The sequence below is a fragment of the Buteo buteo genome, chromosome 1, assembly GCF_964188355.1.
Source record: "Buteo buteo chromosome 1, bButBut1.hap1.1, whole genome shotgun sequence".
In the NCBI taxonomy this organism is placed as follows: domain Eukaryota; kingdom Metazoa; phylum Chordata; class Aves; order Accipitriformes; family Accipitridae; genus Buteo; species Buteo buteo.
The window spans coordinates 8,230,447-8,302,535 of NC_134171.1; positions in this window are offsets into that span (position 1 = coordinate 8,230,447).

Genomic DNA, 72,089 nt, shown 5'->3' on the forward strand with positions numbered 1-72,089 from the left:
TCTTAGCTGTACATAAAAGGCTGACTCTCTGGAGGTCAGTGGAGGACTCCTGTTGATTTAGGGAGTGAGAATTTCAGCCTGCCTCTGCAACAGGGCTCCTCACAAGTAAACCTGTGTTTCAAGAAAATACTTAATGCTTGGAAGCATTTATAAGAATTTTCTTATTAATGCGGAAGGAAAAGGATCTGATGTTTTGTGAAACTGATATAATGTCTTTGAGATGAATAAAGTATTAAAACTATATTTTGTTCTATATTTTGAAAAGAAACACTTTAAATGAAGATACTTCCTATACCTATGTCTAGGTTTATACCTATATGTATAATTAAACATCAGCAAAATTTTACAAGAAAAAAAAGTCCAATCTATTTTAAAATACATTTTGTTCATTGCATAAGCAACAGTTATAGCAATTTGGTGTGGGCAGAGGCTAAGGCTTGAAATCAAATCAAGATCTTGTAACAGATTCCTGTGTTTTGTACCCAAAACTTAAGACTGATTTTGAGTTCAGTGCTAAGGAAATACAGCGAGATTTGGCAAATTCATGAGATTTTAGCTGCCTAAAGCACAATCCAAACTTCCTACTACCTGTGTTGGGTTGTGATGTGGGTTCAGTCTAAGATCTTAGGATCCAAAATATTTTTGGAGATCCTGGGAAATCCAAAACTGTTACTCCAGAACGTTTTTATCCAAACACTCTGTCTTGTCTTCAGCCAACTATTTTATTTTGGTTTTAATTTGTTTCCTATTATTTCTGCTGTTGGCAGAATTGTCATTTGCATCAGAGCAGAATATAGACATCAACCCCAAGTATAATGCAGCAGGAAATAGATGTGAGATGTAAAATGAAATGCGAATGCAGCAGCTTTACTGTGGTAGGAGTCTGACAGGCAGCACTGGGGATGGTTCTGATGTTGTCGTTATTATCATTCTTTTTATTATTACAAAAAGGGTGGGAACAGTAAATTGGCCTAATGAGACAGAAAGGAACCAAAATAAAACAATTAGCCACTAAACACAATATGGTGATTATGTATTTAAGTAAATGACAACAAATGGAGAAGTACGTGACATATTATAAGGGAAATAAAGACAGTGGACTGACTTTCTATTCCTTCTTCTGCTTCTCACATATCCTTTCCCCAAAGCACTATTTAAAATGATAATAAGGGACTGCATTCTCAACTAAATGTAACTTCGTCCTCAGTAGACTTCAGGGGCAGGTCTCCAACCAGATTTCATACCTGAATTCTAGAAAATGCTTAGCATAATGGATATACAGTGGATTAGGGCTGCACTGCTACTGAATAAGCTGCAAAGAAAGGCTCAAAAAGCCCAAACAAACCATGGCTGTGTTAAGACAACCACAGTCCCCCCAAATCTCCCCACTGTCACAATGTAAGTCTTGTTCATCTTCAGAAACACTGAGGCATGTTTTTAGTTCTCTCCAGCAGCTAGCACTCACCTTTTCAAAGCTATCTCGGGGAATATTTCACGCAGGTCCCAAGGGAAAGTAGGTGAAAACAGCTCTGACACTGGAAGGGCAAGCAACACACCAAGCAAAGCCCATGGTGGTATGGCTTTTTCAGTGGAGCAACTCAGCACAGCCCAGACCTGATGATTCTGCAGTTCAAAGACATGCCTGGTTGAACAGACTTCCTTCGTGCTGGACTGTGTTAATAAAACGGCTGTACAGCTAAAATGTAATCTCAATAAATGGTGTCTGCTGTTTGCAAACGCCCTAGCTTTGCTTTCAGATCTAATCTCCCACCAAAGCCGTTCAGCGTGGCTATGACTCCTCACCACCCTGACAGCAGCTGAACCCGTCTGGGCATGGTTCTTCTACCCTAACATTCAACAAATACAACCCCTCCATACAGCTGTGGTTATATCCCTATGGGGTTGTATAACAGGTATAGAAGATGTTTATCTAGAGGTATATCAGGGGCATTTATATGGTTGTAATTAAGTCTAGCCCTGCATATACTATTCTGTTATACTGGTGTACTTGGAGAAGCACGTTTATGGAGGGATGAAACTCATGTTGAAGAACATTAATGAAGAGTAGAGCAGAAAATATGTGTGAAAATATGGCTACTGGTGCCTTCATCCCAGCTCTGCCTCAGTTTTCTCATTTGGGCGTTATACATAATAACGGACACCAGAAAGTTTTCACTTCTAACCCCAGCACTGATTCTTTCTGTGGTTTTGGACAAGCTACTTAGACTGACCACATAGTTTCACCATCTCCGGAAGGGAAATGGCAATATCCAATGCACTCGCTGTTCATGGATATCCAGACCTCTTCCCAGCTCTAGTTTTCCTGTGTGCAGTATGAGGATTGGACAAATCTGCCCTTGCATTGTGCCTGAGTAGTTTCTTGCTTGGGGGATGTATTGGCCAGCATGTCCCAGGAGCCTTAAGGCTGAATAAATTAGGATCGTCTATGGGATCTAGTGATAGGTGCTGGATTTCCCCTTTGGCGTGAGGGTAATGCAAAAATGTGTATGAACTATTTTTGGTTGGGCTGTAGAAAGAGAATTAAGCTATCAGAGTATATAATTAGAGCACGGCCACCATTCTAAATTTGGGGATTAGATACTATGCCTGTGTAATTAATCAAGCCAAATGAAGTCATCCTGGAGTATAATTGCATGAACCATTTTATTATTCTTCTGGCTCAGGGTAACAGATTCTTTGAGGAGTACTTGTGAAGGGCAAAATGGTGCCATGATTGGAGCGAGTCAGAACATGGCGTTTGGCATTACTGGAGGTGCTGAGGGTCTCAGCTTGGCAGGGACTCAGCCTTGTAGCTCCAAGATCAGCCCCAGCTGGGCCAGTCCTAGCCTGTGCCTCAGTGCACTACACTGGGAGCCTCTCCTTTGCTCCACAAAATCTTCAGCCCCAGTTTTGCAGAGCCTTATGCAGCCTTAGCATTTCACAGCACAGGAAGCAAAGCAGACACAGAAGTTGTTAAAAAAAAGATGGCCTTTGCTATGTAAGTGTATCAGGACCTGGGCATGAGCAGAAAGTATTACTACTATTTTATTTTCTTATGAATAACAATAAAATATTACACTGACTGCAAGCTTGATGTGAGAACTAGTAATATTATTGCTCTTGTAGTATTTAGTTTGCTTGTATTTTCTCTTGACTCCAGATGGATTTTAATTTTGCGTATGCTAGCTACACAGTGTGCATGTAAAAGCTTTAATAAATCTGCTTGTTCAAACTGAAATAGGCATTTTGTATTATGAGATTGTCTTGCTCCAAAACAAATCCACATGATTAGAGTAGTGGATTTAACTAATTGTCCTCCAAGCAGCTCCTATGGGAAAACAAAATGTTGTCTATGTTAATAGTGCCTCAAACAGGGATCAGTCAGGATCAGCAAAAGCATGGTATCACGTGCTTTAGTATTGTATTGTTTACCAGCTGGCAGGAGGATAATTTACATAAAATCATTATCACTTGCTTTAGGGTAAGTACCATCATAAAAGCTGGTATCTGAATAGACTCCAAAAACCCAATATGTAACTACTGTTGAATTTCTAGAGAAAGGTAGTTTGATATTCAGATCTCAGAAATCAAGATTTGGAGTTCACTCTGGGTGAGATCCTGAAGCGTGAAGGATCTGTTTTCCAGACTAAACCCTGATGCAGTTGTTCATGTGAGATATTAAAATGATAGACCCTTTTCAGAGACTTCGCTTCACTTCTATTCTATTCTATTCTATTCTATTCTATTCTATTCTATTCTATTCTATTCTATTGTCTTCCTTCTCTAAAGGCCAGCAATAGCTGCTATTATTAGGAGTAATATTAATTAGATTATTACAAATGATAATAATACCTACAACATGTTGTTGATACATGTGAGAACAAATACCTAAAACAGTTCAGATGAGCTGTGCTCTAGAAACGCCTCGCAGACTGCAAGGGGAGCCTAGCGTTACAAGCTAAGGTGCAGATGTCCACATGGTTTCTATTTAAAGGTAGGTGGCATGAGTCCAGCAGTAGCATAGCTGGAAAGATTGCTCCAGGACCATTGGCCCTGGCAAAGTTTGCTTTATCTAGTTTAGAAAGAGGCCAGCTAAGTAAGTTTACTTCATTTGCATGGTTGGCCCTTTTCACTGAGTGAGATGCAAAGAAGTGTCAGGGCACTGGAAGACTTGTTTTCATTAATGACGTAATTACAGGCAAGGAAAACAGATGGAGGCATTGTTAATTAAGAAATTCTCTGGCACTGCAGTGCGAATTGCCTGATCAATGTTAAAAGCAGTGTGATGAGGACACGCAGGTTTGCACAGACACAACATAGCTGCAAAATCCTGCAAAGAACCACCCAAAAATGTTCGGGGTGGCTCCAGAGATGATCAACAGAGACTTCTGTAGGTTTGATCGTACAACAGGCCAGTTTAGTGTTGTTGCCTAAAACCTGTGGTCTCTACCCATGGGACCTACACACACAATTGCATGATCCTGCTCCTGAGCTGATAAGAGTAAAGAAGGGTATGGATAATTTTGCCTGCTATGCTTAGTTTGTAATTTCAGGATACGAGTCTCCAGGGCTATTAAACTGCCACCTCTCCTGATCACTCAGGCCCTTCATGGAAGGTTTTCGAAAAGATCTGAAATACTTGAATTTCACTGAGATTTGGGAACGTCATTTTGTGATACTCCTTTGAAACTGCCTGCTTGCATTCACACTAAAACTGCAGAGAAAAGCCAAAGTACAAGCAAAATTTTGTACTTTAGCTTTTCGTACCTTACATTGGTACTGTAGTCGATTGGCTATTTGTAGGTCACTTTGCGTATTCTGGAACAGAGCAGGAAAAGCCAGTGTGTAACGCACTCTGGCGTTATATGCTCAAAGACCACTGAAGCAGATAGCAATTCTTTAGTAAATTTTTTCCAAATTAGGTTTTTTTTGTATAAGTTATCACTGTCAGAAGAGGAAGAGCTGACCTTTCTTCTTTTTCCCCTGAGTCAGTCATTACCTACATTACCTTTCTTCCCAATACGGCTTACTCCACCTTGCCTGTCTTCAATGTTACATTCCTGTGTCATCATTTCTCTGATTATCTATTGTTCTGCAGTATCTACTGGAAGAGTGGTCAGGGTGCTGTTGTACCTCTATTGTATTGCTTGCTGTCAAGCCTGTGGCTTCAGTTAATACGTATCTGGTGCCATGCATGAGTGAAGAACGATGAATGCAAACTCCAGGCAGCAGAGGTCTAACGAAAAAGTCCATGCAAGATACTGGAGAGCACTTAAACACCAAAGGCAAAACCATGACAAACCTTCCTTGGCAGCTGGGGTGAAACTTAGCTCACCTAATTTACGATCTGAATAGCTAGATCTGAACTAGTCAATCTAGAGTCCCTTCGCAGTCTGCGGAGAAAGAGATACAATGACAGCTGACTTTTTCACAACCTAAAATGGACTTTCCTCTCCATTGACGAGAAACCTGGGAACCCTGGAGTACCCTGGAGGACCAGCTCAGCCACAGAGTCCCAACTACAAACACCTCAGATGGTGTAGCTGATTCCCTCCAAAAAGGCACCCCAGAGTCCTATTTGGGAATGTTCTGTGAATAGAAAAATAGTTTATCCAGCCAGTTTTCAACACTGGCAGTTACCAAGTGGGTCATTAATATGCTATGTAATTCCAACCTAACTATTCTAATGTGCATTGATTTCATCTTATGTAGGAAGAAGAGCTCATTGCTTATTATTGGTTGCAATATATCTCCGTGGAAAAGGTAAAAGCTAGCCACTGGCCTCACACAAATGACTCTTAGGGGAGTTAGCAGTGTTTGCTGGCAATGGAGCACCGTGACTGAACACCTTCCAGCAGAGCACTGGGATGCCGGAGACTCCTCTGCTGTGGGGAGAGATGCTCCAGTCCCTTAATCATCTTCACAGACCTTCGTTGGTCTCTCTCCAGTATATCCATGACTCTCCTGTACTGAGGAGCACAGAACTGGACACAGTACTCCAGGTGTGGCTTCACCAGTGCTGAATATAGGGGAAGGATCATCTCCCTCGACCTGCTGGCAATACTTTTTCTTTTTCACTGTCCAGTGGTGGGTACAGGTGCTGGGAAGGCTTTGTTTGGGGTGTCACCAGTGGCAGAAACCCTCCCACTACTTTGCCACAACTGCTAAACAAAATCATACTACAGCTGGAAAACACTTCTGGGATACAGACCAAGAGAGTCATGTATGCAAAGACAACAGTAGAACACCACTTTGTGACTCATGAATATTTCCTTTCCACCCAGTTACAGTCCCATCATTGGCTTTCTTGTGAAAATCTTTTTTTTTTACTTCATATCAATTTGTACTTCATATCAGCCGTTGCTGTTGGGAAATTTTGCTAAGCCTGTAGAGCTCATTCCTGTCTAAACAGACCTGAGGTTTTTAAAGAGGTAATTCATATTCCTGTCTGACACCTTACGTGGCCTTCGGGAGCTCACTGAATTTCGGTGAGGGTGTGGAAGAAAGTCAGAACTGAGAGTCCTGTGAACTCTTCAGCCACATTCAAAGACAGTGAGTGTGACTGTGAGCAGGTCACCTCCATTCACCATCCTCCTGCCCAGCCAGGCTAGGTAAGACCAGGCAACCTTCCCAGGGATGCTTGCTGCGTGGAGAGATCAGTCCACGTGTGTGTGTGTGTGTGTGTGTGTGTGTGTGTACTACCTCGGTGCCTCAGCATCCACATCTTACTGCTCCTCAGAAATGCTAAAAGAGGCTCTGTGTAAAAAACCTTTTTGAACCTTCACAGAAAACCATGGAGAAATACAAAATTGTAACAATGCTGCCAGACTATATAATGTAAAGTACCCAGCGTGGCCTTTGCAGGGGTTAGGTTTTTGACCTTGCAGGTCCTTCCATGAGTGTGGCCCACATCGTTTCCCACCCCACGTACAGTAGATAGCATGCCTGCAAGGCTCTTTTCAGACTAATTCCTGCTAATGTCATGCATGGCTAGTTAACCTCCATTTGATCTGTCTTTTAGAGATTTATTCATCAATAAAGGCGTTATTACTCCTTTGATGATAGTTAGTATCATTTATATGAATTGTCTATTGACGGACACATTTAACAAAGGGTGTTTATGTGCTGAACAATCACATAGTTTATTTATCCAATAATCATATAATCGATTTGAAAAAAAATTCAAGTTGAAGGACTTCTTTGAGATTTAAAGATTTCACAGTTTCCATCTGTGTCTAAGATGTTTAATTTGTGTTGGTTATGTATTACATTTCAGTAGTATTGTTCCTACAAAAGGATCTTATAGATCAACCTCTGACAGCTCTCAGGTAAAGACTGAACCTGGCTAGCTTGTTTAAGATGATTGCTTAGGTATTTTTAATCACAAGTGACAGTATAAAAAATTAGAAATACTGTGCAGCGAGTGTCTTGAGGCACTCTCAGAGAAGGTTACCACTGATCACACTTGCCTTCCAGACAAAGTACTTTTTCAGCACTAAGACCATCATCTCTACAATGCTTACAAATATCTACTGATGATTGAAAGAGAAGCAGCCTATTTCTCTGATAGCTTTCCCTGGCTGATGTCCTTACATTATCACAAGACATAGCATTGCTTAATTATACTCAGATGAAAATTCAAACTGAATCAGAAAACCTTTCTTGTCTAGCAAGTCCTGTAGAGCTCCTGTTGCTCTTGGATTGAAGCACTGCTAGCTCTTGCGTAGAAGGGCAATGCCTGGTCTCCAGCGGGGCACATCTAGTGCTCACATCCCCCTGAACCCACCAGAACTGACACCACAGCTCCTCTGGGAAGCCAAGGAAATAACCTTGGTATTAAATTTTGGACCTCTATTTCTAGTGACCGACATTAATACCCCAACCTCCCCCAAGCCCCAGGTATTGGGCCACCCATCACCATAGTATGTCTGGCTCCTAATACAGGCATTACAAACATTCAAGGAGTGGCTGTCAAGATTGCACTCCTTGGTGTGGATGGGAGAGTCCATTGTTTGCCTGGGTTTAAATAGTGGATTGTTTATTTTCTAAGGTCTTGACCCTGGCAGGTTCTCTATGTCAATCGGGTGTCCATTTCTTAGAAAGAACAAGACTGCATTGGCTACCTGGTGACCTGTGGTTTCCTACAGGTAGGAATCAAGGCTGGGTTTTCATCCTGTGAAGACTTACCCAGTTGCGCTTACTTTGAAACACATGATTCATTCTGGAGGACTACAGAGACCATTAGACGTGAACGATTTTCAAGGGACCTGGGCTGCACAGTGCAAAGCCCAGCAGTGGCCTTGGCACCAAGGTAAAAAAGCTTTGTGGAACAATTACTGCGCTATACAACTTATTCCTTAAGGCAGGGAGTAAAGACTGCAGGAATGCAAAAGAAAAATCCCAAGGATCATAGCTGTTGAGTAGTATAAGAAATCCTGTTTTTTCACCCTTTTGTGCCAGAGCAAGCACGAACTGAGTGGTCTGAGTTCATGTTGGAACCTTAAAAAGAGGCAGGGAGGCTCTGCTTCTGTGGTTAGAGCCCAGGTCCACACAATCACAGTCACAGTTATCACTTCTGGGGTATCTAGCTGTGGCACCATTTCCCTGTTAAAATACCCTCATGTGCAGGGAGGTCTAAAGAGGATTGTTTTGCTATTATTAGTTACTGGCCAAAAGCTTTTGCACTCTGGTTTGAAGGAATTTTTGATCTTTTGATTTTACAGGAGACTGGAATTGATAAGCCGGGTGATTTCAAGGGCTGCAGTTTCAATCAGACCCCCCTCCCCACTGCTCACCCAGGAGACTCTGACCACAGGGAAAGACAAGTCCTGGGATTTGAAGGTTTAAGCTGAGGCCACCAAGTCTCATAAGTTGAGCACTACCAGTTTTGTAACAGCCTGAGCTAAGCTCTGGGAGCAGCAGCCTAGCTGGCTGATGTCTGTGTTAGATGCACTTGCAAGTGGTAGAGAATAAAACCCTGATCCTGCAGAATCTGGTGGCTGGAGGGCAGCAGGCTTTTGGTGCTGAAGCAGTGTCAACGCAGTGGTGAACTTGCTACTCCCCAAATGAGGGTTAGCATATCCTTCTTTCCTGAAAATAAATGCCAGAGAAAAACTTTCCTTGGGAGAGCTAGGAGATGGGGACTGGCAAAGACAAGACAAAACCAGACGTTACACGCTGTAGGTCCTTCCCTGCTCTCTCTGCACGGCTGCTCCTCTGAGACCCCTTTCTTGAAGGTGACACTGTGAGCTGGGTGTTGATCTCAGACCTCTCAATCTGAAGTACTTTTACCCTGAACTCACTGTGGTATGACTGAAATCTGCTTTAGTTCCATACTCTTAACTAGATACTGTTTTAAAATTTATTTGTTATGTTATTTTTGTTGATCAATTCTATCTCCTGGGTGAAAACTGAGACAAGGTAATACTTTCTTTAAACTTTGTACTTTAGGAATAGCACTCCCTTGCCTTTGCTTAGGGATTCTGGTAAAGTCTTCAAATAATTCAAATGACAATAGCAGCAGCAGAGAGAGATGCAGTCGCTGAGACCCAAACCTGCGGCAGTCACGAGCGCGTTGGAGCTGAGAGTCAGCAGATGCAGCTGCTGCTCATGTTCCCTTCCCAGGAAACGTGAAAAAACTTCACACCTCCTCGACAAGCAGGCTGGCTGGATGTGCAGGGCAGTTCTGCCACCAGAGGCAAAGCCAGCGTTGTATCTTATATACATATGTATTCATGTGCACGTGTGTATTATGTATATACTGGAATGTACATTTCTGTAGATGCATGTGTATGCCTGTGTGTGTATAAGCATGTATGCATGTTTATGAATGAATAGGCATGTACAGATGTGCATAAGCATGTGCACATGAACAGCGCTGCATGGGGGTTTCTGCAATACTCGGCAACGCCTTCATAAGGAAGCACAGGCTGCACTTTGTACGCAGAACTGTGCAGAAAAATCATTATTAAATGCATGTGCCTTTGTTACAGGAAACAAAAATACACAACATCCTGTTGGGGTGATGAAGATATAACAGCATAAGACAGACAGCTCCTGGAAATAGCATTAACCCTTACCTGTACACCTTCTTTCTTGGCCCTGGATCTACTTCAGCACTGGTGCCAAATTGTTTTGTCTGGCAGTGCCAAGAAATCTGCCTTTTATGTCTGGGAGAATGAGAACTGATATTTGTAATGAATTTCTCCTGCTCAGAAAACAGGGAAGGGAAGGGAAGGGAAGGGAAGGGAAGGGAAGGGAAGGGAAGGGAAGGGAAGGGAAGGGAAGGGGAGCTTACCAGGTACAATGGGATGACTGAGAGCCTACCCTGACCAGTCAAGTTGTAGAGGAAGAACAAATTCCTTAGGTTAGTTATTCTGTAAAATTTATTCGTTCAAGGCTATGATGTGTGGCTTCTGTCACAAGCCCTGTGTACGGGACAGCAGGTATCTGTACTGCCCAGGGAGAGGGCAAGAAGGAAACACCTCTGCACTTCAGACTTTGTGGTCCCTTTCCTCTTGCTTATGGGAAGAGCCGTAGGCATGTCACTGTCACCACAGGCAAACAGGACACTACAATACCAGGAGACGCATGGAACCATGCATGCCCCATGGAAGGGTGCTCGTTGGCATAAGGAGCTGAAGCACAATGACAAGGGACAGAAATGCTGATTAATTTGGATTTTCAGAAGTCCAGTGCTGTCACTGGGGTAACGCAATGACCCAGGTACTTTCAAGGAAGAAAAAGGAGCTGCTTTTCCCACTTGCAGCTCATCTTTGTTCCTGTGCTCCCCCACATAACTAATCTGTTGTCTGGGCTTTAGACCCTGGATGGCTAGATCTGTACCACATGATGCTCAAAAGCAGAGTTGCCCCTTTTCTCCATGCCCAGAAAGACAAGTCACAGGCAGAAACCACCTGATAGCATCTCCAACTACCTGGTCTACCCCACAGTTAAGAGGTGAGAGTGGTAGATATTGCAAGTCTAAGTTGTAACTGTGTTTCAGGACCAAACTGTGCCTGTATTTCACTTCTGCATAGGTAAGTGATACCTGAGAAGTATAAACCTAGTCCTTCACACAGAGGACTACGAGGAAAATTGGAAGCTTTTTGACAGGTCAAAAATCCCATTGCCTGTTTGAGAGAGAGGCTTTGTGAATTAATTCAACACCGATTCAGCACAAGTTGAGTTCTGGAGAAGAGCTGATGGACACCACTTGGATTGCTCTGCCCTGAACCTGATGCTGAGACATTCGGATCACTCCCCGGTGTCCTCGGATGCTGGAGGTGCCTGGCCATGGGGCCAGGATCCAGCACCCTGCAGTGATGCTCCTCCTCCCCAGCCCCACCTTACAGCCCAAGACCTTTCCATGGGCTTTGGTGCCATCAAGTGGCAGCAAGGCTGAAAGGAAAGACGCACACAAAAGTCCTTGGTTCTTGAGCGTTCCCCGGGCACACAAGAGGAACACGCAAGCAAGAATAAATTTTTTCCCCCAAGTGTGAGACAGTGCGAGTGCACTGACCAAAGAGAAACTTTTACTGACGTTTGAACCAGGTAGGAAAGTCAGCTTTTGTTAAAAGAGGGGGAAGCTTGGTTTTGAGAAATGACTCATGCAGCTGGCATCAAGAGCATGGCTGAAAATCACAGCAATACTCTCCTGACTTTCAAGTGTTCTGGGACTTGAGCCAAATAAAATAGCTGGGTCTTCAGCGTGGGTAAACTACTGAGACACAGTCAGTGGAGCCAGATTGAGTCCACCAGAAATTAGGCTGAGCTTAAAAATTTTAGCCTAATCTGAAATATGTAGGGCTTAGAGTTTGATAAATTTTTCTTTTGCCTTGTGTTTTTATGTATTTCAACATAGTTTCACTGAATTAACAGCAAAAGGGATTCATGGAGTTCATGTCCACATCAAGCACATCAAATTCTCTGTACCGAGACGAATACCCTGCTTGACTCAAGATTAGCATGGCATTAGCTAAAACACGTCTTCCAGCATATGTCCAGCTGAAACTTTAAGGAACTCTTCTTCATGGGCATTTATTTGAACTGTTAGAGATGGGGGACTTCTTCCTAATTCAAGTTTGCCTGTCTAATCCACCAGACAGTGAATCTTGTTATGATTTTCTCCACAGACCTCTGGTTCTTTCACTCCCTGGTGTTATCTCTTCACTTACTTACTGTAACATCTGTTTGCTTTGTGTTTGTAGCTGAGGAAGACTAAAAACAAGAATTTGTATCAATCTCGGATTCTCTCTTTGGGTCTATAAAGGGATGGAAAAGCAATGATCTTTTCTTCCTCTGTCCCAATGGAAGTAGCTAGCTAGGAAAAAAGGGCTTGGAAAAACCATTAATGATTGGTATTTGTGTTTTTCTTTTTAAAGGACTACTTTGCCTTAACTCCTATACAAATTTAACAATTTGGAATTTTTTATTAAAGAATTTAGTAGGACTGCTAGAAAGCACACATAATTTGAATTCTTGGCCCTTATCATTAAGGCTGAGGTAGAAAATATCTCAACTGTTTTTGAAACCTCCTGATTTTCACCTAGCCAAACATAGAATGAAAAAGTAAAAAACCCAAAACCACTTAGGCTAAGTTGTCATAAAAATCCCCAGCATTTTAACATTATCCTGCACCTGCATGATTTCAAAGCTAATGGCCAAACCTTCAGCTTGTGTAAATCACTATTGCATAAAATAAAGGGAGTGAAGTAAGATTATTATCCTGCTCTTGTAGATGCAAAGGTCTCCAGATAGTGGAGTCTACAATACATACTATACTAAATGTTTTGGCCTGGGTTTATTTGGGGTTAAGCAGCACAGGTTGCAGAAGGAGCAGTAGACCCATCCTGTCCTCACACAGCATGTTACTCTGTGATCTCATAAGTCTCCCAAGCTCATGTAGATACATTAGACACCTTCTTTGCATTCCTTTGATTTTTTTTTTTGTTGGTCACATGGCAGTGGAGAATCAGTGCTAACTTGGACAGATTTGTGAGCTAAATAACACATAAAAATACCTCTATGTTGTTACGGAGAGAGAAGGCTCACCTACTCCACACACCTGCAGCACAGTCGTGATTGCTGCACATATGGATCCCATGCTGATGTCCAGCCTTCCTCCTACGGCAGCTCTCAGCTTCTCTCCCTGCTCCCATTCTGGCTTCAGCATCCTCCTCCCAGAGTTACAGGCAGTATTGCTAGGTATAATTTTGCCCTACCATTGGTGGTTATTTGCTTTTCCACAGCATGTCTTAGCATTTTACGTTTAATAGAGCTGAAGTAAATCAGCCAAATTGTTGTAACCAAAGTGCAAATAACTGGATTTTGGCTGTGGGTGAGAGACAAGACCTCTGTCCTGAGTGGGTCTACATCAACAATGATTTCATGGGATGTATATACGCAGACATTTTGCCGCTTTTGGATATTTTCTCCCTGAGTTCAAGGCACCCCTGTCAAGGATTGTGTGTCAGAACAAACACCCCCAGGCTGGTATTGCATCACGCTTTTGCCATTACGCTGTAGCTCTGTGGGGTTGTCACATCTCTGAAATGATGGCATCCCATATGCTACCTTTGCCTCTCTAGAAGTACAGACAGGGCAGCAGAGACCAAGCTGTAAAAAAAAGGCTACCTGGGGTCCCGGGGACTCACTGTTCTGGCTCCCCATGTGTCCTAACCTCTGCTTCTTGTTTCCACTGTCAGTGCCACTGGATTATGCTATTGCATGTTACAGTCACACCTTCGTGATGCAGTGGAGGGTATATTCAATGACTTTCCAGGGCCAAAAGTGCTGCTTTTTTGTTCTCCCCTGTTGCCTCTAGGCTTTCTGGCTTGTGTGTTAGCGTGTTGCCTTTCAAATGCTGTCTCTCCATATTTTTGTTTGTTAAAAGATTATTTCATCCTTAATATTCTACCACTGAAGTTGTTAAAAGTTAGCAGAGGATTTTTGTCAGAAGACAGCTTTTGTAAAATTGAGGTGGCAAGCTGACTACCTCAATTATCAACTTGCTTAAATAAGGAAAGCCCTTTAGACCTTCACGATTTTCTCATCAAAGGTGAATCTGTTTAAGATGTCCCTCAGCGTTTGCCTCCCTTCCCCAGAAGCTGAATATTTGCATTGCTATAATTTGGAGAATCACAACAAAGGCTTCAGCTTTTCCAGAGATGGCTTTGGGACCAGCAGGTACGCAACAGCCAGGCAGATCACTGACTGAATCTCTACATCTCGCATCACAGCTCTTTCCCAAATGTACCGTAAAAGGCAGAAATGCAGAAACTAAAGGCCCATTTACCTGAGCAGCATTTTCAATGCTTGCAGCCAAGACCATTTCTAAGAGCATCACTGACACTTGGTGGCATAAGGGGGAACTGCACATCCCTGCTCCAGCTGTGCGAGATGCCTTTACCCATCACTGTCTCTTTGCACAGTCAGTCTCATTTCACCTTCCCGAGAGGACAAACCAAAGCACTGGAGACAGCATGCACTGGTGAACATTGCGGCTCTTCCTCTACCTGTTTCCATTTCTCTCCTGTGTCCTTAATGTAAAGGACACTGTTAAATAATAACCTGAAAGTTATTTATGGAAGAATAAAGAACCTTGAATTAACTTTCTAGAAGGGCATAGCTTGTCAGGGCCTTCCTTCTGGCTTGTTGGGTCTTTAAGCTTTGAAAAATAAAGGAGATCCCTAATTCAGGCAACACAGTATCCCAATCTCTGTCTGCCAATGAAGAGATGTGGGCCAGTTTAAAGGGCAACTCAGCCCACTGGAGACCTGCAGGCTCTTCTAGAGGTGTGTATTTATCTTTGTACATAGCATGCACTAACAGCAAGTAGACATCTCAATTTGGTCCCTTAGATGTCTCACGTTAGGTAGGATGATTGCATCCACAGTGGGTTAGACTTATCTCTAAGCTTATATATAGATGTGTGTGTAAAAGGAAAAACAATAGAGTTCCAATGCTCTGTGTGTGCAGAGTACCAAGAGCATCTTTTATATATGCACCCAGAACTGCAAGCAATGGGCAATGGCAATGACAATGACAAAAATAAAGCCAGAGTGGAGTCCCATAACCATCAACAATCAGGCAAACACTATATCGCAAAAGCAACAGCAGCTCAAAGATGAAAAAAGAAGGTTGCAAAGCTGTTGTCGCAATGTAGGGGTTATCCTCCAGGTTGCATGGCAAGATCACCCTAGATGAAGTTAAGCTTCCTTAGCAGGTGTCTGTGTTACGGACCCTGCCATCCTTATTATTTTCTGCTCTTTTCACACTGCCACAGGCTTTCAGCAATGATCATTGGCCAAAGTCTGCAGGGGAAGTAAAGGATTGCTTGTCTTTGGCTCTCCCCAGGCCTGGGGGCCCTCTGGGGAGATATGTCAGTGTCAAAGACATTATGGGGCTCAAGGCAAGGGGCAGCAGTGCGAAAGTGTGCCGGAGGTCAGAGCGGATGCTTGGTTCTCTCTCAAAATCATTGAATCTCTGCGGATTATTTGAGAGGGACCATGTAAACCTTGTCTAATGATGAGGAATATTAAAATTCCCTTAATGCTTTTCAGAAGGTTTATGGGCTTTCCATAGTTTGTACTCTCCACACAGCTGGTGTGGCTCTTCCTCAGGCAAACCCCAAACAACCTTGGCGTAGTCCATAATTTTTGTAATTTTAGAAACTAAATTGTGGGTCTCAAAGATTGAATGCAGCTAAAATTCCCCCTACACTTGCCTAGTGGAGGGCTCACAAGAGAGAAGCACAGCCATAACAAGGATGAAGTGGGCAAGAGTCTTTGGTTATAGCTCTGGACTGCAACTCAGCTGTGGTCCAAATTTTGCTTAACTTGCATGTTTCTGGCTTGTATCCCTAATAATATATTAGATCTTAGTGTCTTCTGTAGATCTGGGTCTCCATTACCCAGCTGCAAAATGCAGTGCAATATTTATTTTATTTTATTTTATTTTATTTTATTTTATTTTATTTTATTTCTTGCTTATTTTTCCCATTTGCATCATAGCTTCTGCATAAGCATGCCATTCTTTCATGAGGTACAAAAGGCCCTTCAGCTGGAGTCTTTCAACATGACAAAAGATAGTGTCTTTTTACTACCCACATAGCATCTGTCCAGTTCGTTGGAGACCTGAATCTCTGCAGGAACAGTTTAACACCGTTCAGAATAGTTGGCTACACTCATTTCCCTTCTAAAACAAACACAAACCACCATCTAAGTCTGTTATATTTCTGCCTAGGTGACAGTTTCTTATAGAGTTATCAGAGGCATCGTGAAAGGATCAGCTTTGTGTCTGCTTTCTGGCACTGTGAAAGTCTTGTGTTTTCTGTATTGCCTTTTTCTGCCTCATGAGCAGCAACTTTGTTCTGTAACCTGGATTTGCTACAGAAAACACACCTGCTAGCTGGCATGTTTTGTACCAAAACATCAGGGAGAGTCCACTGCTCTTGCTATAGTCACGGGGGAGCAAAAGGCAGATTTTCACTGTCATGGCTAGTGAGTAAGAAGCCAAAATTGGCGTTTTATCCTTGTGGGGGAACCTGGGTGCAAATCCCGAGTATTACCAGTGTGGGGAATTCTGGGTGCAAATCCCAGAAAGAAGGAGCTGCAGCCAATACAACTCTGGGCAGTGGCTGTAGCTGAGAGAAAGAAAAGTGCTCTCTACCACTAAAGCAGGGGGATTTTCAGCTCCTCACGCTGCAATTGGATGTGAAGAGTTCTTCTGGCAGCTGCCAACAAAATGTGGAGTGAGCTTAATGGCTACATGTCTGTTAAATATAAATTTGAACTTTATGTTTACCCAGCAGTGATAAATGTTTCAACCACTCCAGCACTGTCTCAATACCATGAATACTCTAGAGCAGCACCCTTAACCTCACTCAGGAAAGCACCAGTGTTTTATAGTGCTGCAAAAATAAGCCATCCTCAGAAATACTTCAATTTGTATAAAGAAGAAAAAAATTATTTTCCCTCTGCCTGAAGCTGTCTGGACAATGTTCCTTGCCTTTGGAAATACCTTTAGAAAATAGCATATGCTATAGTGTTACGGTGCTATACTATCTCATACCTTGAGTTTTTTTCCTATCTAGCAATCTAAAAATGAAAAAAAAAAAAAAAAAAAAGGAAAAAACCCTAGCCCAGGTGCCTATCAGACTTCTAGGATGAGAAATGACTTTCACTATCAAACTGATAAGGATTTTAAAGGTGTTCTTAGCCCTATAATTAAGAACCTGGCTTGAAACTAAGTAGATCTGAGTCTAAATCCTGCCCCTTGCAATAGGTTTCTTGCTATGCTTGATCAAATATTTGTAATAGCATTTCTGAAGTGCTCAGCAGTGACCTAACATTATTCCCTTTGAAGCCCAGAGGAATTTTTCCATTTACATCAGCGAAAGCAGAACTTAGGAAAAAACGGAGATATTTTGAAAACAGTGTGAAATTGTCCACCCTTTGTTCATTCTGGAGTGTCTCTCCTTCCTCCACTGTTTATTTATTTTGTTTTTTATGTGGTCTGTCCTCAGTGTCTTTTCTGTCCCTTTGTATGTTTATATAGTATCAAGTGTGGTGAGCTTTGACACTGGTTGATGCTAAGGAGATACTATAGCAACAAAACCAATAACAACAACAATAATAAATGTCCATGGTCAGGGATATTGCCCATGATTCGAGAGTCTTCCTATTATCTTATATACACATTGAGATCTGCTTTTATTTCAAAATGTCTCCTGACATGAAGAAAAACAAAGCTAGAAGTTAGCCAAGCCCAGCCTGGGAAGCCGCCTGCAGAGAGTCCTGTGGCAACTAGTCCTGAAATGAATGGGATGTCCTGGATTGATGTGGAGGAGATAGACCTGGTCTGTGGATGACTGGGAAAACAGCAGGAAATTCTCCAGTTGTGCAAGGCAAAGAGCAGCTCCACCTCTTTGTGCTTCGGGCTCATGGCTATGCCTGACTGCACATGGAAGGAATTTGCATTGCCAACAGGAGCTGATCAATAGGAGCTGTCTGGGAAAGCGGCTTGTTACTTTTAGACAAGCAAGGGGTGGCAATGAGAACCAAGTGGCACGTGGTCTGGGTTCGTAGGGAACTGTAATGGGTTGCTTTGTTTTGACATAACTGTAATGGTCTTTCATGTGCAGCTGTATGTAGATAAGACAATGTCAGGATAATACTGGACATTCAGATGCAAATGAATTGTATATGTAACTGTATATTGCGTTATTTTTTCTTACGAGGATTTTTGGAAGATTTTTTCCCTGAGAACTACACTACCCCCCAGACATGTAACCTAGCCTGCAACTAAGCTTCTCCAAAAGAATATTCTTATTTTCACATTCCCTAACCCTGATTACCAAAGATAACGTGTTAGCTGTGAGTCTCTTTATCAAATAAGACATTTCCAACTCTTCTTCCCCTTTGTAAAGAGCAAAGGCTCTGGCTGATGGGGAAAGGAGGATGTTCTGCATGGTGGAGGTGGGTTTTCATATTTACACAATCTGAATAACTTGTTTGCTTTTCACTGAGAGGCTTAGGAGAGGGCATGGTGGGAAGGATGGGGAGTGGACTGATGTCTACAGGGATATAGTAATGTTTCAGATTTGGGGCAATGAACCCATAGGCACTGTAAAAAGATGAATAGAAGAGAGAAGCATTGTTAGCATGGGAGATGAAACCAAAGCTATGCCACAACAGCAGGAAAAAACCTGAAAGCTTCTCAACATATTGCCTCAGGCTTTGTATATGTCTAATGATGATTTCTTTCCATCAGCTCATCTTGCTCGCTGCAATACTTAATGTAAAAGACTACAGGGCTAATGTACCTTAAAGTCACAGTTTTGCAAAGGTGGGAATAGGTCCTTTCTGTTTTCCCATACATCCACAGATGCATGTCCTGATAATCTCAGGAATGAGTCATAATTCAGATTTGATTCTTAGAGAATGACTGGAAAATACTGAGCAAACTCAGTCTTCACCTGTGGCTAACTAAACAGACAGTACTGTAAAGGAGAAACTCAGAGACTGGCTGGTGTTGCTGTGAACTATCAGTAGAGTATGTAATGCCTTAAAATTAAGGCTATAAAATAAATACTGTTGAGGACTGTAGAAAAAACTGCACCAAAGCAGTATTGAGGGTGTGAAGTGAAACACTCAGAACTCAAGGAAGCTTCTTTTACTCTATTTCCTTGCATCCTTGATGCTTGATACAACCTCATAACTTTGCCAAGGCATCCTTGCCATAGCTGAGACAAGACGCAAAGCTGAAGGATCTCCAGCACTTATGTTACGGGTTCCCTCTCTGGGGTCTCATGTGCAATAGAAAAAGAGGCCTGTTCTAGCTGACAAAAAAATGCTTGGGTACACAGAGTTTCTAGCAGTTAGGCAGTTTTTATTCCTTAGAGGATTTCCTACCCCAGGAGTTGTCTCAAGAAGACACCTACCTATTGTGGCTGACAGTGCAAGTTGTCCCATCATCCACAATCCTCAGAGATTGAAGATATTTTTTTTTCCAGGATTGTTGTTCCTTCCACAGGTGTGAGCAGGGACTGGCCACAAAGTCAGTTTTTATTTCAAACAAGAAAACACGAAATAAAAGAAATCTTTGTCATCACCACAGTCCCATGAGTGTACTGCAAGGTTCCACCTGGGAACACATACTTCCTGAAGGAGTGCTGTCAAGGCATTATTTTGAAACAAGGGAATGAAAGGGTATTTTGCCAGAATAAGGCTATCCATACATGATTTCCTAGCCTGCGTTTTACACTTGCCTCCCTGTGGTGCTGAAGGTGCGCAAGACCTTGATTCAAACCCAGTGACAACAGTTCCCTTTATTTCAAGGTCACCACTGATCTGGTCAACATCTGAAATATGAACAAACCTGAATGACATCTAAATCTGACTTTCTGTTTCAGCTGCTTTGTATGGCTTTAGGTCTTCTCTCCCATATCCCAGCAGGGCTTGAAGAAGATGGAGGGAGGCTCAGCACAATTGCTATGAATTCCTTTACTGTTCCCAGTTTTTACTGTTTTCTTTTGTTTGATCTGATCATTTAACTTCAGGCTTTATTCTCCTCTCACCAGTAGTGATTCAAAGCAGGAACAATTACTCTGACGTCATCTACCAGATTTTTTCTTTCATTTACCCTGGTTTTACTCTAATTGTTTTTGAGAGTCTTGGAGTCTGTCCTTTTAATGTCTAACTCCTAAATACCACTGTGATGTCTTTTATATAAATATTACTGATGAACAATCTGGAGTACATTTCTAAATGGAAAATTTTATTCAAAATGAACTTTTCCTTGAAGCCTTACTTTTTATGTTCCAGACAATCCTGAGTGCTGTTCAGAGCACTGTGCAGTCCTGTCACTTGTTGGGAGTAATGCTCTTCAGAAACTGAATCGTCATTACAGCCTTACTAATGAAACCACGAGGCCTGTTTTTTCAGCAAATAATTCACCCAGTTGATCAGACACGACAGAGAAGCCATTTCTGTGTCTTCTCTTACCACCTTTGTTCCCCATGACGAAGAGCACTTGCTGTTGATACTGCAGCCCAGATCTCAACCTCCTCTGATGACAGAGCATTTTGGTGTCCTGCAAACGTGCATGTCAACATGCTGCATGGTCTCCGGTCTGCAATACAGCCCTACTATGGAGGGAATGACTCACAGTATGTCATTTGCTCTGTTTTTGGGGCCAGCTCCTTTCTGATAGCGCAGGGAGATTGATGTCTTCTGTATTGGCATGCATGAGTCCACAGTGTGCTTCTTGTCTTGTCTCCTACAGGATGCAGGGACTTGTCAGGTCTCTGAACAGAGAGAGTGTGCTGAGACTCATCTGTCTTGTGCCCTGTCACCCTGGAAATCGAATTAGTCAGGTGCCCGTGAAGGTTCTTTGTGACAGCTCCTGCATACCAGGAGCATTGCTTATTACACTTGTTGGTGGCCCAGGGACCAGGTCTGGGTAATGTAACAAGGGACACATTGTTTGGCTCTTGCAGGGGCTTTGCTAGGGCAGAGGAAGGTGCCAAGGGTCTTCCTAACTTATACCCCCTGTGCCAGTGTGAACACAGCGAGAGTCTTACAAGTGTGAGCTATTTGCCAGTTTCTGAGGCAGCTTTCCTGATGTAGTTGGGCAAAATATGAGATGGAGATACAAAGCCCTACTTTGCATCATGGTTCATCTCCTGAGATGGTGCCCAGAAGGTTAAAAGCAGTAAGTAACTTGCCTAACATGAAAACAGACTTTAATTCAGGTAGTGACAGCATGTGAGCCTAAATGGAGAGTGAACAAGCATTGCTTGAGTGGTGCTGTAAGGTCATGATAGTTTCATCAATATATTCTGCAAGTTGGCAAAAAAAATCTAATGTAAGCTGGAAGAAATGGCACGTTATTCCTCAATGCAACCATCCGAGCGCAGATACCTGGACTTACTTGAAGGCGCCTGTTAAAGCAAAAGGTAATTTTAGCCCCAGAGCATATTGGGAGCAAAGAACAGCTTCTTCCTCTTAAGGAAAATACCCAGAGCTCATCTTCTTCTCCACGGCACCCAGGGACAGTCAGGTGGAGCTGCCTGTCTCTATAAGAATAAATGAAACAGGCTAGAGCCTGCTCTGGCCCTGAGGAGAATTGGCATCACACAGCTCATGTCTGCACACCTAGACTCCAAAATACCATGTCCTCACCTGTAGACCTCATTGAGAACAGGCTGTGTGGGAGCAGCCTCACCCATGCTGTCCCCCAAACTGCACTGCGGCATGTCTGGGACAGCATCATTTGGGTCAAACAGCAATTAAACAGCATCGGTGATTTTAAGGCACTTCTCAGGCCCATGACTTGATCCTGTGTAGTTCAGTAGTCTGTATATAGCTGCTGTGACTCAGCTAGTCTAAAAAGTATATAAAACCGATCTCAGAGTTCAACACAGTACCCCACGTAATAAAAAACATGCCAGTCTTGATTATTTCTCCTGAACAAGAATCAGCACTAACATGGATCCTTCACAGTTCCTCTATGGACTAACCTGCCACACATCAAAAGTAACCCACAGACAGGCTCTAATTGTGAATAGAGTCCACATCCCCACCAACTCTGTGTTGCATGGCTGGCTGCCAAAACGAGGCTAATGTAATTAAAAGAAAATTGCATCTCTGTGGGTTTTCACATCCTTGGCTACAGCAGGTGCCTGTACTGGGTGGTAAAACGCAACTGCAGCTGCTACAGCTGTTACTCTGGCACCAAAGCAAGAGTCCAGTTAAAACCCAGGAAGGGTGTACTATGTTCAACTTGTAAAGCCTAGACAGCGGCTTGCCATCATTTCATTCCAGGGCATTTATTGAAATTAGCATGTGGTGGTTGGGGGCTTTGCTGGTTTTTGTATAGGCCTCTTTTTTTTTTTTTTTTTTTTTTTTTTTTCTTTTTTTTTGTTTTTTTGGAAGGGTAGAAGGGGATTGTTTTGGGGTTTCTGTTTTAAACCACTTTCTGAGGAATTTATCCAAGCCAAAGACACTGCCAACCATTCTCCCTATAGAGATGGCTCTCGGTGCAGGGTGAGGTAATGAATGACACATGTGAAGAGCACCCGCTTAGAAAATACTGGGCCCACTGACAACAGTCAGGCATTTGGTGTAATTAGAAACCATCTTGCTGAGCTAAACGGATCGTCTGAGTCACCTTTAGACAGCCAAGTGCCAAAGCACTGTCTACAGTGTAATTTGCTGGTCAATATTTTTCACAAAAGGTTCCCCCTCAGTGCTGCCTCCGACGCCTTTGTTCGCTGATTATAACTGCTTGCGAATTGCAGTAGCCTGGCAGCTTCTTTGGCATCCAGTGATTTGCTTTGAGAAACCTCTAAATCCATAGCAAAGCTCCTGGTTTTCTTTCAAATTGTCATTCACTGGGGTGATGAGGGGCAGAAACGGAGCTCTGTAGCAGAAAGAAGCTTCTAAAGACCTTTAATGTTGTAAGTAACTGAGATTATATAGAAAGAGGGGGAAGGAGAGAGAACTGGTCTATCGACAGCGCTGGAATAAAGCCAGTTTTAAAGCAAAATTTCCCTTTGAATAAAGAAGCTTTTGCCCTCTGCACCCTGCACTTCCACAGCCATTGAATCAACAGTTGCCATTATAAGGCAGCAGCTTTTTCCTCCATAATCAGTGCAGAGATAGTTTTTAATACTTAACATTATAATAGTATCTTACCTGTGTCATTCTGATGTATTGGTTCAGCTTGCCTGTGAGCTATAGCCTGGGAGATGTAAATAAGTGGAATAAAAAGATAGCGGTCAGGTCCTTGGCCATGACAGCTCAGTTTCTGTGCAAAAGCTGACCTGAAATGGAGGAAGAGCAGTCAGAAGAGCAGCAACAGTAAATGAGGGCTCTGCTGACCTCCATTCTGCTCTTGCACAAAGGAAGAGCTGAAATGTCCTTTCCATCAAAATAAAAAGAAAAGAGAGCAATGCTGTGCATGAGTGAAGGCAGGGGATAGAAGAACCTTCAGCAGTTGCAACAGCTATGTCCATCAAGAATTGGCTTCATGGACGAGTCCTTGTTTGTAATTACCTAAAAAAGATGACTGGCTTTGAGTTGGAAGAAGATAATAAAACTGCTCCGTAGGAAATAAGAAGCTCAGATGTTGTTACTGTGGGCATAACACCAACTGCATTATAGGGCCGGTCTTCACTGAAGGAGTAAATTGGTTCCTCTGAAGAGCATCCTCTTACAGGGATTCGTACCCCACCTGTGTTCATCAGAACAAGTCTGTTTATTGTAGGGGCTGCCACTGAAACCTCATACACTTTCTGTGGCTGAGTCCTTCTCTGCATGCCTCTTGCAGGGACAAAGCCCCAGTTCTTGCTCCGTTCCCTCCAGAGGGTTTCTGGAGAACCGTCTTTGCCATCCCAGTGAGGGATTTAGAGTTGAGCCTTTGCCTCCTTCATTCTTTCTCTTGGACTTGAGACTGGAAAACAAACATAACCCCTTTCCTAATTTTTGAGCCCTTATCAGAACATGACATCACAAGGAATACTGAAGCAAGTAACTGTCCCCCAGTGTGCGAGAGCCTTATATATGCCTGATCAAAAATAGGCACACAAAACAGGACTCCAGTGTCATAATTCAACAGTATTTCATGGCAGGAAAACCATGTGGAAATATGCTCTGATTTCATCCATGCCACAGACATTGTGGGCTCAACCCAGTTGCCTAAACATACATGTCTTGTGCCACCTGAAATCTCCAAGTGCATTCAAGACCACTATTTAAGGTTGACCCAGGACCTCTGGTAGAAACATGCATGTAGAAGGACACCTGGATATCAGACAGGACCTTTAGGACATCTTAAATGGTTCTAAGTTCCTTATGCTTATGCAACATTTTACTCTAACCCTAATATTTGGGCTTAAAACTCAGAAGTTAGGAAAAGATAAAAAAAGAAACAAGGGAGACTAATGTACTATCAATGCCTGAGGTCTCGCTTTGGTGCTATACAGTTTGAGCATTGGCTTCTTGGGCTGCTATTTCCCTAGATTGTTCAGGCAAAATATTGTATTATTGGAACTTGGAAAATGGTTTCTAAAGAATTATGCTGTTGAGAGGCCATGTTTACTCTTGAGACCCACATTCTCAAAGCTAAATCTCTAGTTGTGATGTTTTGAGTCTCCATCTCTATAAGCAGCCACCTCTTCCTGAAAGACTTTAGGGCATTGCAGGTGGATCTTACAGAATGCAGAAGAGAGTGTTGTTTGCTTAATTTTGTTTCTCAGTTGTCTCAGAAACACCGGCTTTTTGCAAAAGAAAATCCTGTAACTTTTGCTCTTTTACTGACAGAGGCTAGCATTTAATCTTATGGACTGTTTACACACTGCTTGCAGTTTATACGTATGCACTATGTGCTGAGCAAAACCTGTGAAAGGTGTAACCTGACAGCACACAGACCAGGTGAAAATCTTCAAGCAAAATAGTGGAGGCAACTGAAACAATCTAGTAATATATGTTAAACTTTCCTGACTTACAACATTACCAGGAAAACCTGAAAGCAATCAAAAACTTCTCAAACATTTGCTTTTGACATGTTGCAAGTGAAATTTGAATGTCCTTTTAAAACAACCTTTCATATTGAAATCTACCTGTATTTATTTTTTTAAGGTTAAAAAATGCTTTCCAAACAAGATGAAATGCTTAATTTCAGATTGTCTTTTTTCTTAGCTGTCACTTTCCCAACGTTTAAGTTCAGTAAGAAAACAAAGAAATTGCCTACTCACTCACCTTTGTTATTGTTGCCTAGCCTTCAATACCCTAAATATGAACATTTCCAGGCTTTTCATGGCAAAATCAGACATGTTTTCTAGGCCCTTCTGACTTTTTGTTTTCATGACAAGAGACAAATGAGAGGTGAATATAAAAAGTGATCTGATTTTTCCCATTTTTGAAAAAAAACCCAAACACAAACAAGATATATAAATACCACTATTTGTACATGAAGTGAAAAATTCCAAGCTTGCACAGATAATTTACTTGAACAATTAGAATATTTTTCCTAAATACTTTGCCGACACATAACCTGTCTTATAACCCAATAGAGACAGTGATCCAGAACTTCAGCTAACACAAATCACTGCCGCACAGAGGACATTCATTGAGCTAATTCAGTTTGCCCCCCTTGGCAATTTTCTGGCCTGTTCTTAGCTCTCGGTCCAAGCAACTTTCTGAATATGTCCCTTAAATATTTCAGAAGTGGGCTATAAAGGTTTGGTTTATGTATTCAGAACCAGCATTGCATAGCTAATTTGCAACTTCTCCAAAGAAAACAAAGTTCCTCTTTCAGGTTTTCCCAACTCTACTCAAAGGAACCATTTTCCTTTTCCTATATGCTAGTATCAATGGGACTTAACTGATATCAATTGGATTTTCATGCTTCAGGAGCTAAGCTTTGGGCTTTGGGTGGTTGGGGTGTAACATAAAGTAATGTTACATTATGTTATGTATGTTTTCTGTGATGTGATGTTATTTTTGCAGTAAAACTTTCTGGATTGTCATTTTTTATCATCTTTACAAATGACATATGGAACTTTGATATGAATATACCACATATTTCATTGGGAAGTGTAAAAATAATTTTCTTCATTAACGATACACAAAGATTTCATTTGGTGACTGAAGGAAAACACTTCAAAATATCTCTCTACATAAACTGTCTTTAAAACAGGCAATTGAAATTTCCTTTCTTGGAATTTTTTGCTTTGGAGTAACCATAGCAGTTATTTTTCTGATATGTTCCAGCCAATTGTTGTAATCACTGTGGTCTTGTTAGGTTATTTCCTTGAGAAAACGGCTGCTCCCTTTTTTCCCTGTAGACTTCTTAGAATGAAAACATCATTTTACTGTCAGCAATGTGATGTGTTTCAGGGGAAGGAACTAATGACAGGTCACGACTCTCTTCAAGAAGGAAAAACAAGCCTTCTCCAAAGCACAAAAAGGCAAGTTGATTGCCTGTTCAGCGTCTGGGGATATTTTCTAAAGCCAAAGGATACATGGTGTGATTGTCATATTCTTGCAGTCATGGAAACGTAGAGTGTCTTAAAAACAGTGACCTTTGGCTCTCTAGCTCCCTCTGAAACAGCCTATAAAAGAGAGCCAAACTGAAGTAAATCAGTGCAGAGTTCTCCATGCCTGATCACTCTCTGTAGCGCTTTAAAGTTGGCTGTTCTACATTTCAAGGATCAAATCTTTCAGATATGATGGGGGGTTTTTTTGGCCTACTGCTAACCTTACTTTCTAAGCAAAGCATTTGCAGTGGCTCTTCTCTACACACACACGCACACAAACCGAGATTAGGTAGGTGCCCAGCACAATCCAATACAACGTGTTGCATGACTTGCCACCAGAATCGATGCACGCTTTCAAAAATGCTGCAGCACCTGCATGGGAAAATAATTGTATGAGAGAAATGTTGGCCCTGGGCTGATACACATTTAGGTCTGTCTGAAATGCTGATCAGAGACTATTCCCTCATCAGCATAAAGCAGACCACTACAGTGGAGGACTCTCGTCTCACTGAGCATTGAGGCCCCAAGATGAAATACAGCCAAGTCCTTATCCCATAAGTGCCTATACACAAGTGACAGAAGTTGTTGTGGGAGGAGATGGCGTGTCTCCTCCACCCCCCTCTATTCCCTCACCCATGGCCGAGTGCACGCTAAGCAAACTCATGCTACTGCCATGCCCACATCATCTCACCTCAGCTGTAGCAAGCTTCGTGTCCATAGTTCCTTCTTAGGGACTCCAGCCTAGCAGGAGGGAGCTTGCTGGGTCCTGGTGGAGCAAACATGGGAATTTGTCTCATAAAAGGCATCCTACAGACCCATCCTTGATAAATAGATTTTGATCCAGGATCCAGGAGGTGATTATGGCTCTTATGAAAGAGCTGCTACATTTCATGAGTGTTTCTGTTGTTCTTGGTCCATTTTCAGAAGAGAGTGCCTTGTTCAGATTAGAATGGCATTTGTGTTTAGCTGTGTTTATAATTTGATGAGAACATTAACTGTTTCCTACTCACTGAAGGAAACAATGTATGTCCAGAACTGTCACCACAAAAAGAGAGGGAAAACACACAGCCCAGATGCCTCCACTCCCCAGCCTTGCTGGCAGTATAAAGGGTAAAATCTGTTCATAACTGGTCAGCTAAGGGGAGTGGAGGCAGCTCTGCCAGCATGAGGTGGTGTTGCCTTCCACCACGCCACCTGGTCCCCACGTTCTCCCCATGGCAGGTATCCATCCAAATTGGTGTCATCTGCATGGCTGCTGGCCAAGATACCAAGAAGGCTGGAGAAAGCCCTGGCATTCTTCCAGTTCTCACCTGCCTTCCCCAAGCAACCTACAGCCGTCCACACATGTCACTGCAACCCTGGTGCCAGGGCAGGTCTGCAGGGACTTTCATCATGAGCAGCCTGCAGCTTGCAGGGCACTGCATCCCTTCCTAAAAAAAACTATCTGCAGAACCGAATCCAGAGCTAAAAGCATCATACTTGTTGGCTTTGTACTGAGTGTAGCACTTCCTTTCTCACAGAACAGCTCAATGAGATGGGAACACCTCTGACAGCTGTTCATAAACTTGTTCATGCTGCTCAGTTTTCCCAGTTTTTCCACTGTGTGATAAAAAGACAATGTGGTGTTTCTTTCTGCCCAAGTTAACTTCCCCCTCCCCCCCTCAATTCTAGAAGTCCTGATCCCTGTTACCTAATGTCACGTAGCAGGAAATACCTCATGGCAATTTATTCATTGGCTGCTCTTGTTTAATATGTATTTGGGCTTGGCTATTCCACTTTCAGCTGTTGCTAATTTTTTTACTGGAGGAGTGACCTACATTTTTGTAAGGGAAAAATCAGAGTTTGTCAATGTGGTAAAAATAATTTAAAAAAACATGAATAAAGCTCTCTGAGACGAGGGAAGAATTGCCATGTGTCACCACAAATTGGTAAACTGTAGCTCCCTACCTAATGTCTGCTTGCTCCATTATCGTAATATCCAGCAGCAAATAAAATTCAAAGGAGTAGAAGATTCAGCTCAGATGTTTTTCTGAACCTCCCAGACTACGCAATTTTCTTACACTCCCCGTCTTTATGTCTAGCTGAGGCTCAGGCCTTAGTTGATCCTAATCTGTTAATTATGCCAGATTATGTGGTGGTTGAGTATTACGTAATAGAAAAGCAAAACATTTCTGCTTGCTACCTTTGATCTGAACTCAAGTTTCTAGAGGGCATGGATTCAACTGGAGCTGGTCACCTGTTCCTCAAGTTATTCTTTTCCTAATTTAGCTACATATAAGGCATAATTCTATATCCACGGCTTCTTGGCAATAACAGGGTAACCTTGAGAGAAAGCAAACAAACTTCTGTCTAAAAAGCTTTTTTTGGTACAGACTTCATTTCTTCTGAAAAATTCCTTTGAAGTCCCTTCTGGTGAGGGAAATCCTGTACATTTGCTTTATGACTTTTGCAAGACTGATTTCTTCAGACTGGCCAAACTGATTGACAAGAAGCCTTGTCCAAAGCTAAGCATTGCCTGTCTCACAGTTAGAGTGGGGAAATGCATTGAACTACCAAACTTGCTTTGTTGCAGGTAAAGCTATGAACATGAAACTCAGATTACTCTTTCTGAAGTACTGGCAGAGTAAACAACTTTTTTTGTTGAGGCTAACCAGTTTTGAGTAACCTAGGGTCAGTGAAATGGGAAATTTGAGGGTTTGTGTCATTCTGGGTAACACTGAGCAGTTTCTTCTGAGGTGGAACTTGAGGGTCAAATCCATCTTTAATTTAACTGCAAACTCTTACCCCACATTCAAGCAATTCATTATTTAACTCTACCAAACATGAAGCACTCACACACACATGGCAAAATGTCATGACATGAGTGTCCCAGATGCCCTTTGGATATGCCCCATGCTCCAGCTGTCCATCAAGCTGAAGGTTTGCCTGGATGATTTACTCAGGAAAGAGATAACCAAAGGATTTCAGCTCAGTTTATTGCAATGTCTGTCAGCCCCAGTGAATATCCATAACCTTGGTGCACTTTGTTTGAACAAGTGTTGCTGTCCAAAGAATTTTTAATAAGGTACTTAATAAAGTTTAATAAGCTATAGCAAGCAGACGTGTTTAAACACATGTTAGCAGTATGTCTAAATGAAGTGTTTATATTTCTGTGTGTCCGGTATTGCTATTCCAAAAAAAATTCTATAAAGAAAGAATAGGGTAAAAAATTACCAAATACATGCCTGATATTAGTCTTCTTTCTGGAGGAATTACTTTGAAAATATGTTTCTTGTTATGACATCAGGTTTATATTGTGCATTACAGTTTTCTGTGCCTGTCCAACAAACGTTTAACTCTCAGGCACTTCCGCAAAAGTTGTGTGGATTTCTTTCCTGGTTTTGACAGGATATCTGGTAATATGGAGTCCTTGCCACTATGTTCAACATAAAGGAAAACATCAGCTTCAAAAATATAGAAATGCTTCCAAATCCCTGTTGACTATCATGGGTTTTTTTCTAAGAATTCAGTATTTTCTAGGTCAAAGCTAATTGCGAAATTCAAAGATAAGCGTATAGATGTCCCCAAATTCTAGTGGTTTTGCTCCTGCTCTTTTTTCCATTCACTTTATTTTGTATGACTCTCCCTTTGGGGCACACTCTGTTTTTTCGGTGTCTTTTTATACGAAAGCTTGGTAGTATGCAAAATAACAATAATTATTGTAAGAAGTGACCCTTTTGCACAAAGCACCACCAGTTCCCACAGAAAAAACCTGGCCCTAACTTATATTTAGAAGTGAATAGTTTAGTTTGGATAACAGCATGGATCTTCATCTTCCAGCGTTTATTCCAAATGGAGAATTTCTCCTTGCTGCTCCTATAAACCTGCTTATTTTGGGGTCAGGCAAGTGCTGAGGACTGATGTGACTGCTGCATACACTGTCTGTTGCTCTGCTTGCAGTTGAAAAAAAGGACCCGCTCTTTTTCATTTCCTCATTTCTTCAGTACTCTGGGCCCTAGTCTCCTGTTGTAGCCAGCATACACCAATGGAAATAAACAGACAAAGGAATAATATTGGCAGAAGTTGGAGCTTTAGTTTTGCCCTCTGATGTGTCTTTCTGCCTTCAGGCTCCTGCCCGCTGCTAATGTGCCTGTGCCTGGCTCACCCCATCTGGCAGGGACCTGCAGCAGCAGCAGCCTTAAGGACTCAGGTAGGTTTACCTCCACTGGTGGCCTTGCACAGATACCAAATGAGACATCCCTGTCACCTTGACCTCGTGATGGCTGTTGTATGAATGATGTTCAATCCTCTAGAGGTGATCAGTCCATGACTGACCCCATCCAGCTACTAAATAGAGGGACTGTCCAGCTGTGTGTGCAGACTGGTGAATCACCCAAAAGCCTTGGCCCAGCTAAGGGAAATCAAAGCAATTCCTTATCTCACCTGTAGCGTGGGCCTGTCCAGCTCAGTGAAAGCTTATATTTAATGCCAAAAAATAGGTAACAGTCTATTCTGCTATGGTTTTGATATCATATTCAAAGACCTAATATCTGGAAGATCTTCACTTAAAGCCACTTCAAATTGTTGGCAGAAAACTTTGCATTATTGATATTAAACATATTTTTGTTTTCTGATTTACAGCATGTTTTATTCCTCATGAAGCTTAAAAGCCCAACTAAGCAGACACACTGAAAAACAAATGTTGCTAAAATGATTAAGCAGCACACAGATGGCTTATATGTTCCTGTGTCAGAGACAGCTTTTGAAATGAAGCATGTGTGATAACCATTTATGTTTTATTAAAAAAATGCTATTTTTTTAAGCAAACATGCTTTCAAAGAAAAACGTCGACCAACTTGATTAAGAGATTTAACAGCCAAAAAAGCTGTCTAGCCCAGATGCTCGGTAGCAGCTGTAACCTTGTGAAAATTGACCTATAACATAGCCACAGGGTTCTTGATTCCAAGAAGAATCTTCTCTTTAAGAAAATTGATTTGCTTTACAAACCTTGACCCCTCACTATTTTTCATCCTCCATCAACCCCTGGGGCCCACTGACCTCACTGCAAGAAGTCACACGTATGAGACACCCCCATTCAAATGAGTGGAAAGATTTCCATGTAGGGTTTGTTGGGCCATGGTTCATAGCAACAAATCTTTCCTTGTTCTGCTGCAAGATTAAGTCAAGATGACTGACATAATTGGCCAAACAGTTTTCTAACTGGCTTTTTACTTTTGAGATGACCTCTGTTTCTCCCATTCGTCTGCTGATTACAGGTCAATAATACTGTCAAGGAGAGATAAAATAATTTTGTCACTTAGAAATATTGTAATGGGATAAAACCCCTGGCTTGTCATATCACTAAATTTGAAAAGATAATTGAGCTGTCAATTTAAATATCAAATGAATGCCTCCATGCAAGCAGTGTTAATAAAAGCCAAAAGGCAGGTAGAGATGAGCTCAGCTGGCAGGTAGGGGTGGGCTGCATTTTGGTGTCTAGTAGCAGATGGGATAATTCTCTAAATTTACTCTGAATTAATCTGAGCTTCTTGTGTCTACAAGACTACTGGGTATATTTATTTTATGAATATTCTTTCATGCAATCCTTGAACCAGCCACAAGTGGGAGGTGATCTTTATTGAGAATGTCACTTCAGCCTGTCAGCTTCTGCACCTATTAGAAGATGTGGAGACATGAAAAATAAGTTTATTGCCAACTGCTTTTTACCCCTTTCTAGTGAATATTCCTTGGAGGTCACTTGGCTGGTTGGGGGTCATCAAGACAGCAACCAACTTTTATTCCTTGCTGCCTACCATGATGTTCATATAATCCAAAGTTTGCTCCCATTCCTATGGCAGTGATTACTATTAATGGGGTAAAGTGATTGACTGTATCATTGAAGGTCTGAGGGAAAATGTTTGCACTGGGTTTCAGTTACTATTTGCTATATGTGCACTGCTGGCTGTATTTGCCAGGCTTTTGCATTTATTAACTGAGTTCTGTGAAGTGCTTGGCCCTTCTTTCTGCTTTTGAATTGCCCTCAGTTCTCCCTGGCAGATCCTGAGTATTACACTGGTATAAATGAGAAGCAATGAACTCAACTGAGGACATCCAACTGCATTGAGATCACACAGGGAGTGCTCAGCTCTTTTTTGGATTCAAATGTCCGATCTCAACTGGGAAGATGCACTGCTGGCATCAACCACAACCAATATTATCCAAAAGCAGGAGCTGTAGAGTGAGAACCAGGCTGGTATATTTGAAGATTTTTGTGGCTGGATCCCAAATTTTCAGAGAAAATAGGAGTTCAGGGTTGGCCACAGAAGTAGTGACATGGACTAGGAATGAGAAGCCAGTGTGTTTGTGTGCAGTGTAGGGAGAAGAAGAACAAATTTACATCATGGGACAGCCAACATTTATAAAGCCAGCAACCAAGCCATGGCTCATATGAATGAGTTATAGCCCATCTGAAGAACAACATCATTGTGTAGAGGCATGAATGAAAAGGCTTTTTCTTTGTGGAAAGAGAAAAAGCGTACATCGGGGTCTACGACCATGAAAGACAAGATTAAGTCTGCAGCATTTATTTAGGGCTGATGATATAGATATGAATAAACCCTATTAATTTCCACGGTACCCAGACTGATGACTGCAACCCAGAAGTATTCCTGATCAATCCGTAATCAAAAGCAAGTTCCTGGGATACTTTACATTTGTGAAAATAATCCAATTGGACATTTTCAATATAAATGTATCTTCTTCGCTTTCATGTTCAGCTTTCAATGTGGGGGAAGATTTTAATCAGTGGTTTTACAGTTCTTTGGGACATAGAGGCTTTTCTATCAGCTCATGGATTTTCTTACACAAAGTTTTCTTTGTACATTGGAAGGCTGGAGAATTGGCTCCATGTGAGCCTGTGGAGTTTATAGAACCTGCAAGCACTAAACTCTGTTGGCTTCTCCTGTGAAAACAAATGTGAGCCTGGAAACCTATGATTCTGACTTGAAACAGAACCCACAGATACATAAAATCCTCTCGAAACAGGACTGCCCCATCCAGTGTTCATATAAGTTAGTGGTAAATACCAAGCATTCAGAAGTCTTAAATCAGCCTCCAAAACCTTGAAATTATCCTTAAAGTCGTGTTCTGCTAAAGAAGTAAATAAATAAATATTTAGTTTCTTTGTTTACTTTCTGTTTCTGGGCCATTTGTGACCACACTTTCAAATTCTTCTTTTCGATGAAGACATCTAGAAACATTCTCTTTTTAAAATAATAGCTGAGTATCTTACAATCAGGTGAGCTGAGGAGCTGAAGCTTTCAAAACCCATGACATGCCAAGCCTTGTCACTCATTCAGATTTACTTACAAAAGGTACTCAGGGTGCAGGACAGAGGAAAAGCAGATCCTGACCTGCTCAGTCATGTGAACAAGTGTCTTCCTCTCCAGAAGTAACAGCTAGTTGAAATAGGAGAACAACACACCAGGACATACTGAGCAGCTTTTGGCCCTGAAACAGTTACTGTCGTAACATGCGAAACCGCATCAGCTTCTCAGTATCTCGGAAAGGAAACCAGAGTTTAAATCTTTATGAGTACAACCATAGCTGAGGGCAGTGCATCAGACTGAAAAGACTTTGTTTTTCCATTGTTTCTTCTCGGTGAAGGACACCTGTGTATTTATCCTCCTGCCTACCTGTATATCAAAACTGGGGTAGATGGTCACTTCATTCCTCCTGACTTGGCTGTAGAGCCAAGAAAGGCAGCTCTCCAGCCCTGCTTTTGTAAAATGCACATGTGCGTATGTGTTAGCACGCACGTGTGTGCAGTTGCTTTGCACCTCAGGTCCCTAAACCTTTGTGTAACTCCACATCTGGGCACTTGCCTGTGCGTTTATACATTCTTCTCCCTGTTTTTAAATATAGGTATTTTTGTAAACAGGTCTACATACTTTGTTCCTCAAAAAGGAAAGACAGAAAGGGTGGGAAACCACTCTAGCTAACGGAGCAATCTGGCAGCTATCTGCAAGCTCACAGTGCTCATGTTGTTCTTTTTTTTTTTAGGAAGGGGGAATTCGAGGCGAGGGAAGGCTGGTGAAGCCAGTCGCGGCAGTGGCATATGGGAGCTGGGTCAGGGCTCGCACTGAGGGGGCCATGCCCCTGGGGGGGGGTCACAGGGCCCAGCTGCCGGGGGTCTGGGCCATGCCAGGGGTGGGGGACCAGGGCAGTGCGGGGTCTGGGGGGGCCTGAGCTGGGCCAACACAGGGCAGCCCCATCAAGGGCTGGGCTGTCCTGGCATGGGCCTCCTTTGTGGCCCTTTGTGCCCCAGTGCTGCCGTCAGCCCTCTGATCCCACCTCATCCCTCCTCTGGCATCCACTGGGCTGAAAAATGGCAGCTTTTATGGCTAAATGGCGGTGGGGTTGGGCTGCAGCCTGCCATCGTCTTCACAGAAGTGTAGGCCAAACATGACTGCTCACGAACCCAAGCGCCACTGCGCAGGCTCACGGCCTACACGGCAATCATGGCGCCTTCCCCACCAAAACCTAGCCCTTCCTGCCCCTCCTTTTGTGTGACCTGCCTCCCGCCCAGACCACCTTTTCCACCTTTCCAGCTTATTTGAATTTGAGTGTTTGAAGCTGCCAGTTGCCATCCAAATGTCCTGGTGAAGGTGTTTTCATGGTGGCCACCTTGGGTAACATGTTGGAAATGGCAGTTTGTGTGGGTCATGCAGCAGGGGCTCGCAGAAACCCCTGCCAGTAAAAGCTTGACCAAAATAAGAATGCTTAATTTTTTTAATAAACATATACCTAGCGCCTCTCCTCCCCTCCCCATATTGGGTATTTCCAGTCATCTTGAGATCCTTCTGATTTCAACAGAGTTTATGCACAGTCAAAACAAGTAGAAGTTTGGCCTCAGCTTAGGTGGTGACGTGGTTTGAAACTCTTGGTCTCCATCTCATGGTTTCTCTTATGTCACAGCTGCCTTACCTTAGAAGAGAAGCCTTTTACCAAGCAAACCAGAGAGAAAATTAATTAAATCTAAGTGAAGTCACCCCCTCTTTTTTCCTTCCAGCCCACTCACATCTTAAAGCTGCACAGTGAAGTAATTAAATGTTATAGGAGTTGTAACTTCTTAAATGAAGATTTATCATATTAAATACAGCAGGGATAAGCATTACTAAGGTATTAGCTTGGTCTAAAGGAGCCATGGGAACCAGCAACCCCTAAATAATTAGCTTGGTTCTAATACTGATGTATTTTGTAGCTGCAGACAAATGATTTACCTTCTACACCTTAATTTCCTCCTCTGTATTATGAATATTGCATATTCAGTATTGCAATGATGGAGTCGCATTTTTCTTGCCTGCTGGAAGACAACAGGTTGCAATGTCTTGGGAAAAGGGAAATAATAGTCTGCGAAATAATGAGAAAGATTACTCTTCTAGTGTCAATTGCCTTTCTTGTGTGGGAAGCTCTTCTGTCACCCCTTCTTCTCAATGTTATTTATTTTCCATATATGATCATAAGCTGGTCACAATGAGGCTGGATTCACTTCACTTAACTTTAAGCAACTAAAAATGAACCCTCCATCTTATGCAGGTCTCCCAGACTCTCTTTAGTCAAAGGAAAGAGATAGACTACTGTAGAAGCTCTGCTTGTTTTAAACACCTCTGGGTGAAATGCCTTCTGGAGACATCTGTATCTCTCCATTGGTTATAGGGGAGGTAGAACAAACACTTGGGTTTAGGTGGCCAAAGATGAGTTCCCATTCTGAGTCTTTTCTGGAGTTTTCTTGAAGTGTCCAAGCACTGAGCACAGTATGATCCTTTGTTAAAGATGCCAGTCTATGATCAGGGGTCCCTGGCTTCTTTGTCGTGATAAGATAGCATTAGCTTCTCCTCCCAAAAGATCATTTAGAGCTCTCACTGATCCGAGGCAATGCAGAGTGTGCTTAGGTTTCTGAACAGGAATTCATTGCTTTCACCATGAAATTCAAGTCAAGAATTGTTCACACGCCCACACACACGCAAACCATATTAAAAATGGACATTGGATATATAAATAGCAACCACATTCACCTTTCTAGTGGTCAAAATAGAGGAGGACTCAGAGGACAGGGAAGGACTGGAGAAGCTGGTAGAAACTCACAATCATATATCTCTAAGTCAGCACACACAGCAAGGCCTGGGAGACAGTAAAAACTCCCACCATCTGACAGCTGCTTGGCATCTTTTGAGAACTGAGTCATCAGGCCTTGACCCAATTTCTAGCAGACAGGTGCTCTGACCACAAAAACCACCATCACAGGTGTCACTGTTGTTGGTAGGTTAAACAGAGGGAGCACTAACTGATTGGGTAGCAATCAAAAAGGTCATGGGGCTGACTCTTTTACCAAGCATTCCTCTTGGGCAGTTTTACCCACAATTTGTTATGGCCAGCTCTGGTGATTTACATGTTTTTCCTGGCATTAAGCCTGTCTAGTTACATCTTTATTTGGTAAAAAATATTCACTGGATCTTTGCTGTGCAAGTCCTAAAAGGAAAACTCAGACTGAGACAGCTTGTAAGTCTCAGAATATAATCCTCTCTATGAACTATAAGAAAGAGAAGGTTACTTACAGCTCCAGGACCAGGTGTTGGCCAGTGTGGTGTTACTGCCCTGAAATGAACAGTGTTCCATGGTAAGGTCTGTATATTTGCCTGGGAATTGGGAATTAAATGAGATTTACTCATAACTCAACTGAAAACTTTGGTTAATGAAAAGGTGTTTATCATCACATATTTCTCTTCTTAGAGATGATTCAGATTCAATTGCTGTCCAAGTCAGCACAATCCCACTGAAGTCAGCAGCCCTAGTGTGGCCACAAGTGTGACCCCAGAGTTTTAATACATGGTAGGAATCTAGCACTGCTGTCTGAACTGCCTGGGACTTCACATGCAATTTGTACAGAAACCACCTTTTCAAAGACAGGCTTTCTAATAAAACAGCCACTGTTGACACAAATAATCCCACGTTTCTGATTTGCATAACCTCTAAAAGCTGGATAGCAGAGGAAATAAGCAATAATAGAAGTGTAAATGGCTGTAAGTGAAAGCATATCAGTTACAATGTACCAGTTCAGTCTGTGAAGCTCAGTTTATGCTGGTGGAAAAAATAAGGGGAGACATTATGTCTTCATAAAAGCTTGACCTCGAGTGCTTCGGAAGACAGAAGAGACTACATTCAAGGCAAAACAGACTTTCTGAGCACAGTTATTCTTTAAGGGACTTTGCTAGGGTTCACATACACACACACTTTGCTTATGAAATGGGAGAGGAAAGGAGCACCTAACAAATGAATGTGTGTAGCTCAGCAGCCCCAGCTGGCCCAGTTCCCAATATATTTTGCTTGATAAACAGCTAATCCCCGAGTATAGTGTGGCTTGCATTCCTCCAAACTTATCATTAATCATGGAAAAACCCAACTTGTCCTTGTACTGTGTGAGTGCCTATGAACAGCTCCTTTGATAAGAGTGTTTTTACATGCCTGGAGGGATTTAGCTTTTTGGACCTCTGTCCTGTAAGTAATAGGCAGACCTTCCTTTGCATGTGAGTCTGCTTTCATTGCTGGTTTCAAGCCACAGAGAATTAGCTGGGATGTTTGAAATGAGAAGTTGTACCATGCTCGTGTTCCTCCATTGTATTTGTGCTGTTTCATGGCACTTGTAGCATGGCATACTATTATAATTATGCATTGTTGGCAGCCAGAGAGGAGACAGGGGGACATTTCTAAGTGGAAGAAGGGCAAAATTAAATGCTAGCTTTTAAGTGGCAAAACATGCAGTCACACAATTATGTTTCTTGTTAATACAGAAGATGAATAGAGCAAAGCAATAAATTATTTACTTTTAGCTGCCCAAGCAATGGGAAGAATAGACAACTGTAGGTCTTTTCCCCAAGTAAGTAACAGATGAATTGTCTTTACAGTAGGTGGATATTAGACATAGCGATAAATTATATTGTGGGTTTTTTCATAATGAGAGTCGTTAACAGCACACATCTCCATTGTGTATCAGACACTTTCAGGCTGGCTTATTTCAGCTACCTGGTCTGGCCTTATGCATGGAAAAGACAAAACCCTGGCTATATGATGGAAGCCCAGTATCTTTCAGCTGATATAATATCTCATGCCTTTTACAAAAGTTAGTCAGTCCTTGTTTGAAATGGGCAAACCTTCACACCCTCAACTACACTCTTTATTAAAAACCCAGACATTAAACTCATTTCTGTTTTGAATTGTTCTAATCTCAACTTTCAGTCTATGATACCTATCAACTACTGAAATAGATCAGCTGTCAACCAAGAAATATTTTTACTTCAAGTATCTACAGTCTTAACTTCCTTAATGTTAAACATTGCAGTTCAGAGCATGACTTAAACCATACAACTGCAATAGGCATTTTTAGACCTGAAGAAAGGATTTTAAGGACTTTAGTATAAGATAGTCAAAATGAAAAGGGTCTTAAATATGGGCAGATTTCATTTTAAAGATACACTGTCAGTGTGAGAAAATAGGCATGTTCATTGCCCAACCTTTACCTGCACTGAACTTTTATGCAAGGAAGTTTAGGAAGGTGGCATCTCACAAAAGAGGGCTCACAGCATGTCCCCTGTGAACAGCTGCCCCTCTCCATGCCCTTGCACACAGACACAAACGTGTACCCTTGCATGGGCTATTCAGTTTATGAGCCACAGAGACAAGGGAAAACAACCGCACCTCCCCCAGCTCCTTTCCCACAGCAAGTTAGGAGCAGGGCAAGAGCCGTATCAAGTGAAGGACTGGTGTGACTTTCTCTCTCTTTGGAGAGCGTGTGAAGCAAATATGATACTGGAATTCTCTGAGGTCCAAGAGCCAGAGCAGTTCCTGAGCAGTATAAATACAAGCTGGCCCCTTCATGTAGTCATTCTTCAATGGCACCAGAGATCTTGGCTGCAAATAGACTGTTTAAATAAGAAATCAGGTCTGATGATTTTCATCTTTTAGAATAAAATCAGATGTGAAAAAACAGTAAAAGGCAAGGGAAGAGACAGTAAACAGGGAAAAGTTAGAGTAAAGGCAACATTCTGTATTTCTCCATTGTTAATTTTCATATATATAAATATTTCAGGATTTGTTTCTTACTGAATTTTTGCAAGGAAATGAACACTGTCTTGATGTTTACTACATTCATAGATACCATCTGCTTAGCGTTACTTCCTTCTAAATTTTTTAAAATATATTTTAATTTAATTTAATTTGAGAGAAGGATGTGTAGGGTATTTGGTCAGGTGGTATGTGGACAGGCCTGAAAAATACTATTTTAGTGAAGCCAGAATTAAAACTATCTTTCTAAAAAGGAACACTAAAAGGAAAACTGATTTTTCAATGCATAATTTCATGTGCTGATTGTAATGGGTTTAGTCAATTAGTCATTTAGTGCAAGGACAAAGAAATAAAGTATACAGAATATCACAGTGATTTTGAAGAATTTTCAAAATAAGAACTCAGTTACAGAGAGGCAAAAGGTCTCCCAAGGCTCTGGTGGCAAAGCCAGGGCTGGGACACCCACCTCTGCCCTTGTGGTGGATCTTCTGCATTGAACTGTAGTGACTTCCCTTTGTCTGCTACAGTGATCCTAAGCAGTGATCCATCTTATCTAAGATGCTGAACTTCAGGAGTACTTTTTACTGAGGTAGCTGGTGGTATAAACAGAAATGTTTGAGAATATGCATTAACTGTAGTGTTTACTGCTTTGCACACCAAGAACACCTACCCATGATAAGGATAAGGGAATGCAGAACTGCACACTCCTTTGCCGCACCACACAGTAACTTAATTACTCCTTTATAATAACAATTTAATTAATAGAGCTGGGTCCTTTGCCACAAGAGCCACATGACTGGCATAAGAGAAATCATTTAGAAAAAAATTCTCAACCAAGATGAAAGGACACTTTGTGTACAATAACAAGCAGATGTGGGTTAATCCCTGCTCTCAGTTTCTTCATTTTTGGGCAGTATTCTCCAGCTTTTTGGAATGGAGCTGACTGGAGTATATATTAGTTCCTGGGTATCTTGGAAGAAAATAAAGGCAATCTCAGAAGTATCTGTTTCCTCTGGATTAATTCCTGGAGCCTGGTAGACTCCTGTCAGCCAGTTCCAGACTGCAATTGCCATTTAACTTTCTCTTTAATTTTAGGAAGTCCCGGAATTTGGGAGTTGGAGAAAACCAAGCCTTTGATTTGATGTCCAACAGGACAGCCAAGCAAGTAGGAGAACTTGTTTGGCACCAATTCGGATACTTAACAGCCTACTGAAGATGGTTCAGGTTTTCTTTGTGCTACTGAAATGTCTAAGAAGTAAAAGCAAATCCCAACTGCTCACAAATCCCAAACTCTTGTCTGTGACAGACCAGGAATGACAAATCAGAGCATGGAAAAGGAGCTGGCAAACGCACCTTCAGTGTCAGCCTCAAGTTCGCTGCCCGTGAGCAACTGTCAAAAAGTCATTATAAAACACCAATACTTTTTACCTCAGGGTTCCTCAGGAGAGAGAAACTGTAGCACTTCCAGCAGTAGAGGGATGTCCTTGGAGGAGGATAAAGACATACTCTTCTTTCCAAAGATATCTAAAAAAATTTGGATGTGGATTTATTGGGGTGAGTAAAAGCACTTTTCTCAGTGCTTTATCAAAGTGGCTTTTTTCCATATATTTCCACATGTACACATTAAATTATACATATTTATTTCATGTGTGTGTACTCACATGTTTATGCATACACATACATTACATTAGTTTATATGCATTGTACCCATGTGCATGTGAACATCTTCAGTATGGCTTTCTTCCTGAATACTATCCATTAAAAAGATGACAACGGAGATGGGCCAGTAACAACAGAGATGGGCCATATATAAACAAAATTAAATAAATACAAGTGAACTAATTAGAAGAATAAAACCAAACAGGACAAATTCTGATCAGAGCGTAAATCCAGACTGTAGTTATATTGGTATGAATGCTAAATTAGTCCCCATATTTCTGAACGGAAGCAGAAGGAAAGCTAATCAAAGGGAACAGCTAAGAAATGACTGCTTTAAAATGAATTTAATTTCAGTATCAGGAAAAAAAAAGTTTAAATTAGCAGAATTTATAGAAGTTTGTCAGCATTTCACTTTAAAAGGACATAGATAATAAGTATATTAGAAGCAGTCCCATAGTGTATCACTTAATGAATACCCATAGCCCAGATGCTCCTGTAAATTTTGAAGCTTTATGTCTATGCTCAATATTCAGACTACCTCCTGTGCACACAGTACATATTGAACTGTAGGACTCATTGCCACAGGGTGTAGCAGGAACCAAACAATCTCCAAAAAAAGATGATACAGCCATACGGCAAAGTGGTCTTAAGCTCAGTGGACTGGATAGTCCCCAGTTAGGGTGCCCTGAACTCTCACTCAGGGAAAACTGCTATCTTAAAGGGGTGCTAGTGGACATTCAGAGTTAAAGTACTTTTAGATATATAGTCCTTTCTGAGTGTACTCCAGATAGCTTTTGCATTTGCACCTTTTTTGTCTCACTGCTAAATCAAATGGTTCTTTGTAACATATTTTACCCTTGGCCCCTTATAGCTGTTGGATGCTGGAATGTCCCATATTTACATCTTGTGTCCTACATGTGTCTAAACTCATGATCAATGTTTCATAAATAGCTGTGATGGGAAGAAAAAAAAAAAGGTGTCTAAATTTAGGCTTCTAAACCTGAATGTTGGCACCCAAATAACTGGCCAGCTTTCCAAAAGCCAAGCCCCTGGAAATTTCCAGTAATCACAGTTGCCATACCAACGGCTGTCAGCACTCTTGCAAAAGCAGGTCATGTATTTATGTGCCAAAATGTAGCAAGAGGGGTCTAATTTCAAGCCTTTTTTTTTAGAAGATCTGGCCAAGAACTCTAATGATAATTGAGACCAGTTTCACCTCTGCTGCCAGTCTCCAGCTTCTGCAGCTGGAGTCGCAAGACTGCTGCGGTCTTGCGGAAGGGAAGATATTTGGGGACGTGAAGCACGAGGTGTTAGCAGTTACTGCCTGGTTCCACCCTGGGGTGCAGGCTCTGAGCCCAGCTGATTTGGGAGCAAGCAGCCAAAGAAGTGCAGGGCTCAGTGTAGGCTAATTTCCCCAGGCTAGAAGCAGAGTATAGGTCAAACCCCCGGACAGAGGGGATGTTTGGTTTGTTGTATGGCAGCACTAAGTATGGCGGACCTGCCATGCAAGTGGGCACGTGGCCAGGTGCTCACCCCCACCTTCATCCAGTGCTGGCTGCTTCCCTCTTGTAATCCTTCCAGCCTTGTTGGGATCCCGCACTGCCCTGCTGCCAACTTGCGGTCCCTCTTGCTGGGCATCAGCCAAGGCACCTAAGAAGGTGAGGACAGGGGTGTCCCCAGTTGGTCCCCCCATCTCTTAGGGGCTTCAAGCACAGCCCCTGTTCTGCCTCTACCTCCAAATACCTGTCTGACCTCAGGCAAGTCACTTAACCTCCTCATCTTGAGGCAGAATAAAGATAACACTACTTCCTTCTCCCTGCATTTTGTCTGTCTTCTTCAGCTCAGGTGTAAGGTCCTAAGGGCAAGGTTTGTCTTCTCTTCTCAGCGTGTTCAATGCCTATCAAAACAGAGCCTTGATCTCAGCTGGGGCCTTGAGGCATGACTGCAGTGCTGTTATTATCGTTAATAATCATAATAACGAATGCAATCAGATCAAAGACACTGACTGTATGAGTCATTTGGGGGGTAAAGTTAGTCATTCCAAAGAGCAATAGGTATATGTAAACTTTAGCCACTGCCAAGGTTTCTCCTTTTTCCCAGCATTTAAAAATTCACCCTTGGGAGTATGGGTGAGCAATATGATCTGAAAGGTCTCAGCCCTGCCAGTGTTTCCATGTGGATAGGCACTTGTGCTCACATGCCGACAGTTGCAAGGTTAATGGTGTAACTTTGCTCTGTATAATTCAGCTATGTAAATACCTTGTGTGGGTTTTCTGGATCATAGGTGAAGCTCTTTTCTGTATTGAGCCTTCTCTGAATGGAATTCAATATCTGTCATTGCCCTCAGTTGCAACAGGGCCTGTATCAAAACCAGAGAATGACACTATATGCCAAGAACATATTTTTCCTTGTTAATTGTTGATTTTTTCAGTTGTCTGGTGTTTTTTTTCTGTTTTTTTCATCAGTTGAATGAATCATGACAAAGGTGTCTTGAAAAGGCAAAAAGAAATTACAAAAATGAATTACTTAGTAAAAGCATTAAAATGAGATTTTTCACCTGAAAGAAAAGGCTTGCAGCCAAACAATAGGATTACACAGGTGCAAAATAAGACACAAGAGGGAGCTCAAATAATAAATAATAGTGATAAATAAATAGCACTTTGAAAACAGTTAAAACCTATGGAGAAAAGGAAACTAATAAATCCTACAATTCCTATATGCTGGTGCTGTTCTCATTATCTCTACAGTTATTGTCACAGGCTATGGGAACATGCTTACAGACAAGGATCTCAGTGCACCAGACTTTGCCCACGGAACACAATAGCAGGCACTACCTGGTCACAAGAGCTTCTTGTCTGGGGGTAGCACAGAAGAGGGCAACCAAGCCAGAAGCCTACAGGGAGACACTGTTCTGGCAGACAGAAAGTGACCCGAGTTTAGAGCTGTTCCAGGAATTATTGTCAAATATTCAATGCAGACTGTCATTTTAAAATACATTTAAATATATATGTGCATTTATGTTGCTTGAGAATGATGGTTCATATTCAAGAGACAATCACATATAGAGAAAACCAGAGGACTTAAAAACGAGTCTGCAAACCAACAGTTATGTTTTGTATGTGGGATCAAAAGGATTTGCATTTCTATGCCTGCAACTTTAATTCACTCTAGCAACCGGATTTCCTATTTCTCAGAACTTAGAGAAACCATGCTTTTGTGACAAACTCATCTTCACTTTTAAGTGTTAATCTGATCAGTCAAAACATTTCAATTCCTAAAGTTCTTTGGAAAATAAGGCAATATCTGTCAGTAACTACAGCGGCCTTGATCTGTTGGCAGAGATCCACCCTCCCTGCAGTCGAGCACATGTTTCCAAAGTGCTGGCCGCTGGATCTTCCATCTTTCTGAGTCTGCAACTGCATGTCCCAGTATACACATATCTCAGCCACTCTCCAATAAACTTACAGAAAACTAGAACAGCTGGAGGGCTACCCTTTATAGCAAGGCCTCCATATTATAACAGCTCTGGGCATGCATCGTAATTGCCACCTGAAAGGATTTTAGATAGTCATCAATGGGCCACTAGTTTGGGGGGGACCCACACACAGATCTAGAAGATGGGCATTACCCTCTGATATTCACCACCTCTGAACAAGCAAGTGTACCTTGGACATAGTTGTCATTGGGGTTGGAAAGGCCCTAGTCCATATGCTGCTGCTGGTGGCCATTACAGGTATCTCAGACATCTCCCTCCAGAAGTGCCAGGGACAGAGACAGGATGTATAATTCTGTAGAATTTATTAGCAGAGACCCACAATTAATATAATTGCAAGAGTGTACCTTCTTTCATGCTCTAGGACTTCCCTGGTCTTCAGCATCAGTACAACAGCCACAAGCCTTAGAAAGCCACTGTATACCCTTCAGCCAAGGGGAGAGACAATTCTTATGCTGTGACATCTGAGTCCCTGGTATGAATGTATCCACCCACATCAGCAGTGGTGGTTCCATTTCTTTCCTCTGCTCCTGTAGTGCAAATGGGCTTTTCCAATCAATAGTGCCTCTCATGGGGAATTCAGCAATGTGTTCAGCTCCTGACAGATGTTTGTCAAATGGCCCATTGAGTAGCTCAAGACCAACTGGTGCTACTTATGAGATTGTATTAGCCATATGACCATGACCTGTCGTTCACTTTACAGTGTGATATCTCTCAAAGACCATCCACATACTTGCATCAGGAGCTCCATTGACCAGAGAGAACCTAAGGTGAATGTATAAGATCTGACAATGGAATGTCACCCTTAAAGTGTAGCGTGCTGGAGGAGACATGGTCATTGTAAGCGTCCTACAGCTATATAGACTTGTCATGTACACTACAGAAGGGAATACTAACGTCAGCAATTGAAATAGTTTATGCGGAGAAGTCTAAACCCTGATGTCCTTCATTATGACTCCATCATACAATGTTCAGTCTGTAAAGCTACCTTAATGCTGGATACCCTGGATTTCAACACTGGGAATTACTCTTTCCACTCCTTTGAGCAAAGTTGATGAATTCTTCAGCAGAGAGGCTATTTTGCAGCCAGATTCCACAGCTGTGGAATTGCAGAAAGCCAGGCACTGGATCCTGGGCTGGCAGAGACCATTCTCACACTGTGCTTGATGCATTTGATCTCTGGAGAGGAAGGAGTACATACCCGGCATGGCACCCTGGCCAGCTGGCTTGGGAGAAGCAATGCTGGCTTTGACTGTGCAAGCAGGTGCTTACTTCCCCTCCCCATCAGATGGGGAGAGTGAAAGAACAGCTGTAAATGGAACAAGGTTTAAAAAATTGGAGAAATAGAGATTTTTTAAAAATCCAAATTTTTCTGCCTCTCATTGGAAACCTGTCACGTTTTTAATCTAAATTAAAGTTGTGCTAATATTCTGTAGTAAAACAATTGCCTACTACCAGAGTCACACTTTTTTGAGAAGTGAGAATGAGCCATATGTCTTCCATAAAAACATACTGATACAGTTCAGCCTGTTCTTTATGCTTTCTGGTAAGTGATATTTTTTAACAGGCCACGGTTAAAGCGAGCAATATTTTTGTTTGCCAGAAAGTATTTACAGTACTGTATTATCCTTCATCTCTACCAGTTTTCATTTGTTATCATTGACACATGGTAAAATAGTTTTAATTATCTCCAGGCTCAAGTACAAGGAGTTTTTATAATTCAGTTGGGTCTATTTAATTTCCAGTATCTAAGCTACCATAATGAAAATGTTACTCAAGGTTTCTTCTTCAACTCCCTCCCTTTAGATCATAATAAAGACAGCTCACTTGAGCAAATAGTTCCTTTGAAATGTTAATCCTCCTCAGATGTGTTTTTTGTTAGATCAGCTGCACTGTTAAAATACTTTCTATTTTCCCATTAGTTGGAATGCAGAATAACACTTATTAGCCATATGGACACAAAGTAGCTCGTTGATGAAGACAACTGAATTAAAGCCTCATGTTAAACAATGAATTAACTGTGATAGAGGGTGTAAAAACCACAGTTACATAAAACTGGGTCGTTTATCCCCCTCTTATCCAACACAATCTCTCCTTAAAAGAAGAAAAAAGAAATATATTCCAGACACTGCCCACAATGCAACCTAAAATCCATACAAAAGCATAGCGAGGAGAGTGAATGTAAAAACCTCCAGCAAAGAGGTTTATTGAAACACTGGTTTTTTGAATGTATTGTTTTATATTAGTCTTTATTTGGCACTTGAGCAATGAAACGCCAGCGAGCTAAACCTTTCCTTCAGAAATGCATGTGAAAATGTACCTTCACTGCAGAGCTGGCTCTGGGATTGCTCTCTGACTTGAGACCCTGGCTCGGCTCAGGTGTGATCAGCCACAGCGTGAGATCGCACGCTTGGTGCTGTTCCTCCCTCCTTCCCTGCCCACGTACTGAGCCCGACAGACTGCTGCGCTTCAATAAAGCGAGCAGCTCTGTGATTGCTTTTTAACGAATTGGAGGGGAATGTGTATGGTTTCCCTGGGGTGTGGAAAGAATTTTAGGTGGGTCATCAGCATTCAAATACTAAATTACTTGTGCAGGTTGTGTAAGGTTAGCAGCCAAGGAAGTGGAGGTGGGACTGTAACCCAAACCTCCATGTAAATCAGTAGGCACAGAAGAAAAGCTCTGGTAGATTCAGGTGAGAAGAATGTGTCTGGGAGGACATTAAGAATAAAACCAGGTAAGAACCTCAGCTTGCGTGCGGTGCAAGCATGCTTAAGTTTCAGTAGACTTCAGTCAATATAGTTTTGGTTTGAAACTCGGCCTGTAGTTTCAAAACAGGAGACATGAGTCCTTGGAGAATTTTGAGTCCTAGTCTATACTTCAGTGAGAACTCAGCCTTTCTGAAAACATGTCCCTCTTTATTGTTCCTTGATTTAAGCATTTCGTGCAAGTCTGAACATGGATGTACAACAAGCAGTAAGAGCTGGGGCACACGAAGCATCAGTTTACATGTAGGGTTTCCAGAGGGACAGGATGTTGGTGTTATTTACTTAACCAGGAACAATAGATGGGTTGCTATTCAGCCAGCATTTCCATTGCTGGCATGGATGGACACATCCGTCTGCTCACACCCTCAGCTGCTGCACCCCTACCTGCTCCCTCCACTCTCTCAGGCGCTTGGTGTTGCCTCTAACAGCATTCAAACAGATTTCCAGATCCCAGCAATTGATGGAGAGCAAATTTGCAAATGTGCACTGGGCTAACATGATTAGGCCTGCGAACATGCAAATCCTTTGACTGAATTTTGGTTTTATGCAACTGACATAAATAAAAAGGATCCTGTTTATGTACTGCCTAAACAGCCGCTCTACAAACTGGACTGCCAGAGATGATTTCATTCACCTCTTTAGTGAAACATACAGAGAACCACAGTGCAGATACCCCCGGGGTATAATTTTCATGATAATCAAAACACAGACACGCTATACAACAGTTTACAACCAGAACTGAAGGTTGATATCTAATTCCAGGAAAGGAGGGAAGTTTTCATGTGTCCAAACATGAAAACATGTCCAGACGCTCACCAGGTCCCCACAGCTACTGTGCCTGTAGACCAAATAGACAGTTTTTCCAACAGCACCAAGGCTGGGACTGACTTGTGCACTCACACAAGCAGGCATATGATGCTCTTGATCTTGTGTTTCAGCTGGGATCAAAGCCAGGAAATTGTATCTGTATCTTTGCTATTTGTTTGACTGACAAATTGTCCCAGAGAATCTTCCTTCAGCATGGCAGCGTGCCTTTGATTTGGGAGGACACAGTCCTGAGCAGAGTGGCCCTTAGACAAACTTTCACCTGAGAGCACCCCACAAGTTACCTTGCTTTGCAGCTTGTTGCAGTGGAAAACCACCAGAGCTTCATTCAAAAAAACCTCACACAGAGATCAGTCAGGTTACTCTGGTTAATCCCGACTCTCTCACTTGGCAGTGGATTATAACCTCCCTCATAAGGCATTTTCTAATTCCTCCCCGAGAAAGTAAGGTGGATTCCAGCCACACTTTTGGCATTTGCAACAACAGGCAGGGAACAATCTGCTTGAGTTTTCTGCTGAAAGGCCAAAATGTTGTGTTGAGGGTATGCTAGATTATCATAAAAAATGTGGACTTGTGATCATTTCACCTGCAGAAAGAGAGTGAGGAAGAGGTGGTCTTTGAGTGGATGAAGACTATCAGCACTTCCCCTGGGGATAATGCCCACACGGGCCCTGTTTGTGGAGCCTTTGATTAGAAGACAGTATTCAAAGAAATCCTTGGGTCCAGGAACATGGAGTGTGCTCTCGATGCTGATAATATAGCTAAATATCGCCTGTTCCCCAGACACAGTTATGATAATCTGATGCAAATTTTCATGGGAGAAAAAAGTCTAACTTTTATTTGAAAAACACTATTTCATTAAAATTGGGAGAGATTTAAGCCATCAGGATTTTTCAACAAAACCTGAAACTCTGATATTCTTATGGTTTACCTTTTCCCTACTCCTTTTTCTTTTTCCCCAATTTCCCAACAGAGGAGAAAAGGCTAGGACAGGACTGAAAAAAATCATATTTAGAACTTTCAGCTAAAAAGATGCCAATGGGCCAGCTGACTTATTTTAAAAAATATTTCTTCTTCTGAGTGTGACTGCTGTGAAGCTCAGGAAGAAGCTATGCATTAATGATAGTTGGTTGCATTGATATATACAGACAAGCATAGCTGAGATTGGAACAGACCTCTGGAGGTTGTCTTGTCCTAGCCCTCTGTCCAGAGTAGAGTCAGCTAAAGCAGGTTACTCCAGCCCATTTCAAAGTGGTCCTTCATCCCCTTTTGCAAATCCAACCTCTCTGGGTGTTTATTCTTCCTTTACTGGATCCCACAGATCTCTCGGCTACAAATAACTGCTGATTCCTACCAGTGAAGGGTATGTGCAGCAACCTTTTTCATCATGTTTCACAATTCATGTCCTTTCCCTTCCAGCACTGCACAGAGGATACTCTCTAATACCCTCCAGAAAGCAAGGTCACTTATTAACAAGCAAACTTTAAATCAGGTGGAAGACGGAAAATTAAAAGTACTCACTCTCTGTTGAGTAGAAAGTTATCTATCACCAGCACTCTTCCTACAATAAAGCCAGGAAATTCATGGGGAAAATAGCCAGGATACACTCTCAGCTGTTTATAACAGTCCATTAGGTAATGTTAAAAGGCAGTTTGGTCTAGGACAAGCTTTTTGGTGCCCAAGGCCCAGTATGCTTTAGAAACTGGTGCTCAGTGTCATTTGTGCTGTCCCAAAGCCGCCACCAGTGCCAGTGCCACTCAACACCAGGAACCCAGTCGGTGAACCAAGGGTCTGTGTTGCAGGTTTTTGGTGACACCTCAGCCAACTACTTCACTTAGCCTCCAAAGTGTCTGAAGGGGGAGATGCCTATCAGTGTAGTTCAGCGCCTAGCTCAGCAAGTGACATTTTTTTCCCTGGAATTACTACAAGGTATATAAAATCATGAGATTGAGTCATAATATGAAGGAGATTGACCTGTCACAACTTTAGCTAACCTATACATATTTAAATTACTTTGGTTGTCATGGCCCACAATTGTACAACTGTTGCACAATTAATGCAGCCTACATTTTAATGTAGAAATTTTTTTCTTTCTTTTTTGAGCCTCCAGAGCAAAATAGAATTTTTATGTATCTCAAAATGATCATTAGAATTTAGCACATTTTCTCTCTAAGAAGATTTCAGCCATTTCCAAAGCCAAACCTTCGGTTCTAAGCTCTTTTCACTGTACTGCTCTTCTGTTAGTTCCAATTAGATTTTTAAAATTTTCCCTAATTTATATTTTAATGCACTTTCTAGGCATACTGGTCATTCTTTCAAAGGAGCATAAAGTAGTTATTGTTAATACATACACGCTGGGTAACAGCAAATGTTTCTGGAGTACTGGGCTTTCTGTAATGACATTAAATGAAGAAAAAAAAGGAGATGAAGTAATACTGATCTCTATGACAGCCTCTGTCTGCAGGACAAGGATTTAATTCAGAATTAAGCCACATTAGTGTTAAAGAAGCCATTACTCACTTGCAAATTTCCCCCCCCCCCGAAAACCCATTTCATTGCTCAGTGCAATAAGCTGGTACATTTATCCACAAACATTTGATGACTGATGCTTTATTTTGCCTTTGAATGTTTCTTTAATGAAATCTGGGTGCTTAAAAATATCCAGTAACATAGTTAACCATTTTGCTTTCACATTAACAGAGCAGTTATTCTGTTGCCATTTGTCATTGACTTAGCTTTGATATGCGAACCCTTTAAACAGAAAAACAAAAATCAGGTATCAACACAGACACAAATCATTTATAGAATTTTACTGAATATAGATAGCTGTGTGTCTTTGTATAGCTTTTTTGTCCTTTGTTAGCAGGCATAGATTTACTTATGTTTTGCATTAGCTATGGAAAACTTCCCTTGAGCTTTATCAAACTCTCTTGTTCTGAGAATGCATAAAACTTCTTTCTTCCAAGTTTAGGATATGCTTTTTTGTCTTTTAAAAGTTATGGTGTAAATTTGCTGAGGGACATTTAGTCCAGCAATACTGAGAGTCCAGCAAAACTATTTCTGGGCTAAATGGTACTCCCAGTCTCTAAGGAGCTTCTACAGCCGCCAAAAATCCCTGGGACATGTGTACAACCCCTTTTCCCAGGCTGGGCTGTGTTCAAGACCAGTGTTGTGGGTATGTGTTGATAAAAGAGAAGATTAATATTATACCATCTGAAAATTGCCTGACACTAGCTGAATCTCTCCTATTTATGGCTGTGCTGGGTGTTACTGTAGGGTGAAGCCACCAGAACAAGAACTTGGATTTAGGCACCAAATAGACTCAACAGGCTCCTTCTGAGTTAAAAAGGGGGAAATTTTGTGTGCTGATCTCCTTCCTTTTGCCTGCCCCCAGAGCGGGGTCACACCTGTCTATCAGGGAAAAATCTGAAAAGAAGAAAGCTGGAAGAGAAGAAAGGTGCAAGAGAAGAAAGCTGCAGGGCTTTTCCCAGAGGAGCCAACCAGGCTGACGGAGGGTGGCTGCTGCCCTCAGCTCACCTCCCCAATGGCTGAGAGCTCTTGCAAAAGTGCATTTTGCTATCGCCATCCTTGTTCTGCTATTTCATTCATAGGCACTGGTTATTTAAACAACTGAAACCAGAAGACATTGTTTCCTTGACTGTGTATTCTCCTGAGTAAAAATAAGCCAACAAGATGTCTCTAAGGAAAAGGTTAATTTTATCTTTTAAAATGTATTTCCAACTGATTGTTATCTTGCTTTAGAGCTGGGGCTTCTGCCACCCCTGCCCCCCTTCCTCCTGGCATCAACAAAGAGTTTAAATCTCACCAAAAGAACAGAAATTTTCAGCCGAGTCCCAGCCTTGCAGGAGGTATCTGGCCTCTAAAGAGCATCAGACACTGAGGACTTCTTGGATCTTTGTGCGTTTAGCAGTTGAAAATGGGCTCCAAGAGCTTTTGAGAATCTGGTTATCTAAATGGGTGTGTGACAAATGCCATAGGATGGGCAAGATGAGTCACACACAGGATCCTATTTCCCTCAGAACAAACCCTGGTGGAACTGCCACTTTAACCCTTACTTTTCCATTTCTTTAAGTTCATTCCCTTCCTTACAGCTTGTTCCCTTTATTCGCCTTAAGAGGATCTTTTGTCACGTCTGTTCCATACATACCACTGACTTTTTTGATTCATGCTACTCACTTCTGAGAAATACTTTCTGCTTTTTGAGGGTTATTTGCCCTTTTGCTGCAAGACACTGTGCTCTCTCTGTTGACGTGAGCCCTGCGGAGAATTATCGCTTGGACATGCACGTTGGTGCCAAATGGAGATAATGCCGTCTTTTCAGACTGAAGTCTGCCTGTAGGAGTGTTGCCAGTATGATTTTCACAGTCATAACGGCAGTTAATCTTAAACTTGGCATACCCTTCCTTTCTCTGTAGTGTTTTTAATGACCCTTTCAGGGTGGGAGAATCCTCAGCGTTTTGCAGTGTTGCATCCACCTACTGATTCATTCTTGCCAGGTTGGTGGTGTTAACCAAGGTCCAGCTTAATAGGCAACCCTATTACAGTGCAGGAAATTATCTGTCTTTTCCAGCTAAACAACACTGAGAGAAGAAGGAAGCATTTTTTTTCGGAGCAAGCAGAAGGTGCCGTGTAGCACAATGGTCAGTAAATACGTAGCAGCAATTTACAGGGTTTATTTTTAATCCAGGACCTATGTTGAGAGAATGGCATGAACTGGGTAAATCAATCAGGCTGTTGCAAACCAAGCTTGAAATGAAAGGGCAGTCAAGGAGGAAGTGGCAAATAACACACAGGACTGATTGCTTCTGGGCACAGTTAAGGCCTTGGGTTTAAAGAGTAATTACCTGGTCACACCTAACCCCTAGCTTTTGTGCGATGTGCAAACTACATGTGCAAAGCCTGCAGACATCAGCTAAGAGGCTGCTCTTGCCTTTGCCAGCAATGATTTCTTTAGTAAGAGCCAGTTTGTGCCTGGTTTCATGAAGGAGCTGGAAAGCGTGCAAGACTGTGTGCTTATTCCGCTTGCGAACTTCAGTCTCTTTGCACTAGCACAGACCTCACCTGCTTGAAATGAGGTGGGGAGAGTAAGGGAAAACTAGCTGGAGAGGTGATGTTTCTGCTCTGTCACAAAGTCAGGATGCAGGACTGAGCCCCATATATAATTTGTGCCAACCTGGGGGCTGGCTAGAGCGAGCATATAAAATGCCCCTTACATTTAGAGGTGGTGAGCATGCTATGTCACCCCAGCAGGACATGCTTCCCAACAGCCCTGTAGGAGGTGAGTCAAATGCTACGTCTGCAAACTTGTTCCCTGCTACCTCCACTAAGGGAAAAAATGATCAAAAGTTCAGTGAGATCCAGACAAACTGTATCTGCCCATTATATTTATGGTGAGAAGCCTGTAGCTCGTCTCCCTTGGACATTTCTGGGTAAACGTAGGGTAAGTCTCACTCAGTTTGTCCTTACTAGAAGTCTGTTACGGATAGATAGGACAGAGCCTTTTCTGTAGCAGAGAGACATAGATATCTCCACCCTGTTAGGACAATTAGCAAAAGGAGGTCCGAAATTAGATGCAGTAATTGCATGCTTGCTTGCTTTCTTGGATCCCTGCTAAACCTGAGCATAGTCTGGAGATTAGTGTGCTTTGAATAACAGCATGGCTTGAGAGAGAGGGCTTCAGAAGGGACCCAGGAGAGCTGTGCTCTTGTTATACCTTTCCTGCAGATTTTCTGTGTGTTGTTAAGCAAATTGGTAGTCTAAAATTCTCAAATGCAGTTTCCATTGGGAAGTTTTCTGATGAAGTTTGTGAGTTTCCTGGGCAAAACAATGATTTCTACTAAGCAATAGACACCAAAAGCAATCTCTGTCTCAAACCACACGTAATGCAGACTGCCCAGCTGTAACTCTCCTCTCTTTCTTTCCCCTGCATCCTCATTGTCTATAGACTTTAAGACAGATGTGCAGCCTAGAAGTGGATGCTGCTCGGTCAGGTTATGAGTATCACCCTCCAGAATACAGTAAGTTCTTTTCTTTGCTTATTTTGCTCTCCTTGATCCAATGATCCCTGTTCTCCATGCATAATGCTTATCTTGTTATTCTTCCATCCTGCATTACAATTCTGCTCCTGCAATGTGATGCTTCTCAACATGAGCCACTTAGGTTTCCCAACTTGCACATGCAGGATGAATTGTGTCTCCAGTGTTACTTCATCTTTTATGTGGATGATGATTCTGAATGCTTGACTGGACATGGGCCCAGAAGTCTTTCAGCTGTGTGAGCAGCCAGTGCAACCCAAGCGCCGATTTCCTATCTCCTCTGCATGGAAAGGGACAGACTGGGTGTGCATGTCTCCTGGACCATTGGTTGGACCATCTTCTGAGATGAAAGGCACAACATGACCACAGCTGATGTCCTGTCTCCAGTAGTTCTCCTGGGGTATTATATTTCCCAACTGTTAAATGAGGGACAAGAAAGGCAAAAACAGGTTGTCATTGTTCACCAATCTACTTCAAGGGGCAGCTTTCTGACAGGAGTCAAGTAGTGGATGATGAAAGACTTCTTTGGTGGTGTCTCAAAGGCAAAAATAAAAAACCCAACCACCAAATTACATTTAGAAAGGCAATAGCATTTGAGGGTGAAGGAGAACCATGAAACTATGTGAGTTGGTGTGAAATAACCAAGATATTGTGTGTAGAGGGTGCTCTGGGTATCACACCCATTTCCCTTGGGGTTTACCATTGGTCCTGGAGGTCCCAAAACTGAAATGCAGATAACCCTAAGCATCAGTTTGGGCCATGTATCAACTAACAGGCAGAATCAGTCTTGGACACACAGAGACTAAATGGTAATTTCACATCATTCACATGCATGAATGTTACACAGGTCACATTCACGTGGACTCCAACCAAACTGGACACTGGGACTTGCATTTGTATTAGGGCTTTCCACTCTGGGATTTGAATCAGTTTTCATGTGCTTGTAATGTCAGGTACCTGGCAAGTGGACTGCAAATGACCCGCACTCCAATTACCCTGCATCAGCATAATCCTTTCCATATAGAGGTTGACTTATGCTGACCAAGCAAAAGACAAAGTATACATATTTTCTTAATAAATTCTCCAACTTTTCTTGAGCCTGAGCTAAACCTTCTTATCTAATATCAAGTAATTTAAGCATTTTTAACATTCTAAAGACAAGTTAATCCTTTTATAGGGAAAAGTCAGAAAATGGGCTTAGAATGACATTTTAACAATGTCTATGGTATGTTAAGCCGATGAAAAATTCTAACAGCAGTTTCAAGCAGTTTTGGTTAAAATGTTACTGTAGTCTTAAAGCATAAGAAAATGTAAGTATCATACCAAATTTCTAACTGCTTGTCAATAATGTAAAATATTGCATATTCTACCAACACAAACTTCTTATTTTCCCAGCAACTTCAGTTCTCACATATGGTTTTAGTGACATGACACATCTAATATGAGTCTTACTTTGACCTGGTCTTAGACTTATATCTAATTGTCTCCTGTGAGCTGCCTACTTTTCCCAAGTAAGTTTTGCTGCCATGTAACACTTGATTTTCATCTGGTTTCAGAGCCTTTACTTTCCTATTTTTCCTGGTTTTGTCAGTGTAGCAATTTCAGTGCATGCCAAAGATTATGAACAGACAGTCCTAAACTCCTTTGTCTGCCCACAGAGAAGAAATAATATTAGAAGTTGAAATATTGACTTGTCCAATACTTTATGCAGTAGTTAGAAACATATCTTTGAGTTTTACTTTCATTAAGGCTTTATTGTCTCTATTGGAGTTGGCAACAGAACATCAGAAAAATTTCTTCATTTTCTTCAATTGTTTTTGCTCAGTGTCTAAAGGAGCACAGAGTTTGATAAATAAAGCATGTACCTCTTCGAAGACTGACAAACTGATCTGCAGAGCCACCACACAAACCACCATATATCATGTAGTTTGAGAGCAAAGCAGTCCTGACCATTAGTAAACCCACTGAATGATCCAACTTTTATGCATATCTGCTATTTAAACATCCACTGGAGTGCATCTATTACCTGAGCCTGGGAACCACTGCTATGTTATCAGAGAGCTGATCCTATTCCTGAAAGCCCTCAAGCACCCACTTGCTCATTGTGTTGTGTGCTCATGCCCACACCCTGAGCGCCTCTCCCAAGAACGCACACCCCAGAGCTCACCACACTTGGGTCTTGGTTTGTTTGCTTTTTCCAAGCCCAGTTTGCTTTCTAGTCTTTCAATGAAGGGAGTGCCCTCATGGAGGAATGCAGATGTTATGTTCAGCTCCTTTCAGCCTAAACACGATCCGAGACACCTTGAGGTACTTGAGATGGCCATGTGCCTAGAATAGGACTGGTAGGAGACCTGTGCCCTCTTGGGACACCCCATGGCATCTCACATGGCTCCAGGGACTGCCTAGAGGAGCTGAATGGAGCCCTCTGGAGTGCACCTTGCAAGAGAAAACAGTGCAAGCTGGCTGCCCCCAAGGGACAGGAATGGAAAATAGGGCTAATTCAGGTTTGGAAACAAGCAGCCAGTAGTCAACAGGCCTCAAACACAGTTCATGATGCTGTTTGGGAACTGATCTGATGTTGTCCTCAAAAGCACCCCCTCTGACTCCATGTCATGGCAACCTGCAAGTGTGGCCTCACCAAAGCTAAAGGACCTGCTTTGACATGTGGTGGAAGCCTAATGAGCATGACTGGGGGCTTTGCACCCTATTAATAATTTAGCACATCATCCTCATGCCCGAAGACAGGAAGGTGGAAAGAAACGTTACATTTGGAGCCATGTGTTACAGCTACAAAGCAACAGTCCCAACCTCTATTCCCAGCTCAACCAGACTCTTCCTGTAAGAGCTGCAGCAAAACTGCATTTATTCCAGTTTCCATCTGTCAAAAGTATAGCTCACACTTCCCAACCCTGTGAGAGAGCTGTGGAGAAAAAAATCCTTTCATGATGGAGTGGGATCAGATACTGTGAGGAGAGGCTAAATAACTTGGAAAACCAAAATTAGATTACTTGTTCTCAGATCTGTGTCTTTTCCAGAAACATCACCTTGGACTCCCATTCCTGAATTACATGATCAACACATGACTTCTGGTTTGTGGCATCATATTTTTCTTATTTTAAAGTAAACAGATAGGATATTCCTGGTTCACGGTTGCAGAAGGGGCAAATACATGTCTTTTAACACATTCTACATCACCCACAGGAAAAAGGCAAGAAAACAACACACAGCAACCCTTCTGCCCAGTGCTGAAACAGCCTGCGGCAATGTACAGAACAGAAAAATATCTTTACTTAGGTTTCTGTTATAAACTGCCTTTGGTTTATAAATGATCTCTTCTTTACCAGGAAACATACTCAGAAATTTTAAAACTTAATTTCATGTCTCAATCACTAAAATTTCAATGGAGGGACAGAAAATTGCAGAGTTATCTACTGTGACCTTTGGTGATTAGCAATGAAAAAAGTGTTTGATCTTCACCTGACAACAGCAGAACAGAAGCCATTCCTAGTCTGAGCCACTTAAAAAAGGAAGAATTGCACAGCTTTCATTCCCCTATGGTTCTCTTCAAGATTAGCAGCAGTGAACAGCATTTTCTGTTTGTTTTTACAATAATATCCTGTTTTGTAATCCACAGGAAAAGGAGTATGAAAGTAGCAACCTTGGCAGGGAGTGGGGGCCAAGGGACTGTTTTCTGAAATCTCAAAGCTCAGGAACACAAAGGCTTGGAGGAATTTCCAAGTGCAGTGAATGCCAAATGGTAAAGAAAATGTCATGACAATGAAAGAGAGAAATGATTTATTCACCCTGTTAATAAATTCTTCTTCCAGGGTCATTTTTTTCTTCTTCAGTGATCAATTGACAGGAAGTTACTTCCAAATGCTTTTAAGTAAGCACCTACTACATGCTTGAAGGGTTGTTAATGTTGGGTTTTTTCCAAAGATGAAACAATAGAATATAATAATAATAATAAAAAATGGGAGAGTGTAATTTAACAGCAAACAAATGAATAGCTGAAAAATCCACAGAATACAGATAGCCAAGCAAATAATGGTATTAATGGGACTAACATATAACATTTCTGTTCGGTGCTTACATGGCAAACAGACTAGGTTTTATTTTTCACCATGGAAGGTAATAACTGGTGAACCCATCCTTGCAGTGCCAGTTCAAAGACTGGAAAGAAAAGCATGTTAGGACTAGAGAAGACATTAAAAAGAAGCCCATGTCTATTGGAGCACTGTTTCAAAGTGCCATAGGCTAGAGTATTGACACAGTAAGGAAAAAATATACAACAATAGCAATTGTTCAATATGGGCACAAGTTGGAAGCTAACAGATCCACACTGACCTAAATAAACCTGGACAGGGACCAAGGCCCGAAATTTAAAGTTACCTTTGGAATTTGACTTCCACTGATTTCAGTAAGAATCAGACGCAGAAATACCTTTATGATTCTAGGTCTGATTGGCTAACTGCCATCCTTTTCAACCATTCCCCAACGACAACCCCTTCCAGCTACAGCAAGGAGAAGCAGAACAGTATGAAGGAGACAAATCTTGGGACAGAAGATGTCACAGAGTTTGTCTGCCTTTGCCACAAGGCTGCTCTGGATCTTCTTTCAAGTCTTCATCCTGCATTTGTTTTGAGTTCATTACTCCTGATTATACCTTTTCATGCTATTGTGAATAGTGTCTAACAGTTCTTCCTCTTCTGTCTGATCATCTTTTCTATTTCAGTTTTCATCTTTCTATTCTATTCTATTCTATTCTATTCTATTCTATTCTATTCTATTCTATTCTAAACTTCTTCTAATACTTCTCTCTGATCATTAGGTCCCTACATCAGTTAGGTGGCATGGACCACACTGTCAAAGCACATCACTGCTTGCAGTCTGTGGTAATTCACTGTTACCTAAAAGTATGGTCTTATATGCTGGCTCAAATGTTCAGCAAAGACTTTAGTTTTTATTGCAAATTCTCAACTAAAAATCTAGCTGGTTTTCCCCAAATCTTGTCTCTAACGCTTTTCATTTTCATTTTAATCACACCAATAACCTACTTAATCATTAATTGGAAATTATTTCAGCCACATTTCTTTAGAATTAAGGTTTCTGACAGAAAATCCAAGGCAAAAAAAAAAAGGTTAATTTCTTTATTCTTTCTTCAGTCATGCAAACTCCAATTGAAATCAATAAGCTTGAATCTCTTCCCACACCAATATTTCATTGATGTATTTTTAATGGACTTCATTGGAGCTATTCCTGATTTACATAGCCATCTTCAACAGAAGGATCTGGTGAGTTTGGCTTGGAAGCAACCCAGCAAAACCCACAAAATTTGGCTAGTTGCTGTTAGCAGCAGGAGATAAGAATTTATAAAGTTAAAAAAATATGCTGATTTTAATCCACTACAATATTAGCAATCTGGGTTTAAATACTGTTAAATCAGTGGACTTGCAAAACAACACTCATTTTTAAAGCAAGAATACGATGGAAGAATGTATTTAAACATGATATTGTTCTTCCAATATCTTCAGGCAGTTTACTGTACAGAAACAATGTTTTCATATTAAAAAGTTCAAAACTGTATGGCAGGTTTTTCATTCTGCAGATAATATGTATCATCATGGTTTCTGATCAACATCTATTGGCCACAGTGTTCAGAGTATTCACGAATGTCCTCCCTGAGCAATGAGGTCATTTTAATTGTGCTGATTTAATTAGAGAGAGGAGGAGAAAGAGTTCCAAATCACTTTGATACTTTTACTGCAAAGCCAAAATGCAAATGTGGATTTGCTAAATGTTTTAGTAGCTGCTAAAAGGGAAGGTTTAAGAGTGATGGCATCACAAAAGTGTCTTTTTTTGCTGTTCAGAGAGGCAGTTCCAGTCACCTTAACATGACTATTTTCTTGTAAAAAGCTACTTTTCAAAGTGAAGCTTCCAGTAGCAAGAAACCTTTTGTCTTCTTTTCCCAGAGTTTTTTGCTGATTAAGTTCTTTAAGTGAATTTCTTGAAGTATGTCTGAAGTCTCACTTTCAGAGATGATTGGGACACTTAAGTGTCTGTTAAGGCCTTATCTACACACTAATGTTGTGCAAATAGATAAACCAGTGTACGCCCAATTTTACATGCAGTTATAATGCTGCCATCTCAGTTTTACTTTAGGAATGAAAACTAGCTGCAGTTGGCATTTTTAGACTGGTATAAATTTGCTTTCTCTGTAGGATTGACTTTGCTGACTAGAAAAAAAAAGTTAATCTTTCCCAGAATTGATATCACTATAACAAACCTTTGCATAGAGCAGACACTTACCCCACTGAAAACAGCTTTTGAAAATGGAGTTAAGCAGCAGGTTTTAGGTGCCTAAAGATACACATCACCAGATGGGATTCCCAGAAGTGCTTTAGCACATATTCAGTAGTGACCCACTAAATGTCTTTCAGTATAGAGAGTGCACTCCAAAATGAAGACTGCAATACAAAGGAAAGCACCTGAAAAAAACCAGTGTTCACAAAATGGGATTTGAACAACTCGCTCTGTCACAGTGGATAAAGATGCTCAGTTTTTTCCCCTGAAATGAGCCTATCATGCTCTCAGCTAGCCACAGTGCATATGATGGAGCTGAGGTGAGAAAAACACCCAGTCAGCAGCAGCAGTGACATTCGAACAAAGCTGCATTGTAATGGATTAGGAAGGGTGGCTTCTTATCTTTCACATACTACATTCCTGGTTCAAACAAGGAGGTACACACATTGAAATTAAGGTTCCTGATAGTCTTCTCTGCCTTCCTGGACTGGTTTATCCCCTTACTTCTTCTACCTCCTTACAGGGGTAGAAAAGCTAAGATCTGTGAAGACCAGGCACTGGAAACAAAGCTACAAGTAACCTTTGATCAAGGAAACTTATATTCTCTTAGCACACAGCAACATGTCAAGAGGTGCAAAAAGTTCAAATGACGAGTGAAGAGAGATAGAAAAACATTAAGTATTTACCAAACAACACACGGAGAAGCAGAGATGCAAATGGGAACCATGGCATACAATGGGAAACCCTACAGCTTAGGGCTCTGTATAGCCCTGACCACGAACATAACTTCTGGGGAAAACAGTCTAGTTATCTTATGTCTCTGGTTGTGTTGCACCAGGATAGGGCAGAGCTGGACCTGTAGGGGTGTTCTCCCCGGCACACCACCCAGCCCCTGCGTGGGCCATCAGTCTGGCTATGAAACGTAGATATTCGTCAGGGAGCGTGGCTGACACCACCCTGCCACGGTGGTTTGGAAGAGGATGGCAGCTGTATGGTTTTGAGATCTGAGCAATAGTCTTTACAGGTCTTCAGGTCCCACTGCACTTTGCAAGTTGTCCTGCCATCCTCTGACCTGGGAGTAGAGGCTACAAGTGTGAGGAAGGCTACCTCAGGGGAACAGTTATAAGGAAAATATAAAAAACTGCAAAACTTCAGCCCAGACTAGTGTCAACACTGGACTTGGACATACTGTACAGACTGAGTAACTAGCGATAATCAGTTTATTAAGCATTAGGGGTTGTGACAATTATTTCATTGGGGCCACAGTTCAACATCTCTTGAAAACTCATAATATTTATTTGAATACAAAAATATTAATTTATGTACTTCCTGTCTCATTTGAAAATGTGGGGCTAGGTATTCACAAGGAGAGGTCTATGTGGACAAGAAATAGGCCCAGGGATCACATGTTTCATGGTGGGATATAGCCTAAAAAAAACCCCTTCCAACTTTAAATATTATTGTTTTCCTAAATTAACTCTGGGAGATTTTAATCTAGATCTTGGGTCTCTGCCAGGGAACACACACCGCTCCCCACATCCCTGAGAACATTGTGGAGTCCTGTACAGTCAGCTGGCATAATAACGAAATAGCAACCAGTTAACTCTATCACTTCTTCATAAAGTCTTCTTCTCTAATGCTGTTCTTCCTTCAAGTCATTGTAGTTTCCCAATTAGCACCCTGTACAGGGGGACACAAATCCTTTGTTGTCTTTTGAGGGGTTTTTAGGGAGGTCACAGGACTATTTAGTGAAACTAAAAGGAGGACTTAATACACCAGATTACTTCCTACAGTTCAAAGGGCTAACTCTTCAATAATACTGATTAACAGGTCAGGCTGGATCAAGAAGGGTAGTTAGGATGCCTTGAGATGGTGCCTGAGAAGGAGTCCCAGTGAAGGAGGCAGGAATTTATCGTGACTGGAAAGCTCTGAGAGCACATTGTTTGGGCCTGAATTCAAGGAGGCCACAGTGAAAGCAGGCTGGTCAAACACAAAGCAAGTGGAGTGCAAACAGGATACTCTTCAGGGTATAACCTTGCACTGCATAAAATGCATCCTTGAGCTAGCTTTTTGTCCTACCTAATTAAAGCAAATGGTGATGTTGCTCATTGCTTATAGATCACTGTTTTCAATCCTTGTCAGGGAAAATTCTCCTGATGAACCCCATGGGATATAACCTGAATAGAGGAGGGAAGGTGGAACATGGAATTTTGCCAGTGCACTGTGAAGCTACGTCTGGGTTGGTTTCCAGTGAATCATCGCAGCCATCTGGGGGAAGGGGGAGGAATTCCCTCACTTCTTAATCAACCTATCTGCATTTTAAAAGAGAAATATTTTTCAGTAAGATGCACTGTGCATATCTGGCACTTGGCCTCTTGTTACTGCCAGCTGTCACTCTGATAATGTGTTATAAATGATGGCACACCAAGCAGACAGGGCTGCAAACCCATGTGATTGTACTGCATTATCAAAGTGACAACCAGAAAGAACAAGAGCTCCGGCTGCTGAATTGGTCCCTAAGTAGATTTTGTGTTGTTGATATTGCTATTTATATACAAAAATGGGGCTTAAACGTTTTTAATATTTTCCCAGCAAAAGTCAGTATATTGTTAGGACTTCAGTATGCAGATAGCTGGGGTAAGGCACAGCATAAAACTTGTTTAAAATTCTGTTCTCTTGGACTAAAGCAGAAAAAAACCAATGATTATTAGTGAAACTAATTCAAGTACATGTTTCTAATTCCACATCTGTAAGCACAGGAATCTTAAGTGCCGTAAACTGGCATCATTTGGTCAGTAAATCCCTGACTACGTTATCAGGTGCCATGGAGATACCTCCTGTGAAGTGTCATGGAGGTAAGTCCTGTGATCTACACAGGTGACAAAAAGCCATGATTGTCAGGCAGTGTATGGAGGTTCAGCAGGAGCAATGCAGATATATCCATAGGTATCCATGGGTGGAATAAGCTGGCAAAATCTACTGCAGAACCTGAGTTGGGGCCCTTGGGTCAGTATAGTTGTGGGAAAAGTCTTTGTGCCAATATCCAGGAGATACTGTCACCTTCCAGTGCCATAGCCAGGTCTGTGACTCTGATTTTCCACAATAACTTGGTGGCCCAGGAGCAAGTTCTTTGTATGTCTGGATGGGGAGAAGGCTTCCTCAAACAAAGTGACTCAGCATGAGCAGAAGACTTAACTCAGTCCTAGTCTGGAAACCTCTTCTGGAGCTTCCCTCTCCCAGAAAGTCAAAGCTGAAGGTAAAAGAAGTTTGTCATAATAATTGCATGCTTTCTAGTTCTTGGTTTCATCTGCATTTAGAAAATAAAGTAATGAAATGCTAAAGGAAAGGCTGTTCTTGGGATTTGCATGTTTGGTCTATGATTATCTTCTATGGCACAAAGGCTTTTCTGGCCTTCTGTACAAAGTCTAAATGTTGTTACCCTGAATCTTGGCAACTTTTGCTGTTTCTGAGTGTTTCACAATATAAAGCAGTCACAGTTCCTTCTGGGACATATCTACAAGCACCAAAAATATGTGGCTTATGTACAGTGCACAGTAACTCCTTCCACAGCAAGCATTACTGGGTAGAGTTCAAAAACATCAGAGACAAACTCAGAGGTCTTTGTTGCATTGGTCCATAACTCCTATGATATGTACAGGGTTTGTCCTTTTGAGGGATTGGGGAAGGGGACAGGTAACAGACAAAAAGTTTAGGAGGAACCAGTGCTCTAATCCCACTCAGAAGTGGACAAATGGAGGGTTCAAGACTCTTATGGAAATGACCAGATCCCACTACAGAGAGCTGCTAAAGGGTCCAATGGAAAAAAAGAGAAATATTAGCCATGTACTTGCCACAGATTAGTGCCACGAATCTATTCAACATTCAACACAACCTTTCAACAGAAATTTCTACAAGCTGAAATGACAAATTTTCATGAATTAACACTGTTCATGTCATTCGAGGTAATCACTCTAAAGACAACTGGAAACAATGTTTCAAAACAAATTAATGCTAAGGGTATTAAACAATGTAAATATGTCAAGAGATATAGACATGTCATTTGATGTAATGCTACCAAAAGGGACATTTCTACTGAGCAAAAGCTAAGTAAATGTTTAAGTATCTGTAAGAAAATACCACAGAAGTAAAATTATTCAACGAATAAATACTCCCTGCTCCATATCTCTACATGACAGTGTTGCTATCAGGCAGTACACTCGTATTTTACTAGCCACTAGATTACTTTGCTTTTACAGACTTACATAGGAATGCAATGCAGTCACTGAATTCAAGTAGATATAGAAAACTTTAGGGTCAGAAGGGGAGGTGATGATTATCTTGTGTTATGTAGGAACCATAAAAAGTTATCTAGTTATTTTCAGAGTAAGAGGACTGATGCTTTCCTATGTAATGTGTGTGAACTCTGCTTAGACCACAGTCAGGGAGGGGAGATCGAGTGGGGGGTTGGTGCTCATTCATGGTAACAGCTATAAGAAAAAGCAATGACTGGTCATGGTTAGCACTAATAGAAGTGTAGCCAGAAGATGCCAGCAATCTTCATGTCTAGCTGTCACTGATGTTCTTTAGAAATCTTGCATTTGTTTTAGAGAATCATCATGGGTCGACTTGACTGGGTGTGAAAAGCTTCATTGGTTCCAGTGGAATTTCTCATGGAGCAATGTGTAAATAACCTCATGGCTCAGTGGAAGTAAGGGCAATATCTTTGACGTGGAGTCAGCAGACACCATTTAATATTTGGCTGGGGTGGGTGGGTTAAACCAGGATGTGTATGTCTGAGTCTAGGCTTGAAGGAGACCTCTCAGTTCTGCATTCTCAGGCTTCAGCTCCAAACCGCTTGTTCACTACAGGATCTTGGTAGCTACTCCAGTTACTCCAGGAAGATGTTATTGGCTCAGCATCCAATATTTAAGTCCCCGTCTCCTAAACTGAACCTTCCAACCTGCTCACATCACAGCTGTACCTATATAGATAGGTGTAAAACACTAAAATACGGGTTATATATATAAATCCCAAATAAGAAAACTGTCTAACTTTCTCCTGATTCCTACACTTCTACATTTCTGGTGAGCAAAACTCATGACAAAGCTGATACTCTAACTTTCAGCATTTGTAATGAATTGTCTGGCAGTTGCTTTTAATAGAAACATTTAACATAGGTGTTTTCTTGCCTTACCTCCCACCTCCCTTTTTAAGGCCAGAAGACCCTGCAGCTATTTTCTCCACTAGTGGAGCTGCCCCTCCTGCGCAGCAGCTCATGGCAGTGCCTAGGTCCATCTTTGGCAGTGATCTCTTCTTTCCCATTTCTAGCAATTCATTAAAAAAACACATCGCAGATGTTAATTGGCTGCTACAGCTCTCCCAGCTATAGAAAGACTGATGCAGTTTAGCAGCGGAGTTTGTTAGGAACCCTTCTTCCTCTACCCTTGCCCTCCCCAACCCAATGTCTTCTTTCTTTGGGGAGCCATTTGGTATCCACTCAAAAGTATTAGTTTTTAACCTTAAAGCTAGAAACACTCTGGTAGAAAGAGGGAAAACAGAAGAAAAAGGCTCAGGGGAAGCTGGCAAAGGATTGAGTTTTCTAGCAGGCTTTTACATGATCTTGAACAAGTCTTTGATCGTGACTGAGAGCTTTGGTTGCTGCTGTAGTACAAGTGATAACAATATGCATTAGCTGACTTATGCTGTAACCATGCAAGTGTTTTCTTGCTGAAAACAGGGGAAAATTAGCTGCTTAGTAAGTATCCCTGGAAGCTTTTGTCAAGATAATTTTTCTCTAGCCAACCTATTCCTCAAAGCAAAGTGACAAATATGTATATGTCTATAAATACAGTATAATTGAACCAAGGTTTTTTTTTTCATCTGTAGAGTACCCAAGATATGTATCAGGGCCCATGAATAAAAAGATTAACCTTTGTCCAGAGTGATTCTGCAACCTAAAAATCCAAGTTAGGATTTGGTTTTAATTCTGTAATATATTGATACTTCTGCTATTCCCAGTTCTTGCTGAGAGGTGGTTGGTTTTTTAACTTAATATTCAGAAAGTTCATACTCAGCACTTAACTTGAACTTAAAAATCCAGAATTCAATCAGCATGGGCTTGGCATCCAGCAAAGTCTTCTACTATGGTTCCAGTTATAACTGTTCTTAAGTTACCCAACAAAGCAGTCTTCTTTCATTCCATCAGGCATTTCCTTGCTGGATCATTTCACTGTAACACACAGGCATCCTTACCCACCTGGTCATCAGAGCTGACAAAAACGGCTCCGAGGGCTGTGATCAGAGGACACAGAAAGAGGTGCAAAATGCTCCATGATGTTTTGATGACACATTTAGTTACAAAGTGTACATCATTTACAAGTCACCTTGTTCTGACCATCATTACACAGACACTGTTCAACTCCTGATGCAGTTGTGCATCAGCATTACACAGCAAGGTAAGCATTTGTAAATCCCACTTGTTTTTACAAAATGCTAACTACTGTCTTTGGGAATGGGTGGCTGAAAAAAAGCTCCATAGAAAGGTGTTTAAAATGGGAATCTGAATGTGGACACAAATTCCATTTAATGCATAATCATCGTCAGCTACAACAAAACCTATGGGTCAGGAAATAAAGATATATCAGTAAAAATAAATGCACTTTGCTCCAGTTCTCTGCATAACATACTGCAGTGCTGTATCCAACAGTTTTCTGAAAGCACCATGTCCTTCAGCTTCTTCAGACTTACGCTCTAATACACAGCCTTAACAGTGACCTCCTATGCTTTTGTATCATCAGAACAGCACATCTGACTCTCAAACACACCATCAAAAGTTATTCAGCCACCCGACTGATCAGATTTTGCATTAGGCTTTAAACTGGAGAAAGTCGAGGAATATGCCTAAACAATTTGCCCCAAGCGAGCTAGCAGAATAACTGCAAACAGAGCTGAGACCTTCTCCCTGTCTAATCCCTTAGCCAAGGAACAGGCATGCCTACACATTAGGTGACTCAACAGCACTGCCTTGTGCTATATAGACAAGCCAACTATGTGCAAGGAGCTCCAGGAGGGGCTGGGGAATAGCATGAAATGTTTATGCTCCTTACTGCATTTGCAATCTCCACTCCCTGTTTCAGCTCCTTGGTGTACCTTCTTATGGTGTAGCAGCTTTGGGTTCCCACCTTTCTTCTTTTTCCCTTACAGCCATACTCATTATCAAATTATTGTCACAGTAAACCCAATCTCTGACTTTTGGGACAAGATATAAGTACCAAATAAAGTGAGAGTGCGTAAAGCTATTTCTCAAGAGATTGCCTTTGTAATACAAGAAGCACCACTCCCAGTGGCTAGCACGGAATTCAAAGTAGAGTTAAACCAATAATTCTCAAGACAGAGGATATTTCTTGGGAATTAATGACTAGCTGGGAGGAGCTTGTATGGCCAGAGGGAAAGTCAAAGCCATTAACCTCTGCCTGCCACTTAGGAAACATCCTCTCCTGAAGCTGTTATTGCAATGTTATAACCTAAAAGGTGGAAATAAATATATAAGTATATAGCAGTCTTTATTTTTCATGAGCAATGCATTGTCAATTAGTACGTTCACAGCAGTTTTAGAGGATTAATACCCAGGATATAGCCAACCCAGAGGCAAAATTATGTCTTCGAATTTAATTTGTTCCATAATAATTTCTCGCTGAGGAAGCATAATGATGCCACAGACAGAGGTCAGCATATATTGAAGAACAGTTTCCAGAAACACTAAGAAGTTGTAGGTGCTTTGGACAACAACAATATTAAGTCTACGTGATGACATCAATACGTGTCTCCACCAGCTGCAAGCATGATGTTCTCTGCCTCCTTCCCACCCTTCACCCATGTGACTGCTCTTGGATGGCTGGTGGAAGGCTTAACTTGCTAACAGACAGTCCTTCTGACTTGCTGCCCTCGGGGACTTGCTCTGGCACTTTTGTTTATGTCTTCTGCAGCTATTCCTCATCCACCATCAGTACAGCAAGCAAATCTTGTCTAGACACAGCCCAGACAAGGCAAACTCTGAAAGTCACCAAAGACACAGCTAACCAGGAGCTTGCAAGCTCTGTGTCCCAACAAGACTGCCATGCCAGGTGGGCAGGGGACCATGACACGAGGGTCCACCACATACAGCAACTTGCACTGGCCAAGCTATAGCAAAGCCTTGGGCGATTTTTGCTCTCATGATTCTTTTTTTTCTCCCAGCTAAATATACCAAACCTTACCAATCTTAAAAATTTCAGAACCTGAAGTTAAGTAGTTATGCAGAAGTGAATTAGTTTCACAGGTCTGGAGTACCTACAGCTTCAGTTTATCTAACTATACACCAGGAGTGCTCAGCGCTTTGAAAGATCATCTGTCTTATGCTTTCTCATCCAGATTTAATCCAAAGGTTCTTTTTAATAAACAAATACATACATTTGAGATAAATTGTTAGACCCTTGATTCAGGCTGTTTTCCATTTTTCCATCTAGAGGCCTAATTTTGGACACCTAGGTTTGAAAATATTAACTTTAGCTATAACCTACATGTCCAGTGGGTAAATTTTTTACACAAAGGTGATTTTTTCCTCCAGAAGGTACACAGCTGTCATGAGGAAATAATTTTGACCTCCCCAAAAAAGTCTTTCTACCTCTGAAAATAATTTCAATGGAAACTTTTCTGCCAAGCTAATCATTTGTAAGTGGTAATAAAGAATGAAAGACATGCTTCACCACCACTAAGTGGACAGAGCCAAGCTATTTAAATTCCCTTAATTTTCTAGTTTATGTCATAGTGCACATTCTTTGATGCATAAAACCCTTAATAATTTGTTTGATAAACAAAGGAATGTTGCTTTCATTTTTACTGGGTACATTGATTTTTCTTCATGACCTCCAGATTACCAACCACAAACCTAATTTGATTTTTTTTTTCCTATTATCGGGTGAAAGTTGATGGTTGTAATTATTCTTCAGTGGGTTTGCTGCCCATGGTGAAAGACTGAGAACAAAAAGTAAGAAGAGAAATGTTGAAGCTTGTTAGGTCCAACTGAACTTCAAATATCTATAATACCCCAGGCAATGGCTATGGATCCTGTGGGTCATGCAGGGTATGGTGCTGCATGAAACAGAAGTTAAGGCTTGACGCAGAAAATATTGGCTAAAATTTTACAGGCTCTGTGAGGCAAGGTGTCAGGCTAGGTGACCGTAACAGCTTTTCCTGGCCTCAAAGGCTGTGACCACAAATGCATAAAGCAGGAGAATGGTGTCTGTCACCATGCACATGGTACAGCGCTGATGGGGGACAGAGGAGGAATGACGAATTTCGGCCACTTTTGCACTCCCTCTCTTGTGGAGCTGCCAGTCCCACAGCCACCGTGAATGATTCATTAGCTGCAGCACCCAGACTTTGTCCTCACCGCTGCGGCTCCTTGGCCAGGGGTAACGCGGGCTGGAGCCACGGCAGCTGACCCACTCCCTGCACTGACACCCGCCACGGGCATCCCTCGAGTACCCCAGTCACCGCTCCACAGCTCCTTCACACAGGAACGGAGGGGACCCCAGCCCAGGGCAGGGTCTGCCTTGGGGTTTCCTCTGCTTCAGACGTGCACCTGGGCAGGACACAGCCCCTGGTATTTGGGATGGCTTTGGGGAACCCTACAGAGCCTTGCGGCCAGCAAGGGATGGTCTGCTGTGGAGCAACGTCCACTGCGACAGCAGCAAGTTGTGGTCCCCATGTAATATTAAACGGCTTGAGATCCCAGTGCCTCAGCAAAGACTCTTTCACTGTGCAGCTCGCTCACAGCGTGGTCAGCTGAATTGCCCAGTTTGGCATTTGGTTAGAGAAGGCGACTTGACAGTGGCCCCGGTAGGAAAGGACGGCTGCTGGGGCTGCTTGCTGGGGAATGAATGGGTGGTGGGACACCACCTCCCAGGTCCTTGCCTAAAACTGGGTGTCTGATGATCCCCTCTCATGTGCTTTGCACTTTACCAGAAATGCTGCAGCTGCTGGGCCTAAGCCAGCTGTTTGGGAAAGAAGGAAATTGAGCCCAAATCATGTGGATTTGCAATAGCATATCTCCATTCTTGCCTTTTCTTAGGCATATGTCGAGAACCTGTGATTCCTTCTGGAAATCACTGGGGGTTCAGCGGCATGCAGGAATCTCCTGCATTTTGGATGAATAACCTGGTCTCTGAAAGACAAACTCTGGTGGTCTGTGGAGCATGCCAGGACACTGTGCTGATGGCAGTAGACAGACCATCTCCTGCCTATATATGAAAATTTTGTCTGTGGCTGGATGGTGGTCGCTGTGCAGGTGGTTTGCTGATACTTGGCATCAAGCTTCACGGTTTGGGTACGCCTGCAGAGGAGGTCTAAGCGTTTGGAAAGCTAGAAAGAAGAGACAATTTGGGATATGTTACCTAAATAGAAACAACTGCAATGGAAAACATCTTGAGTCACTAAATTCAGCATCACAATAATATAATCTGATTTGGGTTAAAATCTAAGGAATGGAAATATTAAAGTTCCCCTCAGGACCTAGACTACTGATAGCGAGATGATGAGCACTCAGCAAAAATGAAACATAAGAGAAACACTAGATAAGAACAGTAATGAGCTTTATGAATAGCAGTTCACCACATTTAGACCCATAATGTGTGATTCAGACACGTTCACTGGATTCGTATGCCTCATCTGGGAAATTTTACTCTTTTCTCTGGCTCAGGCCTCTGACTGAAGCAAATGTGAACTGTACACTTGCTTTGAAGAAAAACGTGTTTCTTGCATAAAAGTCAGAGTAGGCTGTTGTGAACTGTCATGCAATGAGGAGAGCCTGCAATTGCACATGCTGCATTTGCCAAGAGATTATAAGTTCATAGTAACAGCCAGTGCCTTTACAGTTTTCCTGGAGCTTAGTGAGGCAAGGCTACAGCTGCATTAAAAATTAAATGGAAAGAGCAGTCATAACTTGTAGGCAAACACAATGAATGAGCATTAATGGGCTAGCCAAGTCTTAGAGGACATAAATCTTTCCGTCTGAGGCAGCCGAAGGACTTTGTAACCGTATGATTAGCACTTGTGTTTTGGTTGGATTGGAATGTAGTTAAGGATGTTGTGTGTTCCCGTCCACTTGCTGCAGGTGGTGAAAACCAGAATGAGCAGGATCCTACACAGCTCGGGAGCTGTTCTGATAACCACGGACAAAACAACTGCCAGGGCTCCTACACCGTGAGACAAGAAACAAAGGGAGACATGGCCTGTTGTTGCAGTTGGGGCTAAAGTAAGTAGAATGGCAGTGAAAGTATTTCCTTTCCACTAGCCTCTATTTGTC